Source organism: Sus scrofa, chromosome 15, assembly GCF_000003025.6.
Source record: "Sus scrofa isolate TJ Tabasco breed Duroc chromosome 15, Sscrofa11.1, whole genome shotgun sequence".
Taxonomy (NCBI): domain Eukaryota; kingdom Metazoa; phylum Chordata; class Mammalia; order Artiodactyla; family Suidae; genus Sus; species Sus scrofa.
This window is the reverse complement of record NC_010457.5, coordinates 77800530-77861477: the sequence shown is the minus strand read 5'-3', so window position 1 is coordinate 77861477 and position 60948 is coordinate 77800530. Positions and strand designations below refer to the sequence as shown.

Below are 60948 nucleotides of genomic sequence, written 5' to 3'. Positions count from 1 at the left end.
GAGATTTACTGCAAGTTAATTATTGTCTGCAAAACTGAGTATTCTTCCTAAACACAGACAAGGATAACCAATAGTCTTTAACTTCTCATTCAAAAAGAAAATAACCAAACAATAAACACAAAGTCAGAAATTAGCCAGAAAACTTTGCCTTGTTTCCAACTAAAAAAAAAAAGTGTAACTGGGAACAAATAAGGTACAATTTCCATAAGCAGATTTTTTTTTAATTATAAGGTTTTCCATTTTCGAAAGACTGAAGAGCTGTGCTACACTTTTCTAGTCAGCTTAATCTTTCAGATGAGTTCATATCAACATTGACGGCACAGTCCTTTCTTTCCTACTGTCAATGTTAAAAGGCAATTCCTCACATTAAATTCATGTCTTCCTAAAAATGTACATTACAGTTCAAGGGGCAAAGGCGAAGAGACACACTGCATTTTGGGGCGGAAGAAAGTTATCTCCAAAAAGCATATACTCTTTTGTGATAAGTTTTTTACTTACCAATTTTATTCTTTCACAATCGGATACATCACCTTGAGTCCAACACGCCATCTGAATTTGCCACATCTCATGATTTCCAATGTTCTGTTTTCCCTTTATCTAGTCATTTTTACAAACAGAAGGCAAGAATAAATGTTTTAGTGATTACATGAATTTTTCTATACTAAGACATGTGGGATCCTGCTGAAATTGAATTCTTTACTCAGACATTGCTACCATGCGATAACGTATTTGCCTGCTGATATAAAAAATTATCTTCAGTATAAAATATGTGATTGTGGGATGTCAACTTATGAAAACCAAATCTGTAAAAATAGAGATTTTCCTTAAGTAATTATAATGAATAAATTTTAGAGCTGAAAGGTAATTTAGATATCATCTAGTCCAAGCTTAATTCTCAGATAAAAAAACATGGAAAGACTTGGTTGGCTAAAATCACACTTCCCTTGAGTTCCGGGGCAGAGTGAGAGTTTGGGTCTAATACTCCAGGTCAATTATCCTTTACACTACATGGTACTCTTAGTTGACAATAAATTACTTGGAAATTTATTTCCCAACGGATTTTTGTTAGATTAAAAAAAAAAAAAAACAGGGAATTCCCTGGTGGCCTAGTGGTAAAGAATTCGATGTCACTGCTGTGGCTCAGGTGCAACCCTGCAACCCTGGCCTGGGAACTTTCGCATGCTATGGGCAAGACCACCAAAAAAAAAAGAAAAGGCAAACCAAATTGCTCAAAATATGATATGTATCCTCCCTTCCTAGTTCATGTTGTCGAATAAATGAGAGCTAAACTTGAGAAGGACAAAAGGTCAGGATCAAGGAAATGGATAATTTAAGGATAAAATCAGTATCTGAGCATAATTCTTTCCTCTAGTCCTGAAATAGGTTCAACACAAATTCTTTTTGGGGGGTGGAGGTGTCAGATGTGGGGGTCATTACAAATTTTTAGATATTTACCACTTACCTTTCAGACTTGTAGACAAAGTTGTGGTAACAGGTCCTTTGAGAACTTTCCATCATGGCTACTGCAACCATGAAATCAATTTCTCTCAAAGGAGGTTTTTATCTCAGAGGGCTCATATATATAGTAATCTCAATCAGTGAAAATGAGAGGCAGATTTCTGCTTATTCTTTAAACTAACTATATATATCTTAGATGGAAAGAAAATACGGAGGTAAAACAACAGTTAACCTAGGAGTAATCTGTTCACCGGCAGAAAGTATCTAAACATCAGCTCATAACGTCTTGGGCGATCTAAAGTATACCGTATGATATATGTAAGGCACACAGCTTTACAAGATTTGAGGTGGCTGCTTACAAAAGAAGCTTAAAGATATAAAATAAAGACACTTTATAGAAGAGACAGAATTTAATAAAATTTTAATTGTAAGCAGTAAATCAAAATGGAAATTCAAAAAGTTAAAGCATATTTGTTTTTTATTTATAGATAGTTACCACATGACTTATAAAGAACAAAATATCAGAATGGAATTGAATAGATGTATGCATGCTATGACTATGAATAAACAATGTTCCTACATAGTATGGTTAGTGAGAACATTATCAGTGTAACAGTGAATTGTGATTATTTAAAAATAAGCAGAACTTATCTAATCTGTGCTTTAGAAATAACTGTATATAGTGTTATAAATTGAAAAGAATTCGAAAGAATAATACCAAATATACACCTGTGTATAAGAATTCAGAAAAGGTTGCATTCTTTTAAGTAAATTAGCTGTATTAAAAATGACACAAATCCGAAACAAGATGTGTTATATAAAAAAGGACATTGTAAGATTTGCTTGCTGCATTAAATCCACAGTTTAATCCACGAAACTTCCTTTTAATTATTTAGACAGAAGCATGCAAATAGTCTCAGGATCTATGTAGAGTCTTCTTCCCCAAATCCACTAAGGCTACACATTCCCTTTTCAGGAGCTAAGCAGGTATTCGGGTAGCTGCTTCCTCCTCTGCATCTGCTCGGTTTGCGTTAATTTCTGCAAGTGTTCGGCCGAACCGTGCCCATTCATCATTTCGAGGGACAGCAATCTGCTGTTAAAAGAACACAATGTTTTATGTACACTGAAAGAAAAGATCACTTTGCCCACTATTAGTCAGTTTGTTTTCAAATAATTTCTCTGTTAAAAAGTAATAATTGACCTCAATGGCCTTTCCATAATTACAGAGAATATACCAATGATTTATAACATCTCAAAACAAAAGACAGTGTTTGTGAAGTACGTTGTGACAGCCTCAGAAATGAGTTTGCTATTATCATCATCCATGCAAAAGAGAATGACAATAATCCTTCTGTAAATATAACTCCTATGCACCATCTCATGGATATTGCTGGTGGGCAGGAATTCCTTCAATTTTTAAAATTCTTGCACCATTCCTAGTATGAACAGTTTTTGAAGGACAGCTAGTAAGGGCTGGTTTCTTATAAATGGGCTGGTTTCTTATAAATGTACTTATTTTTGTTTGGAACATAAAGAGAACCTTTCTTGATAATCCCTTCATCAAAAGGTATGCTACTTCTTACCCCTTTAGTGATGTACCAATAGCAAAAGAGGAAAGGAGGATCGTGATGCTTTTGCCTCACTAAAGCAGTCAAATGGCCAACAGTTTTTAACAGCTGTCATTATCATACTAGAGAAATCTGACAGTGCCATATTAGAGCACAAAGAAGTCAGTGTGGCAAATGGATGCGTCTACCTCTTAATCTATTGTATGACTTCAGACTAGACTAGACAGTGATATCCAATATGGGAGCTTTCAAACAGATATGACTATTTACATTTAAATTACTTAAAATTAAATAAAATTGAAAATTCGGTTTTTCAGATGTTCTAGCCACATTTTAAGTGTTTAATAGCCAAATGTGGACAGTGCAGATACCATCTGTAGAGATCGTTCAACTGGCTGTTCGAAGTGATTCAATCTACCTCTCTCCAGATCCAATTGCTAAAGGCTGTGGGTTTCTAGAGAGGATGGGGAATCATAAGGCACTAGCCAGGGCTAAAACAGAGGAAATCATTCCTGGGGACTGTGTTCAGTCAACCCAAGCAGTAAAGATGACAGAGCTATAACTCAACCTGTTGGGTTTAATGATGATGGCTTTGCAACAAGGCTCAAGGAGTCCAGATTCACATTTCACACAGTCATCAAATAACTCTCAAAAGATACTACTTTTGAGTTCTACTACCAGGCCCAAACAAATCTATAAATATAGAAAAATAAAATCTTATCTCAATATCAATTCTGTAAAGCCCCAAAGTCCAACTATAAGTTTCTCCCCCTGCCTGAAGAATTTCTAATTTCTAGTGATGAATGCTTGACGATACTTCCAATATATGATATGACCCTCGAAATCTGTTGCATGGGGATGCAGGACACCCAGTTTAGAAAGAAAATTAATCTCAAGAGTTGCTTCTGTGGTAAAAAGTAAGTTTTATCTTTACAACCATACGGTTTATACAATTCATGAACCTCAAAGACTAGTTTTAGCCATGAAGATACTGTCATACGATGCTTGGGAAGTTAAAGAGATGTGTCAAAATTACAGGCGGTGAGCCCCATACCTCTCCCACATCATATATAACAATCTGCCCTTCTGAATCACCCACGGCAATCTCTCTTCCAGAATGGGTCCATCTTACACGATTAAGAGCAGGATTACCCTCCACAGAAATGCTGGCTGTTGGCACCTGGAGTCATTTAAAATATAGCGCAGTGTTAAAAGTTTCATCAGGATTTCTATAAACATGTAAAACAGTAATTCTTCTTTCTTCCAATCTGGCTACATTTTTAAAACAAAGGTGAAAACAGATAAAGAATTTTCCCAACTTTCTTCCTGTTCAGTGATATATTCTGAATGACATTATAGCAATCCTTGAAAATGGTTTTGGAAAATAACTTTAGCCCTTATATAAGAAATTTTCACATGACTGAATACATCATTTTGAAAGATCCTCTCTCTAATAAAGGATTCTTTGTTGTTTTAACTTCTTTAAGAAGTCAAGCTGTTTGAAAACAGATGGCCAAAACCTTATTTAAAGAAACAACTCAAAAAGCCCTCATAAACTAGATTATGGTTCAAATTTTAGAGGATAGGAATTACTTCTTGCATCTCTGTCAGCCAGAGCCTGTTACAGATCCACAGTTCCTAGAAACAATCCACACTAAAGGTGCAGTGTGGATCTTTCCAAGGCTCCTGTTCCTATGAACTGTCTGGAGCAGGCTCTGGACGAGGGCACCAATATAGGGCCCCAGTTCTTGGAATCGGACCATACCCTTTCCTGGGCTGAGGGAAATGCAGAACAAACCTTCAGTGTTTCACTCAGACTAGAATCACAGTAACATTTAAAAATGTTGGAGACCTGATTAAAAATAATCCTTATAGTTGACACCAGTCATCCCAAATGATTAATTTAACCCTCTAGAATGCCAAAATTGTTATTATAAGAGAAAAACTGTAACTTATATATAGTCTTTGAGTTAGTGGTTACAGGAAAGATCCAAATTTAATTGTAACCACAAATATCTAACACCAAAATCCAAATTAAGAAAATAAAATTGGTACCACTGGAGGTAACTAGAAATGTCCAATCATCTTGCGAGGGCTTAATACCTTTCCCTAGCAGTATCTGAATGTTCCCCCTCAAACTAATATACCAATAGCTAGCACAGTGTTAAAATTCTTACATTTCCAATATGTAATTTCTTTGTCCTGTGCAGTCAACAATTTTACTTCAAGGAATACTGAATGCTTGTGACTGGAAATATGAAGAGATGAGGGAAACACAGGACTGTGGGGGAAGGCACCAAGAGACTTTCTCAACAACTTTTACTGATAGAACTGCTAATGCTACTTCTTATCCATACATAGCAATACAGAAGTCTAAGAACACTTTAAACCTTTCTACATTGGTAAAGATAAACATGGTTAAAAATAAATAATAGCTGCAGTTAAATTTCACTGCCCTCAAGTGAGTGATTTTAGTATAACAATTAGGAAATTTGATGGTTTCTATGTTCATTTTACAGCAACACTCCGTTTTCAGTCTTTCACAGAACAAGTCACTAAAACACATTTTGCTTCATTCAAATAAGTCAGGTTAAGATTAATATTTATAGCTAACATACAATTCTATCAAGGTTAAGAGATAATTCAGAAATTCAGAATTAAGGTTAACATACATCAATAGTCTGAAACTATCTGCCTTCTAGCCTATGAATGAAAACTATCCCAGTTGCCTTATGAATGAAACTTTGCCAGGACATTAGAGACATGATAGTGCTTTTTAGAAGTAAAAGAAAATGTGCCAGTGCTTTTGGCAACATTATTTCTCCCTTCAGTTCTGCACAGCATGCTGTTTATTATTTAGGGTACAAAGCTTATTTGGTTTCTTTGTAATGAAGCTACAATCACAGAGTCCTTTTACATTCCTTGGGATAAAAGGAATTTCACAAATTATTCAATAAATCTCCAATTTTCTATTTTTCAGTGCAATTTTTGTTATTTTCTGGCTCACCTCTGTGTCATTGTTGAGATTCCACAAATCCAGCCTACCCATGCCATCCACACAGGCAAACAGGGCCGGGTGGGTGGGTGACCACATGACATCATAAACATAGTCCGAATTATCTTCAAATGAGTACAAAGGCTTATTATTCTGAAAGGGAAAAGCTGATTTTTAGCACAGTCAAAATATGACACACATTCAACATGTATGATAATATTTTATGATACTTAACCTAGAAAAAGTTCCATAATTTGTTTCACTACAGAATTACCTGGAGCTATGAAGTAAGAATCAACAACTAGATTGCATCTTCTTTTTAACTTGTAGACACCATACTGCTGTTAATAAGGAACAAAATGTGCTTTACAAATATTTCAATGAGAGAACTCTGGGAAGATGAGGTAAAGGGCAGGATACTTTTTGAATCTCCACTAAATCTCCCCATAAACCCAAACAAAGCAATGAGGATAGCAAAATCAAAGATTCACAGGCAACATCTACAACAAAATTGGGAGACAGAGCTCCAAATATAAGCAGTGGAAATAAACCTCTGGCCACTATGAGACGGCCAGTACATCTGTGTGGGAAGAAGTACAGGAAGGCATGAGAGCTTCTGACAGCCGGAGAACAGAACGGAAGGGCCCACAGTCAACAGCGGATGCTCCCTGCACAGAGCAGGGGTCAGACTGAGAACAGCAGCAGAAACTAGGAGGGAGTTGAACACAATTCCATTTATAGGTAACTGTAAGCAGACTCCAGTGTGATATAAGTGAGGAATAATGGGGCTGTCTGAGCCTGATAAACTCACAAAAGCAACAAACCAAAACTCATAAAGTCTCATCAAAAGATACTGCTGGGAGTAGAATCTAAGTTCTAGAATGTGGCATAATAGGGATGAAGGAAAGAGAAGGTTCAGATAAAGCTGGTGGAGAGGATGGAAGAGGTACATCTCAGAAAGCACAAGACAGAGAGAGACATACCCACTCGGCAAAGAACATGGAAGAGAGAGCCTTAACCTTGACTATGAAACTAGAAAAACTATCCTCGCCCATTCCCTCCCTCCTAAAAGTAGAGAAAAACTCCTTTCACTACTAGACAATAAGCAACAAAAAAGGATCTCAGTCAAATCTCACACAAAATTATTGTGGCAATTCTTTAATAAGGGAGTCATGACAATTAGATGGGAAAAGAATAGTCTTTTCAACAAATGATGCTGGGACAACTGGATATGCACATGCAAAAGAATTAAGCTGAACCCTTCTCCCTCACACCATACACAGAAATTAACTAAAAATATATCTCAGATCTAAATAGAAGAGCTAAAACTATGAAACTTAGGAGAAACATTGGAGTAAATCATTGCGACTTTGAACTTGACAATGATTTCTTAGATAACAAAAGCACGATTGACAAAAAAAAAAAAAAAAGGTAGATAAACTGGGTTAAGTCAAAATTAAATACCCTTGTGCTTCAAAAAATACCTTCAAGAAAGTGAAAAGACTACCTATGTGATGGGAGAAAATGTTTGGAAATAATATATCTGATAAGTGACGTGTATCTAAAATTCTTACAACATTTTAACAAAAAGGTAAATAACCCAATTAAAACTTGGACAAAGTTTTAACAGACATTTTTCCAAAGGAGATCCTCAAATACAAATAAGCACTTGAAAAGATGGCTGACATCGTTATCCATAAGGGCAATACAATCAAAATCACAATGAGATATCATTTCATACCACTAGAAAGACTATAATAAAAACCCAAAACCACTGATGTGTACATGTTATAAGGGTGGATCTTATGTACATGAATTATATCTCAATAACATTGTTATTCCAAAAAAAAGAGATAAAATGAATTTTTAAAAAGTGACAAAGAAGATTAATAAAGATATATCTATAATGAAAGGCACTAAAAAAGAAAACCAAAGCAATACTACTGAACAAATACAAAAATAATAATTTAAGAGAACTCTACTAAATAAAAGATAGCTTGAAACTTCACATTAAAAAATATCCTGTGGGAGTTCTCGCTGTGGTTCAGCGATTAACAAATTTGACTGGCATCCATGAGGATGCAGGTTCCATCCCCGGCCTTGCTCAGTGGGTTAAGGATCTGGCGTTGCCGTGAGCTGTGGTGTAGGCTGCAGACTCGGCTTGGGTCCTGCATTGCTATGGCTGTGGCACAGGCCAACAGCTCCAGCTCCAATTCCACCCCTAGCCCAGGAACCTACACATGCTGGAGTGCGGCCCTAAAAAGAAAAAAAGAAAAAAAAATTCCTGTGTATCTAGGACAATCGACCCTTTAAATAGGGGGGAAAAAAAAGATTTGATCACCTAGATTTTTAAAAATCAAGTCATGAGTAAAGAAAAACATCAGTTTTCATCAGACTTTCTGGCAATGCTTCTGCCAGAAAACAACAGAGTAACATATGTAAGGTAATCAAAAAATGTAAACTGTGGGTTTTACTATACACAACCAAACTGACATTCATAAACATACTCTTGTGAATATGGGCACCTCCTGGGTATCACCACAGAATATGCTTCAGATGACCAGAAAGACTGAAGAGCTGTCAACATAGACTGACACCAAGTGATTCATAAAGCTAAGTGTCTCTTTACAGAATTAGAAACGATCTACGACTATATATAATAAATAGTACGAACATACCATAAAAATGCAAAATCCACACTGTGGGAAACTAACAGGACAATGAACCTGGTTTCTTCTTCAACAGCAGTCAGCATCAGAATGGATAAACACATTATGGTATATTTATATAAAGGGATAGTGTACAGCTGAGAGACTGAACAATCTATAACTATATTCAACAATATGACCCTCACAAATATAATGTTGAACAAAAGATGCCAGATACAAAATACGTATATAATGACTGTTTCTTTATAAAATATGAAAAATGATACACATTAAAACTTACATAAAATTATATTTAAAATGAAAAAGACTGATAAATATCTCAGGAAATTATTAAATGTTTCATCGATTCAGTGGACTATGCATCATGCAGCCAGAGAAAAAAGCAGAATGTATTCTATCTGGGTAAAAGATTATATTAAAAATAAAAATACAATAAATAGTAACATGTTCATGCTCCCAAATTTTAAAAATGTGATTAGAAACCTTTTGTAATTTTTTTCCAAGTTTAATAAACATACTATCCAAGGAGTAACAATTTTTCTTCCTCAAAGAGAAAGAAGCATACATACAATACTAAACATTGTTTCATAATATATTAAATTTTTTTGGCTATGTCCACAAAATATGAAAGTTCCTGGGCCAGGGTTCAAACCTGTGCCAAAGCAGTGTCAATGACAGATCCTTAACCCATGAGACGACACGGGAACTCCCATATTAATTTTATATATGACGCGTCATGTTAAAATCCCAAAGGGATCATTTAAAGTGCTTTTTTTTTTTTTGTGGCCGCACCTGCTGCACATGGAAGTCCCCAAGCCAGAGGTCAAGCCACAGCCACTGCAGAAGGAATGCTGAGCAGCCATGCTGTGAGCCACATGGGAAGTCCTAAAACTTTTTAATAGTAGTATTTTTCTTAACTTGAAGAGAACTTCTGTCTAAATAGCAGAAAGGAAGTGGGAAAAAGTTGGAGAGGGGCACATGATCACATGATCTGGACTTTTTTTTTTGGTCTTTTTGTTTTTTAGGGGTGTACCTGCAGCATATGGAGGTTCCCAGGCTAAGGGTCCACTGGGAGCTGTAGCTGTCAGCCTAAGCCACAGCCACAGCAACTCGGGATCTGAGCAGCGCCTGCAATCTACACCACAGCTCACAGCAACGCCAGATCCTTAACCCACTAAGCGAGGTCAGGGATCAAACCTGCATCCTCATGGATGCTAGTCAGGTTTGTCAACCACTGAGCTAAGACGGGAACTCTGACGATCTAGACTGTTATCTCAGGGCTACCAATAATTTAGCTTAAAGGCTTTAGAAAAGTCACTTTATTGTTTTGGGCCCCTATTTCCTTACTTATAAAAAAGGTTTTGTATTAGTGATTCTTTTTTTTTTTTTTTTTTTTTTTTTTTGTTGTTGTTTTGTATTTCTTGGCGTCCCGGCATATGGGTTCCAGCTAGGGTTGAATCGAGCTGTAGCACCGCCTACGCCAGAGCCCACACATGGATCCGAGCCGCGTCTGCCCTACACCACAGCTCACGCACGCCGATCGTACCCACTGAGCAGGCAACCGACCCGCACCTCATGTTCCTAGTCGGATTCGTTAACCACTGCGCCACGACGGGAACTCCGTATTAGTGATTCTGAACCTTTATTTGCAGTCCCCCTAACCTTGGAGGTATTTTCAAAATCATGTTGTTACCTAGGTCTCCTTAGGTATTCTGATTTAATCAGTCTGGGATGCCAAGTAAGCACTAAGTTTTAATAACTGCTGCAGTGATTCTAATGTGACCCAAACTGAGAACTACCAAACTAGGTGCCATCTAAAGGTCAGTGCAGCTCTAAAATCCTTACAAAAAGGAGTTCCCATCGTAGCGCAACGGAAACAAATCTGACTAGGAACCACGAGGTTGCAGGTTCAATCTCTGGCCTCACTTAGCAGGTTTAAGGATCTGATGTTGCCGTGAGCTGTGGTATAGGTCGCAGACGTGGCTCAGATCCTGCATTGCTGTGGCTGTGGTGTTGGCTGGCAGCTGTAGCTCCAATTCAACCGCTAGGCTGAGAACCTCCATGTGCTGCGGGTGCACCCCTAACTAGCAAAAAAATAAATAAAATAAAATTCTTACAAATGAAAGCGTTGCAAACATACCTGCCAAAAAAAATGAATCAAAACAAAGGGCTTCTTTGAATGACAGACAGCATTTGAATAATCAAAGGTAGCTCATTCTAGTACAGTGGTGAAAATACACTGTGTGGTTGAGGGACAAGCCATATTTTTTTCTGGGTTCTTTACAATTATCCAGTGTCTGCCCCTCCTCAACCCTTCCACCAAATTCAAGCCCATCTGGAACCTGTAAATGTGACAATATTGGGAAAAGGGTCTTTGCAGATGTAATTAAATTAAGCTGAGGTTATACCACTTAGAATAGGCCCTAAGTCTAGCATGACTGCTGTCTTAAAAGATGAGAAGAATTTGGACTGAGACCAAGAGGGAGAGTACCACGTGACGACAGAAGCAGAGACTGGAGGGATGCAGCTGGAAGCCAAAAAGCACCAAGACTGTCAGCAACCATCAGCAACGAGGAAAGAGCTACAGGAAGAGGAACAGATTCGCCCTCAGAGTCTCCAAAAGTAGCCAACCTTGCCAACACCTTGATTTCAGATATCCAGCCTCCTGTGAGAGCATAAATTTCTGTTGTTGTAAATTACCCAGTTTGTGGCAATTTGTTATGGCAGCCCCAGGAAACTAATACAGTAATTCTGTATTTTTCTGAGGAAATTGAGGAGTTCTAGATTAACAACCAAAAGAGTCTCTACAATAAATTCATGAACGTAACAGTGAGGTGCTTTCCAGTGAACTGGGAAATAATTATGACCTCAATTGGATGAGAACAGAAATAAACAGATTCTCATTACAAAGAAATGATTCCAGGAGTTCCTACTGTGCTCAGTGTGTTAAGAACTCGACATAGTGTCTATGAGGATGCAGATTTGACCCCTGGCCTCACTCAGTGGGTTAAGGATCTGGCGCTGCCACGAGCTGTGGTGTAGGTCACAGATGCAGCTCAGATGTTGTCACTGTGGCGTAGGCTGGCAACTGCAGCTCCAATTCGACCCCTAGCTGGGGGACTTTCATATGCCCCAGGTGCAGCTCCAAAAAGAAGAGAAAAAAAATGGCTCAGCGGAGTAAGGATCTGGCATTGCTGTGAGCTGTGCTGTAGGTCACAGACGCAGCTTGGATCCTGAGTTGCTGTGGCTATGGCAAGGGCCAGCAGCTACAGCTCTGATTTGACCCCTAGGCTGGGAATCTCCATATGCTACAGGTGTGGCCAAAACAGATTAAAAAAATTATTCCAGGGGTTTCCTGGTGGTCTATTGGTTAAGGACCTGGTGTTGCAGCTGCTGTGGCCTGCTGGGCCAAAAAAAAAAAAAAGATTTCAAGCTCAGAAATACCTTCCTATATAACCTGACAGAAAATATTAACTTTCTGAGAAGGAATGTATCTATTAAAAGCAATAGAAATATAGAAGTTCCCGTCATGGCTCAGTGGAAACAAATCCGACTAGGAGCCATGAGGTTGTGGGTTTGATCCCTGGCCTCGGTCTGTGGGTTAAGGATCTGGCATTGCTGTGAGCTGTGGTATAGGTTGCAGACGTGGCTTGGATCTGGTGTTGCTGTGGCTGTGGTGTAGGCCGGCGGCTACTGCTCCGATTAGACCCCTAGCCTGGGAAACTCCATATGCCCCAGGTGTAGCCCTCAAAAAAACAAAAGGAAAAAAAACAAACAAAAAAGGCAATAGAAATATAAAGAAGCAGTCTTACAAGAAAAATGAAGACAGTGCCCAATTCAAGTACTGTTCAGAAGAGAGAATCTCAGGCAATGGATTCTGAGGACTACCACCCATGGCAAGGTTATCTCTATGTGAAGATGAATGAATCAGGATATCTTTCCTTGATGCCATTAAACATTCAAATTAGAAAACTTCTTTTGTTCCAATTCCTTGCTCACCGAGCAACCTTCTGATTATAATTTGGCTTCCCATGTGGGTTGTCTACAGGGAAACAATGAGCTGGTCAGGCAAGCATGAGTATCTAGGCCCTCTGGCAGTTGTTTCTCATTGTAAATTAATAAATTGACCTTCTCCAAAGTATCAGTGTCTTGGAGGCCTGTGAGTTCCAGTCAGCACTCCCTGGTTAATCAACTCAAGTAGACTGACAAAACTGAATTCTGAATATGCAAAGGACATGCCAGACACTGGCCAGTAAGTTACCAGGGTAAATGCTGCCATGGAGGATTCAGTCTTAATGGTCAGTCAGCATTTCCCAAGAGACATCCAAACTTCAAAGCATTTTTTTTTTCATTTTAATTAGTCTAAGATCTGCACAGTTGCTAGTATAAGCATACAGTAAAATCTCTTTAACCCTGTTGTGATGCTGGTATTCTCTAAGAGTTAAATAGAATAAAGCTGTGCAAATAAGGAAATTTAAGACATCGGAGATTGTGAAAAACTTTTAAGGTGTATATGGACTACTAGAGTCTGAGAACTACCTATTCTAAGAAATATATTAAGGCGTTCCCACTGCGGCTCAGCGGTTAACAAATCTGACTGGCATCCATAAGGACACAGGTTCGATCCCTGGCCTTGCTCAGTGGGTTAAGGATCCAGCGTTGCCATGAGGTGTAGTGTAGGTTTCAGACATGGCTCGGATCTGGCATTGTTATGGCTGTGGTATAGGCTGGCTATGGCTCCAATTCGACCCCTGTCCTGGGAACCTCCATATTCTGCAGGTGCAGCCCTAAAAAGACAAACAAAAAGAGAAAATTAATGAAAACAATTTGATGATCCAGAACTCTATCACTGCATTATAAATTGCTGACTAGGCAAAAATTAGAAGCAGACAATAGAAGTAGATTACTTTAAATTTGAGGCAGAACCATACTGAGATTTTTTCAGCAACTTTTTTAGAGGACTTACAGAAAGGGAGAAAAAGAAATAATCTTGTTTCACTATTTTGGCAGAGGGAGATCTTAAAGATAACAGCAATACCTAATGATTCATTTGTCTAGTTTGTGAGGGCTCAATTCCTAGAGGCAGAAAACACTTAAAAAGTAGAGGCAGAGAAAAATACTTAAAGTCTGTTAAATTAATGAATGTAAAGATATTGGTTTTAAAAGCTTAAAATCTAATTGGAACAATGTTTTTAAGAAGAGATTGTTTTTCAATACAACACTGTAAGTCAACTATACTCCAGTGAAATTAAAAAAAAATTTTAAAAAGAGATTATTTTAAAACCTTTCCTATTACTCATTACCACTGTGTTGGAGAACACAGAGGCTCTACCAAATTTTCAGGTTAGAAATGAATACCAGCAACTGAATTACTATAAAGTATAAATCCAAGATCAAAACAATGACACTGGGAGCCAAAATACGGCTAAATAAAAAAAATATTTATCGGTGGACTGTTGCTGTTTCATTCTTGATAGTATATCTATTTGTAAGAAGAAAAGTTAGAATAAAAGGTATCTTTTCTGATCAAGTTTTACAGAGGCCTTGGGCATGTACAAAAACACCCAGCTGGCCACTAACATTGGAGAGGTATGCATGTGTCTTAGAAGGAGTGGAGAGCTCTGTATCTTGGTTGAGTGAATAAATGGGTCTTCTATATGAAGCTCACGAAAGGAAGCAATGCCTAGTTCAATTAGCAAAGAGATATGCCTGCCTGTCATTCTTATTCAGCAGGCAGTTCTATGTTGAAATACAGCAAAATACAAGAACAAAAAATATCAACCACTAATCAACCAGCTGTGTAGTACCACAAAAGCAAGCATCAATTAGTGTGCTATCACAGATATAAATTCTGTTCTTGTTTAGGCAAGATGAAGTCTTCATTTTTCAATCCTATTTGGTAATATATATATAAGAATGGAAGCCTCAAATTTAAAGATAAAAGAAGGATGGCAAGCAAAGCCCTGAGATATTAAAAATAATAATAAATCTACAAATAGATAAAAGATTCAATTGCCAAAAAAGGAAGCTGACCAACAATCTAAGAAAGATGTAAAGTCTCCTGTGTCTATGCAAAGGATTACTAAGGTGAAAGCATATCCAGAAATCTAGCCACTTAGATGGCTGCCTGCAGCCTAGAGAGAATCGTTGGCTTCCAATTCTGTGTCTTGCTTTGGTTTTACTAGCTGCATTACATATATTTCTTTGCTTGTGGTTGTGAGGATCTTCTACCTCTCTACTTTTTTCCACTGAATAAATCTCAAAGAACAGAAATTCAAGAATAGTCCAGGCAAGAAAATAGATGAATGGCTAAATGCATTCAGGCGCTGTCTGATCCCCATGAAGGGAAAAGGAGGAAGTGAATGAACATTAAGCGCTTATCATGCTAAACACGGTGTCAGGCACTTTTTAAATATGTTTCCTTCATTAGACTTAAGTGCTATTTTTATGCCTGCTAATTAACCCCAAACCTGAAAATGCTCAATTTTAAGAGGCAAAGTTTTCTAACTCACTTCCTATTAGACTAAAAAAAAGGCATCGAGAAGGACATGAGTTGGAGTTCCTGTCATGGCGAAGCGGAAACAAGTCCGGCTAGGAACCATGAGGCTGCGGGTTCGATCCCTGGCCTCACTCAGTGGGTTAAGGATCTGGCGTTGCCATGAGATGTGGTGTAGGTTGCAGACGCAGCTCAGATCTGGCGTTGCTGTGTCTGTGGTGTAGGCCAGCGACTATAGCTCTGATTAGACCCCTAGCCTGGGAACCTCCATATGCCACTGGTGTGGCCCTAAAAGGACAAAAAGACAAAAAAAAAAAAAAAAAAAAGAAAGGACACGAGTGAATACTGAGTTCATCCCTGATTTCTGAGGCCAGCATTTGATTAAAATATATATATATATATATATATATATATATATATATATATATATATGAGTTCCACTGTAATAATGACGAATATCTCTTAAGAGCACCAAGTTTTCTCAAAGAAACTGAAGAATCAAAAAAAAAGTTAGAATAAGGCAGATGGAAACATTAAAAAAAAAGAGCTTAAAATTTAACTTAAATAGAATCTGATATTCCAAGTATACAGCTTTGCCAGCAACAATGTAATACTGCAGAAAAGCCATACAGCAGTCAAGGCACTTTCATTTTTTAGATGGGGTCATAGGAAACTACAAGGTCTATCACAGGAAGAAACATTCTCTAACTGGATTTGCCTTGAGACTATCAATGAGGCAGGGCATCGTCACACTTACCTGGAATTGCTGGAGGATCAGGAAGCACTTTATAACATAAATGGCTTTCTTGACATTTATTGAAGCCCAAACAATTTAAATTATGTATTGTGGACAGCAAAAAATTTATATGCATCTATATATATTTATATAGATTTACACAATACTTTCTTAATTCAAGTTTATGATGTATATAGCCTTAATGTATAAGACTTAATATACATCAGTTTTTGTCTTTTCTCCAGTGTCCATCAGCTCTGTGGGTCACTGTGATCTGAACAGCCTCTAAAAGCCCTCCAAAGACCAAATGCACGGCTTTTGCACTGGGCTGTATGGCAGCTACATGACTGCTGCCCTGGGAGATCTTCAGGGGCTTCTTCCCCAACTCAGTTCAGGGTAAGCAGTTCTGTGCTTGAAAAGCCTAAAGTGTTGGGAAGACTGGTCTTGGTTATGTGTGGGGTTACCATACCTGTCAGCCTACTTTTAAGAAAACTTCAACATCTAGTTGCTCCCTCACGCTCTATGTAACTTATTAGATATGCTCTATCAGTAAATCATTCTATGCCATTAGAAGGCGTTTCGTCTTTCTTATGTAGTATTAGAGCACCACCTTGTGTCAGAAACCTGAGCACATGATCAGACATCTGTTTTGGGATACCTTAGTTGTCCAAAGTTTTACTGTCCAGTCAAATGATGAAGTGACAAAAAGATGTGAGAAGTCCACTGCTCCAACAGCTGCATGACAATGGATGCCAGTAATTGGTCCTTGATGTCCTTCAAACATCTCACTGATTCCAGCTTTGCTGTTTCAGAAGAGTGAAACAGGAAAATCTCTTAAGTAGATCACTTATAAATGTTATTACACGTTTATTTACTATACTTTGACATAATTTCAACAACCTCTGTGCTCATAACACATCAGAATAATTATGTTGAGTATTACTCCAGATTTGATAAACACTACTAAAGCAGTAAGTACATTTTGGAACCATAAACATCATGCTATTGATGAAAGACCTCAAAGCCCAATATCTGAGGTTCTGAGGTGGTGGAATAGAGACAAAGGGAAGCTACAAGTAAGAGACACAATCTGGGCTACTTTTAAATCAAAGGCTTTGAAGTGAAGGTGATCTGTATTTGAGACAAAATCTGAAAACTCAATTTTTTTTTTTTTAAGGAAGCAATTGATAAGGTACAGCTAGACAATTTCAAAACAGATTGAACAGCAGGAGAAATACTAGCCAATTTAAAATGTGTACGTGACATTACTGTACAATTATCAGGAGGACTGAACTAAGGCTCAAAGTCCAAATAAATCGAAATGGGAAAACAGCTGAAAATCTTATTTATAAATTTAAAGGTCAGTATGTGGCATGTGCATTTTGTATTTGTAATTGCTGAGTGCTACTTCCTACCATTAACTTCTGTGAGCATGTCCACATATACAAAAATCAAAACACACTGTAACCCTCAAAATCCTAAACATATTATGATCCAAAACAACCTTTTATTTTATTTATTTATTTTTGTCTTTTTGCCTTTTCTAGGGCCACACCCTCAGCAGGGGTTGGATTGGAGTTACAGCTGCCGTCCTATGCCAGAGCCACAGCAATGTGGGATTCGAGCTGCGTCTGCCACCTACACCACAGCTCACGGCAACACCAGATCCTTAACCCACTGAGCAAGGGCAGGGATCGAACCCGCAACCTCATGGTTCCTAGTCGGATTTGTTAACCACTGAGCCACGACGGGAACTCCAATAACCTTTTATTTTTAAAACTACTTATTTTAATTTTATATACTTATCGTAAATAATTTGTCACAAATAATGAGTAGCTCTAGGACAGATTTCTACTTGAACAAGTGGCAATTTGTTTTAATAAGATTATTCAAGGAGGAATTCTAAATAACTGCAAACTCCAGTTTAGGCTTACCTGCCGTGGCGACACGCTGTGTACACAGAACCTTCTTCACTCCCAACAACAAAGTTGTTGACATCTCCAACAGGGAAGGACATAGATGTCACAGCTACTGCCTTTGATTGTTTATGAACCAATTCCATGCTATCCTACACAGGAAAAATTGAGATTATTTTGTAAACATGTAATTTTAATCTTTTAAAGAAAAACTTCTAGTATTAATTGTTAATAAACAATTCTTTTACTATACTACTTAACATAAGTTTAGTTTGATGAAGCCAGTTTGAAAATAAAGTACAGAGGGAGTTCCCTTGTGGTGCAGCAGGTTAAGGATTTGGTGATGTAACTGCAGCAGCTTGTGTTGCTGCTGTGGTACAGTTTGATTACTGGCCTGAAAACTTCCACTTGCTGTGGGCACAGACAAAAAAAAAAACCAGTGTATACACCACAAACTATATTTAATACATGTTTAGGATTATAGACTATTACCATAATACTATTAGAGAACATTTATAAAAACATAAGCTGGGGTTTATATAGACTAAAAAAAAAAAATCAGTATTTGTCTCAAAATTTCAGTTTTCCAACTTTAACCTACCTGTGGATGGGAAAGCATGTCCAGACTCCATGAACAAATTTTTCCATCAGTAGAGATACTAATCAGATTGTGAGCATTCTGTGTTCCAACAACATTTACACAATATACAGGATGCTAAAAAAGGAGATATTAAAGAACATTTTCTGTGATTATTTTGCCAAAAAAAAAGAAACAATTTTTACTGGATAATCAGAGGTATTCTGTTTCATATCCAAACAGTCTCATATCTTGAGAGTATTTTCAATGTGACGTTTGATGCTATTCTGTTGACTAACAAAAGATTATCTCAGAAGGGATAAGTTTCTAATAAAAGAGTTTTCAAAAACAAACAAACAAAAAAAAAAAAAAACAAGCAGCCTTCATTCTTGGTGGCTAAATGATGAATTCATACATCAAAGGAAACACATTTTAAGACTACTCTGAGGGACACTACTAAGTATTTAATGGTGAAGGAGTCAATCTAATGGAAATAGCCTCTTTACTTACTGTGTGTGCTGCAGCTGACAGTGGAGTTCTTTGCACTGGAGTTCTTTTATTGCTACGGTTATCCCACAGCACAATTTGGCCTGAATATGTACCACCAACAACTAGATTTGGATGAAATTTTGCAAATGTAGCAGACATAACAGCTGACTGCAAGTAAGCAAGATTTTTTATATATAAGGTTCAAATGGAAGGAAGAAGTGTGACAAGTTAAAAAAATAAATCTAAACATTTTCCCCTTTATTGTAAACTATCAGAAATTATAAAAACCAGTAAGTACGCAAAAATTTCATTTCATTTTAAAATATAAAAATACAGCTTGAGAATAGTTTTGCTTAAAAGTCAAATGTAACAACTGTTTACATAAATGTTGAAGTAATTTATTGAAGAAAGCAAAAAACTGATTTGATTACAGTATTAAATCAAAAGATAACTTGGCTCTGCATTAGCTGCTGACAGTAATCTGACAATTACAGTCTATGCTAGTTTTGATTCTGTTACGTGTTTTTTGCAGAATTATGAAATTAAAAGATTATAACATACAACTAGAAAGGCTTGTAAATTCTAACTTTCCACTAAATCTACTTTAAAAATCTGCATCTGTTTCCTACTTCAAACATATGTTTCTACTTAAAACTATCTAGTTCCAGCTCCTCAGGCTATGTATAAGTAATTCAGTGGGCCAACCATCTAATTGTATATTCAGCAAATAAGTTCCTGAGAAACTCCCCGTAGATAAGACATTTAATAAAAGATTCCTTTCATACAATCAATCACAATAACATAAAATCACAACTGCAAAGGACTTTAGGTGTGATTAAACATAAGAGATGTCAGAAAAGCTAGAAAAGGCAGATCACGTTGACCTGAGAAGTCTGCACTTTTCTGTTAACATCTGTTTGCAAATATGAGGTGGTTTAGTAAATGCCAATCCAATGAAATCATTATGTTGACAAGAAAAGAAAAAAGGCACTTGTCTAAAGTCATTAGTGAATTCTTAAACTTGGGGGGGACTGCTAAAAGACCATCTTACCTGGCAGTGAAAGACGTACTCTGGGGTAGTTTTTTTGTATTTCATATTCCATACAAGGGCCACACCATCAGGCTCATGGGGAGCATCTTCATTGTTATTGTAGGAAGCCACAAGTAACTCTGGATACTGTTTGCAAGAATCAAGTGGGACAAAAAATGCTATGCATGATTAAGAAGTGTTTTACATTCCTAGTTAACTGTCTTTATCAAATTATTCTGAAAATACAAATTCCTATCACTTCAAGAAATATATCTCTGTAGTCATGCTCACAGGGATGTTAGTAAAACGTTAAATCAGTACAGCTGTTTATTTTAAATGTTTAACATTAAAACATTTTGTTAAAGTATGTATTGTAATTCTATCCAAAGGATTTGGCAAACAACTGAAATTAGTAAAACCGGGCTATGGCATAAATAAAATCTTGAGTTTTAAATATAGTGTTTACAATCCTTTCTTCTTAAGTACATAATTATAACATTAGAACCATGATCCATTGTTACTTTAAATAATATATTGATTTAATTACAGTTTCCATAATTAAATTAAAACTACCTGATTATAATTAAAAAATGAGTTAACAGCAACCAATTTTGTTACAATTTACCTGAGATGACCAATCCAAACAACTAACAACTCGATGCTTTGACCAACGTTCATCAAAAAATTGTCGATTTAATGATAGTTTAGCACCTGCTTGAATCTCTCTACAGAAAGAGGCCAAACAAAAAAAAAAAAAAAGAAAAAAACCTGTGTTATAACTTCCTGCCCTGAAAGTAATTTAACAATGCAGAAGCCATAATTTTAACAATTAAACATTACCCTTCTTTGTCTTCCAAATCTCTTCCACTGTAGTCAAAGAATATGTTGATCTGCTCAGAAAGAGCTCTTTCTACAATTCTTGTAGAATGGTCAAAGAAACTTAAAAATTCCTCAGAGTGCAAGATTTGCTGCTTTTCTTCTTCAGTCAGCTCATGAGGGGGTGCTAGAAAACAGACGTTTTTTGGAAGTTTGATTTATGCCATTCAAATCATGTCACCTCACTATTACAATTTGGATCAATGAATGCTGCTTTTTTTTCAAGCAGATTAGACTCTGATTTAGAACATTTTGTTCTACTTTAATACATAATAATAAAGGCAATATTAACAGGAATCAATAAAATTTTCAAAGTTAAATTCTTTAGGATACCTTTACTATCACTTTCCTCATCTTTCTTTAAAGTTTTCTCTTCTTCAGGTTCAATAGGTGGTTTAGGAGTCACTACATCATCTTCTTCCTCTTCATCTGAAAAAAATTAAATTATTTTTCTGAAACTGATGGCTCAAAGTAATATTTCAGAAAGCATCACAGCTCTTTAGCTAAAAGCAAAAATGAACCACTGATAAGACAGACGAAGTAAAAATAAATTTTATCATCACAATTTTAAAGAAAGAATTATTATAAGGGAACTTCTTGGTTTTTATACATACCTATGGGGTAACTCAGCAATAGTCACATCAAATTCTGTAGCTACATAAACTGAAAGATATATAAGCAACTATGATGAATTCCTCATGGAAATCTCTAAAAGCTTGCAAGCATTTATCACTCCAGACAGAACAACATGCAACTCAGACACAGTTTTACGTAGCATGCTGACACATTAATGCTATAAAATGAAGAAAATCAAATGTCTAAAATAGCCTATAGAGCTGGCTGCTTACTTGTGATCTGAAACCATCAGTGTCTAATGGGTCTTCATATGGCATAAAGATGGCTTACATTAACTCTCAGGTTGCTATTTGAGAGGCAGATTTTAAAGATAATAGCTATGAGACCACATTTTCTATTCTGTCATTTTAAATGCAAGGCTCATTATCTACCGTTATATGATGTGGCAATAAGCACTTAATGTTTTCTTAACTTGAATAAAAATATATATTGAGATAATATACACTGTTTATAAGACTTTTAAAAAATTACTAAATCTTCTCTTATACCTCCAAACCAGGAAATAACTTTAGATACGTATTTTAGAATATTACAGAATAGACAACTCTGCCTACCTTTTCTTCCACTACATACTGTGATAGATTTTTATGAAGAAAGCGCTTATTTTTATTGCCTAAACAGATGTGTCATTAGTCTATGAGGAAAAGGCAGCAGGCGTCTGCAGCAGAGTGCATCTCAAGTAATGAGAGCCCATTCAATGACGGGACTTTACTTGTTAGTTATAGTCATTTCCCTGACCCATGTTCAAAATTACCTAAAACACACATACATACGACATACACAAAAGAATGGTCAAGGATGGGAACCAGCTGCCAAGTCATGGTCCCAGCAGCCAGGCCAGCTGACTAGATAGCAACAACCAGATGGCACTGCTGGGATTGTGTCTTTCTGCTACAAGGTGGCAATGGGATGGCATAACATTCTTCCGCTTGACTGCTTCCAATCCTGTCTCTCCCCAATGGCGAGCTGGTGCAATTACTCGCACTCCAGGAGGCCTACAGATAAGCCTTTACCCTGCAAACAAAATGCAGCTTGTAGGCCACACCAGCTGCCAAACCACACACATAGTGTTAGGTTTGGAGAGCTATGAAAATCTTTCTAACTCCAGAGTATAAGCAATAAAAATATAACTGTACCTGTAGGAAAGAAAGCTTTAAATGACACTGTATAATGCATACAATGATACAACCTCCAACTTAATCAAAATGATAATGACGTATGCCAATCCTACATTACTTGAAATTGAGCGATTTTTACGTTCTGACAAGTTTACAGAACTAGGATAAATGGCAAGAATGATTTCAATATATGCTCATACTTTTGAACCAAATGGTGAAGGTTAAAATTTTTCCTTTCAAGGGCCTCAATCAGCCACAAAGGAAAACAGTAATCACTGTCTTTTCAGCCAGCCCAACCGCATTTGTCAGCCCTTTCTCCGTCAATGCAGCCAGAGCAATCAACCTGCCAAACATTCAGAATGGAAAAACAATCTGAAAATACAGGGTATAATGCACCTGCCAGTGAAAATGGCCATTTCAAGAAAAGCTAGTGATCTCAGTGACCCCGCTGAGGAGGCGGTGGTGCAAAGGGGAAAGAACACGTAAAAGAATTCTTAGTGATCGCCACTCTCTTGCACATTGACACTTCCTTACAAAGCATGCCAATTACAGCTTTTGTGCTACTTAAAAAAATGAAAGCTTTTTTTTTTTGGGCAAAATAATCACACAGAGAAACAGAAAGACAGTACTTCTTTTTAGATGAATTCTCATATACAATGGATTATTAATCTGAAAACAGTATAACTGGTAACAATTCTATATGGCACTGCTCAAACATTACAATAAAATTCTACCATAAAGTCATCTTCTGGTGTAATGTAATAAAATAATTTGATTATCCTTAATTTAAAAATTGACTTCTAGAATAATAAGATTTATCTCAACTAAAAAAACTAAAAATGTGTATGTTTCCATTTTCTGCTAATACTGTCAGTTATTCTAATCAATTTTGTTTACCAGTAGGGCTCACTGTATGTAAATCCTAAAATCAAAGATAGAGAATTTCAGTCACCCTGGATAGGTCATTCTTAAGCACTGTGAATTATAAATTACAGCCTCCCATCCACATCATATTTTCCTCCCTCAACTTTGTTGCATTATACGGCTTCTAAGTACCATTTCCAATGACAGGTGTCAAATTCCTGTCATAATGCATATGGTCAGTACTTTAGTGCTAAGTGACCTCATAATCTACATATTTAACAGAAAAGATCATGCTTATAGACAATCTTTTCCTTTTAAAATTTAAAATGTAGATGAAGTATGGTAGACAGTGATCTATATCTGCCTACTTATACGGCATCTGCCACGCTTACTTGCTCATTTAGACTATTTTAATTGTAGGTGAATGATGAGTATAATCTATTTAAACACTTGTTTTCAGGATTTTATTTTAGAATTTGTGTACACACCTCTCTACATGAATTAAAAACTGATTTAAAAACTATGATAGATACTTAAACCCAAGCTTCATAAAAATAAAGCTAAATAAAAATTCAAGGAACATTAAAAAAATCTGTTCTTAAAAAGTACAAAACATAGTATTTTTATTATAAATCTGATTATCTTTATATATCAAATATTTGGCAAAAAAAATGCCTAACATCAGTAATATCAGATTAGAGAATTTTCCTCTGAAACAAATACTCTTCTCTCATAAAAAACTAATAGAATTAGCTACTAAAAAAACTATTAATATGACCAAAAATACAGTCTTCCAATTCTAAAGATTTTCTAAGCTAGTAACTATTACATGATAAACTATAATATATTTAAAACTGAAAAAGACTGCAACAGAGCAGGAAGACTGAAAAATGGGACAGCCATGTCACATCAATTTATTGATGAATATTCATTGCAATATGCTAAGTGGTTAACTCCATGCTTTCTCTGACAGGGAATTTAAGGTTATAAACTGAGCAGTAAAGAATGCATAAAAGTAGCAGTTACTTTTAAAATGACAAATCTCTTGCCAATGAATGCTAAGACTAGGTTTAATGAACCATTGAATTTTTACTGAGTTAACATCAAGATTGTGATGTATTTTGGTGAGCTGGAAAGAAAAGCGGTCCTGTAAATTAAGCTGCACCTAGAAATAACACCAAAGAATGAAATTCCAGTTGTTGGAATAATCTGTTAGAATGGAGTAGGTTAATCAAAGTTAAATCATCTGTGAAATGGGTGGCTTTTGTTAAGCTGAGGGAAGGAGTCTTCAGAGCAAGTTTTCTCATCTGTATGTCATATTACCTTCATAAGACCTCTAAGCTAAGAAATGAGACAAAGTACACTCTGAATTATTTTAAAATATTACAACACATTTAACAGGTAATATGCAAGATCCTAGAAAATTCTCCCTAAACATCAATACCTGAACCCTTATCATAATTCCCAATATAAAGTGAAAAATAAATCTCATCATTAGTGCCTTAATGTTTTTCGGAAATACATTTGTTGTCTATAAATTTATTAACTAGTTTCACCATACTGGTGTGCTATATTTTAAGGAAGTTAAATAACCTATGAAGAATTTACAAAGTAGTCTGATTACTCATGGTACAAAACAACTCCCTACTGAGTTCTAAACATCAGGAAATGTGTTGCATATAAAAATATGACTTAATTTATAAAAATTCAACTTACAAATAACTTCACAAACAAAATGAGATTATTAGAGGGAAATGATTTAATCATCAGTTTAAAAATACATGTTAGAGATGAATGATTTTCCTTCAATATTTTCAAAATAATTTTCTTTTTTGGATCAACATCATTTTGAATTACTTCATTTCAATCAATTTGTCCATAATTTCATCTTCTTATACCTTACTCTTTAAAATCAATATTAAGAAAATCTTATCTATTAGGACAAAGATTCATGTATGTATCAATGGAATCCAATCCTTTTATTTTTTTACATATCTAGAATAAGATGCAAGGTCACCTGGATTTCCTTAAAAATTTAGATCTTCGACAAAAGAAAATCTTAATCAGGAATATTTTGAATACAGATCTAATACTAATTTGGGGGTCAAATAAAAAAGGAGTGATACTTTAATTATACCATTTACCTTAACAGGGAATTTGCCTCTCTACATTGTCTCTTTGTATGTAAAATTCATATTTTATTTAGGCAGTATTGGCATCATTAACATAGATCCATTTATCTGCGATCTCATAAATATTACATTTTTCTGAGCCCACAATTTCCGATATGCTGATTAAAGTCTTTCAATCAAGGTTAAGAACAAATACTTCAATTTTCAATTATATTTATATTCTCACAGATTCTCTGAGTTAAAACTAATTTATTAACTGTGTTATTTATTCTAGAATTTTTTTAAAAATCCAGTTTAGATGAGGGTAATGAAGGCCCACAGATTTAGTCTACTTGAGAAATGTGGATGCCAGATGTTAAGATCATGCAATAAGAAATCAAGAGCTATTTACATGTAACAGTTTTCTATACATTATAACTGCTAATCAACCTGTACCTGAGGTAAAATATCTGACTACTAAATCAATACCAAAAATAAATATAAAACACCACACATAAGAAAATGGAATGATATGAGAAACAGCACTTGACTGGAAATCAAAAGCTAGGTTTCTGGTTGTAGCTCTGATATTCTGTCATACTGTGACTGTAAGGTCAGCAATGAACTTCCCTGGGCCTCAGTTGCCTCAGGTGTAAACAAGTTGATTGAACTTTGGAATTTCTTCCCCTTTAAAAATCTGTATCTAAAAACTGCAACAACAACAAAAATCCATACTGATGGGATGAAAAAAACAACACCATTTTCAAAAGCCTTAAAAACTTAAAAGATAAGAGAAAGAAGTAACTTTTCCAGGAGTATATCTATGGACACCACACTCCTGCATGAGAAGTTTTTTTCCTGGGGAGACTGAAATTGACTGAGGTCATATGTTCCTAGTCAATTTCATTCACAGTAGGTGCTTTAAGACAGCAAAGCACCTCAGTTCAGAATTGGTACTACCAACTTACAGAGTAAACTTGAAAGCAAAAAGATGGCTAGAATGGGGGGCGGGGAAGCAGAATAAAAAACCCCTTTTTACAAGAATAGATTCAGCTATTTAAAAAAAAAAAAAATGAAAGGAGTTCCTGCTATGGTGCAATGGACTAAGAATCTGACTGCAGCAGCTTGGGTTGCTGCAGGGGTGCAGATTTGATCCCCAGCCCTATGCAGTGGGTTAAAGGATCCAGTGCAGGTCACAGCTGCGGCTTGGATTCAATCTCTGGCCCAGATATATTCATAAGCCACAGGTGCAGCCATTAAAAACAAAAAAGAAAAGAGTTAAGTCTGAGGCCAAATTTTCTTTTCAATTTGGTAACTCACATTACTTCTGCACTAATTACACTGCCTACCCAAGTTTAATTTACTGCCTGTTACACTCAAACTGATTTCGGCAATTTTGTTTCATGGTGAGTTTTGGAATTTGTTACATAATTCTTAAATGAGAGCCAACCAGGCTAAGTTTGAGAACCACTGTAATATACCAATGAATATGCAGAAATACAGTTAAACACTAATTGTTTTCATTATAAAAACTTAAGTTCAGAGTTTCTTTCTTTCCCTCTAAGACCTCCACAAATTGGGAAAAGAAACAATGTAAGAATCCTAGACATGAAAACAATTATGACATGGAAAGGAAATGATCTCATTTTTATAAACAGTTCCAAAGGCTAAGGAAGGCCTCATGGTACTGGGGTATGTTTCTTATTCTCCCTCACGTACATATCTCAACCTGAAACTACAAGAGCAAAGAAATAACCTGGTATATAGCATATATACTCATAAACGTGTTGAATCAGTGAATACTTGTTAGGCTGCAAATGAAAAAATGTGGACCTTTATAAAACTAACATCTAAGACTAGTCCACACAGGAAAATTTTATTTATTTTATTTTATTTTTTTGTCTTTTTGCCTTTTCTAGGGTCCCTCCCACGGCACATGGAGGTTCCCAGGCTAGGGGTCTAATTGGAGCTGTAGCTGCCAGCTTACACCACAGCCACAGCAAAACGGGATCCGAGCCTCGTCTGCGACCTACACCACAAGCTCACAGCAACGCTGGATCCTTAACCCACTGAGCAAGGCCAGGGATCCAACCTGCAACCTCGTGGTTCCTAATCAAATTCGTTAACCACTGCACCACAACGGGAACTCCCTACACAGGAAAATTTTAAAGATGGTCGTGCTGACACAGACATACTCAACAAAAACTGGGCTCAGTTCACCCATCTTGCCACTTTCACTTTCATCAGGGAAGATAAAAAAAAATTTTTATTTAAGACCATGGAAGATCAAAGGCATTTATTCATTACTCTTAGCCAATCACTATAAAATGCTATCCTGATGCAAATTTACCAATAAATAATTTAGCTAAGCCATGCTATCCTTTAGTGAAGTGTTTTTCAAACTACAGATCTAAACCAATAAATTTAGTGTGTTATGGTCAACACTGGGAAAAATGAAATACAGAGCTCTTATATACAAGAGCAGAGAAGCTGTTATTTCATAAAACTTTTGGGTCAGTTATAAGTTTCCCCCACTATCTGAAAGGAGAGAAATCCTACGAAGACTTTCTTAAGTTGAAATGGTGTGAAGTGGAGAAGTAATTACTTTAGGATACATCTTGTTAAACAGACACACAAAATAGAGATATAGCGCAGATGCTCACAGACACAGTTCAAAGCTATGGTGGCTTTCTGCTGGGATGCTGAATGTAGTTTTCAGGGAAGGAGACTGGCAGTGCCACTCTACTCTGGGTGCTTGCCACCTCTATAACAGCTGGCTGTAAGACACATTGAATGCTTTTTTTTCCTGTATTCATCTTTTTTTGGTAAAATCGAAAATCCTCTATAGATTTCTTTTGATTAGCAAAAAACAGGTACTGATGTAGGTCTTTCATAAAAGCAAAATGGCATAAATTGAATTTCTAAAAATTGAGGGATACCTGGAGTTCCAGTGTGGCTCAGCAGGTTTAAGATCCTGCTTTATCAATGCAGCAGCTTGGGTTGCTGCTGTGGTGCAGGTTCAGTCCCTGGCCCTTGAACTTCAACATGCCGTGGGTGCAGCCAAAAAAAAAAAAAAAAAAAAAAAAAAACGGGGATACTTATATGTATTTGTATCTATGTTTGTGCTGGATTATTAAGTAAATTTGACTTTCTTACCATAGGTGACTACCCTAAAAGTCTGAAAGTGCTGCTTCAGTGGCAGCATAAGAGACAACAAACCTTGTAATCAGTCAGACTTAGTTTAGAATCTTGATAAACTATCTCTTTCGGCTTCAGCGCCTTCATGTGTAGATAGAACCAATACTTAACTCTCAGGGTTTGGGTAAGAGCATTAGTAATAACACAAAGTGCCTTACACTATACCTGATATGTAGTAGGCACTCTTTGCTGTTAAAATTTCCAGCCATCAATCTGAACATGAAGTTCAAAGAATTGTTACAAACATCTAAGATAATTCACTTGAAAGATGCCAACAGGTTCGATGTTTTTCATGGCATTCAAAGGGATATATAGACAAAATAACAGCACATGTTTGTATCTACATACCATATCATCACGGAATTCAAGAAGGCTGCAAAGGAGAATATATGTTTCACTTATGGATCTAAGAGCAAATAATGACTACAATATGATACGGGGAGTTCCTGTTGTGGCTCAGTGGAAACCAATCTGACTAGCATACATGAGGACATAGGTTCAATCCCTGGCCTCACTCAGTGGGTTAAGGATCTGGCATTTCTGTGAGCTGTGCTGTAGTCAAAGACATGGTTCAGATCCCGTGTTGCTGTGGCTGTGGTGTAGGCCGGCAGCTGTAGCTTTGATTTGACCTCTGGCTTGGGAACTTCCATATGCTGCGAGTGCCGCCCTAAAAAGTCAAAAGAAAAAAAAAAGAATATGATACAGTCATATTAAAACAAAAAACTAAGACTAATTATACTTTGTCACCCAATTTCATTACTAATTATATTGTAGCATTAACACTTGAAAATAACCTATTTTCTTAGTAGTTACCTCCAGAGTAAAGGCATGGAAAAAAAAAATCCCAAGTAACTCACTCATTCTCCTCAGAAGGTAAAAGCAATTAATTCCTTAACCAAATATTTACTGAGTTCACACTTACTACACACCATGCACTATTCAGGCATTATAGCAATGAGGAAGAAACAGTCCCTATACTCACGGAAAATTTGGCAAAGATGCGGAAGTGCAATGATCCAAGAGCCCTGTCCTCAATAATTTCAAACTAAAAAGAATACAGTTTATCTTGAACTTTTGGGTCAACAGCTTAGCTAACAAATCACAATCTTTTAAATTTTCCAATTACTTGGAAAATAAAAATGAGAAAAAGAATTTTTTGAAAACTGCCAATCTTCTACTGTGCAGCCACATACTGAAATTAGTTCAAAGACATTAAGTTACATGTTCTCACTTTAAAACATATATGTATGTCAGAAATAAGCATTTAAAAATGAAAATTCTGGGTAGGATATAAAACCATATGTGTATGTATGTGTGTATATGTACACATATATAAATTTTGAAAAAATATAGAAAACAGGCTGAAATCAAAATATTAACAACAGCTATTACACAGTGGTATCATAGACATTCTTTATATATCCTTTCTGTCTTCTCTAAATTCTCTATAATACAGTACTATAAAATTAGAAAAAAATTATTTTTTCCTGCTGCATAGCACAGGCAACTACATCTAGTTACTTGTGATGGAACATACTGGAGCATAATGTGAGAAAAAGAATGTATGTGTATATATATGTGTGTGTGTGACTGGGTCACTTTCCTGTACAGTAGAAAATTGACAGAACACTATAAACCAACTATAATGGAAAAAATAAAAATCATTATAAAAAATTATTTTTTAAAAATGGAAGTCTGGAGCTCCCCCTGTGGTGCAGTGGGTTAAGAATCTGACTGCAGTGGCCTGGGTCACTGAGGAGGCATGGATTCAATCCTTGGATTGGTGCAGTGGGTTAAAAGATCTGGCATTTCCAGAGCTGTGGTGTAGGTCACAGCTGTAGCTCATATTAATCCCTGGCTCAGGAAGTTCCATATGCCACAAGTGCAGCCTTAAAAAAAAAAGTCTTCAATTAAATATAATTATAGATACATTACAATAGGCATTACCCCATATAACTTCAGAATGCCTTACATTTGAAACAACCCAAAATTCATTTCCTAAGTATACTTTTGAAATACTAAATCACCAAATCATTAGAAGAAAAAAAAAAAAAAGCCTAATTTATTTTTTAAATGAGTCCTTGTACCCTCATTTTAGCTATTTTGCTCACTTGTTTTTGTTTTTGTTTTGACTTTTTAGAGCCTTACCCACAGCATATGGAGGTTCCCAGGCTAGGGGTCTAATTGGAGCTGTAGCTGCTGGCCTAGGCCACAGCCACGGCCACTCAGGAACCAAGCCGTGTCTGTGACCTACACCACAGCTCACGGCAATACCAGATCTTTAACCCACTGATCGAGGCCAGGGATCAAACCCATGTCCTCATGGATACTACTCGGATTCACTTCCACTGCACCACAATGGGAACTCCCCATTTTGCCCACATTCTGAGTTAACATATCTAATAATGTATCTCCCAAGGACAGACACTACAGTACTTGAATATATTAGTTAATAAAATAGTATTTGTGGAAATTATGGAACCCTACAATATTAGTTTTCTCCATACTAGTCGTTCAGCACTTTAGCTTTCCTCTTTATTTTTTTTAAGTTGCTTATGTCTCAAACAAGTTTACCATTAGTAGCTTTTTTTCTGGTAAAATGAGGATTTTGCACCTATGAAAGCTATCTTATCAGTCAATGGAGCAGCAGGAGTGAAAAAATGCATCTAAAGAAATGAACAGTCATATGGTCAACTAAAAAAACTCTTGGATAAAAATGTTAGTTCTTGCTGTGGGGTGCAAGGGAATTGGCAGCATCTTGGGAGCACTGGGATGCAGGTTTGATCCTGGACCCAGCACAGTGGGTTAAGGATCTGGTGTTGCCACAGCTGCAGCTTACATCACAACTGCAGCTCCAATCTGATCCCTGGCCTGGGAACTCCATATGCCTTGGCGCAGCCAAAAAAGAAGAAAAAAAAAAAAGTTACCCTGATTTCCTCAAAATTTTCAAGTTTAACTGTATGTATAATAGTATCAACTCCCTTTGGGAACAAGATGAAAGTGAAAGGAAAAGCTTAAGATATTTATTTCATGTCCATCCCCAGTGGACAGGGAAAAGACAACTGTTAAAGGTGCATGTGATGTGGAGTTCCCGATGTGGCTCAGAAGAAATGAATCTGACCGGTAGGTTCGACCCTGGCCTCGCTCAGTGGGTTAAGGATCTGGCGTTGCCGTGAGCTGTGGTGTAGTTTGCAGACGTGGCTTGGATCTAGCATTGCTCTGGCTGTGAGGTAGGGCAGCGGCCACAGCTCTGATTAGACCCCTAGCCTGGTAACCTCCATATGCCTCAGGTTCAGCCCTAAAAAGACAAATAGGGCATGTGATGAGAGTTCCTAGGTGGTCTAGAGGTTAGGATTTGGCACTTTTACCCACACAGCCTAGGTTCAATCCCTGGTCTGGGGACTAAGATCCCATATCAAGTCACTGCACATGTGCCCCCATCTCCCTGCCCCCCAAGAAGTATATGTGATACCTACTATTAACTCAAAAAGGGCTATAAATGTTATAATCCTAATTTTCTTTTGAGGAATATATAAATATAAAAATTTAAACATTTCATTGAGAATACCTAGGGGTTTCAAAGATTTTTCCCCCTTCTGCTTCCTTGTATTTTGTGGGCTTTCTGCAGTGAATACTACTTTTGCTTCTCCTTAAGGGAGAAATGCAGTAATTTAACTGAATTTTCAAAAATAAATCAAACATTTAATAAAGTTTTTGTATTGATATTCTATAATCAAATAGAAATAAGTTTTCCTAAGGAGAAAAAAATGTGCTTTATGCAGACTGCTAGAAGGATAATTTATTACAGGCTCACAATTGCAAATATCAACTGTAAAATTCATAACTCATTTGGTGGTAAACTCTGACATGACCAGAGGTAAAGCTACCTATAATCATTATTTACCTCACTCAGTTTGAATATTCATATCTTTTGCTGAACTATTAATGCCCAAGATGCTGCTGGGGTGTTGATATATAGGACATATACTCTACTACTTTCCTGAAATGTGAAAAATTTTATACACACACACACACACACACACACACACACACAGCTTCAAAGGTTTCAGAGAAGAAACTGTGAATCTGTATTAGGGATCATAAGTAAACCTCTTTTATGTGTGACAAATTTATTAGCATCCCTTAGAAAAACAAGAACTATCATATTAACTTTATGCTTAAATCGTCTCTGATGAGAATTTTAAAAATTAGTCCCCAATATAAAAATAGTAACTCCTTTTAGTTTAGGAATCACAGGACTCCACATTCAATATAATGTATACACACTTCCATCCATTTCACACAGATTAAAGGCTGCTATGTAATCAACATAGCAGAGGCCTTAGATTATAAAAGAGGAAGTTTATGAATTAGGTCTAGATTTGTTCATTAATATGGATAACAATGACAGTATATCAGAATACAGTATGTTCCACAGAAGATAACATACACGATTCATTTACCATGAGATATACTCTCATTTGGGGAAAAATTATTTTCATGACACAGAACATTCCTGAGCTTTTCTGCTTCTAAAGAAGCACCTATCAATAACAAAATGAAGACTGAAATATTTAAATTTATGTCAAAAAATTAAAAAAACATACATGCAGCTTATACTTTTATTAACTTCTAAAAGAAAAAGGTTGAAAACTCTAAAGACCAAATACAGAAATACAGAAACCCAAAGCATTGCTTCTATGACATTTCCCCCATGAATATATGCCAAAAAACTAAAAAGGAAGAAAAAATGAAAGAATCCACATATTTAATATGAGAGCTTAGTGACAATCATGTTTAGGACAGATATTCACCTTCTTTGGGTTGAGCCATTACTGGAGTCTGGGTTTCCTTTGTATATGTGACGATTTCACGAGGAGGAAAGTCAACTTGCGTAATTTTAGCCATTCCAAGTTTAATAGGTCCCCGTCTAAATAAAGTGAACACAAATGTTCTTAAATACTACAAACAGTACATTTTAACTACATCAAACCATGTTATTTCAGAAAAGTAAGAATTACACATTGTATATCCAACACTGTAATTTAAGTTCTTGTTTTATTCAAGAAATTTTGGATGAACAATTAATTGGCTTTATTTTAGCAAAAGAATTAGAAGGTAGCAAAAACAAAAAACATTTCTGAATCATTCAAGGTGTTTATTTTTCACTTTAAAAAGGCAAATAATTTAGTTTCCTAAAGCAATGTGTGGGTAATAACTGAGTAAGAGGGTAGGAATTTCAAAGGAGACTGCTGAATGTAGTTGGTTATAAGAACTGTTTTTAGGAGGAAAATGATTCTGGACTTTTTTCAAGGGTCAAATTTATGGATCTCACTCAGACCACAATTAGTTCCCTTCATCATTAGGAGACTTCAGCTTTAAGAATGAAAAACAAGTTTCTTTTAAAAGCTGGTTTTTTGCTAGGTATATTTTACAGAAATCGAGAATCAAACAGTCCATTTAGATTTTAAAATAAAATATTTAAACTTAAAATTTTTAATCCCTGAGTTTCCTGGCAGCCTAAGCAAGTTTAGGATTCAGCATTGTCACTGCTATGACTCAGGTTTGATCCCTGAGGAACTTGCTCAGGCTGCCAGTGTGGTAAAAAAAATAAAGAAACAAGCAAAAAAAAAAAAAAATCTAATCCCTGCATGGTCAATATTGTCCTTGATTCACATATGGACAGACTACAGTGCAGATATTTTAGACCTAAACTAAAGCAACACATCTTCTGAATACCATGAAATAACTAAAGTCACTTTTGTTTTAAATAGGAGGGATTTTTTTTTTCCTAACAAACAAAAGAGAGTTGTAGCTAAGGAAAATATACTGAAAGAAAAATATATTTTATTCTATGTCTGGGGGAATCTTTTCTTGGGTTATTATAAGTAATGTCTAAATTCTAAACCAAATAAATATGCTTCTAAACTCCTAAAGATGTTCTAAAAAAATGAAGCGGTCTTAAAAGAATACCTAATAAAAACACTGCTGTAACTTCCAGAATATAAAGCAGGATAGCTGAAAGATATATGTGTGTGTGTGTGTGTGTGTGTGTGTGTATCATATACGTGTGTATACAGATATATAACTGGTAATATAGCTGGTAATATAATAACTTTTTTCTTATATAAACATCCTTTTCAAAATCCTGTACAAAAATGTTTAATCAGAGTAGTATATTTAAAGAAATAGTTTTCTCTAAGGTTCCAAATGTGAGCCAAAAGAAATTTTTAATGTGTTTTCTACCTTAGGAGTATCTTAGTATCTTAGCTGTAAGGACAAAAAAGAAAAAAAGCATAATCAAAAAATTAAATGGGAAAATTTACGTACATCTGAAGTAATCTAGTACTCTAAGAATAAAATCTGAAATAAGAAAGTTTATAGCCTGATTTTTAAGATGCAAATCATAGGAAAAAATAAATCACTCCATATTCGAAAAAAAAAAAAAGCCAAGCCAATATCATTACTAACTTGAGTACATACATAGTGTCTATTAGATAAAAATCACAATATTAGAACAAACAAACAAAATATTCTAAGATTTAGGGAGGTAATACTTCACTTATCCAAACCACTTTTACTGAGAATAAGCAAGCAACTGCTGCTAGAGGAGCCTCAAGGTAGCCAATAAAGAGGCCTTCAAATTAATGTACAAGAAGCTCATACACTTTTCTTATATGCCCTAATTCAAGGCTTTTTTACTCTTACTTTATACATAATTCTTAAAGGTACTGTTCGTATATTTTAGAAGCTGCAAATTATCAGGGGAAAAGAGCCAAGTCCGGCACAATGGCAGTGGCAAACATTTATAATTTGGATTGGAGACTAAAATAAATGAATGAATAAATGAATTAACAAATAAATGAATAAAATATAGCAATCTGGAACCAAACTGTAGAAACCAATTGCTCTGTTCCTCTCAAAAACTTAGAAATAATCAGGGCATTTTAATTTAGGAAAATAAAGTAACATTCATGTTCAGTAACCTAGAAAAAGTTCAATTATATTAGAGTATGTATTAGAAAAAGGTTGTAATACATTGTAGAAAAGGTTACATTAAAAAATATAGAAATAATAAAAGTAATTTGGACACTTAAATGGGTAGACTTAAGGCACCTATAAAATCAGATACATAAAATACTTCTTTCACTAATGATAGAGGATAAATGAGGTATCACGGTAAAATACCATTCTTTTCCTAAGCGTATACTGCATATTAGAAATTTAAGCAAAAATTAGGACAATTTCACCAAGAATCAAATTAATTATAAAAGAGGGAAGGTAATAAATCTATTCAATACCCCAAATCGGAATCTGAGTGAAGCTGAAGAACTGATGGATCTGTATCCCAATGCAGCGTCCTAAATGGTTGTAGGACAACCATGAAGCATTAGCAAAAAAGGCCATAAGTTAGTCAAGCAAATACATTCTATGAATAGCTAAAGCACTGTTCACAGTTAAAAACCACATGTTCTGGTTAGTACAAAAAAAACACCAGGTATCACTCAACGCTCTAGTGCATGCAATAGGCATAATACGGTTAAATATGTAAACAACCCAGATTAGCTAAAAGACAGTATTTTTAGATTATGGGAAACTAATATTGCATAATAATGGATAAGAACAGCCAAAACATCCAACAACCAAATAACACATTATTTTGGGATGATAACAAGGTAGGTTATAAAAAGAGCTGAAATTTTAAGTTTTCTAATGAAAAAAAAATTAGTAAAACCATCTTAGTTAACATATTATAATCTTGCCCAAAGCATTAAATGTGTGCAGGAAATTGTCATATTGGTAAAGGAAATGAGTCAACACATAAGCTTTTCGGTAAGAAAACCAAAGACTATTCCACCGGGATTCAAAATAGCTAGAGTTCCCAAAATGTGACCCTTATGTAATTTATGGGTTAAGCACTGCCTTGGGCTTACATGTCATTTGCTTTAGAAAGCAACTAAAAATTTCTGTCTCTAGGAAAAGGTAGAGTTCCAAGGATTCAGAAAAATTTAGAAAAAAAATGTTCTAAGGATTTACCTAAATTAAGCTTTTGGAGAATCTCACTCCTAAATAAATATTTGATTGTGTTTTAGACTTGCCTACTGGATAAATAACTTACGTGTGATCTTTTCCAAAAGATTTAAGGCAAGTTTGGTCATTACTAGAACAAAAGGTACTTTATCACATTGGCAATCTTGTAGGTTAGCAATATATAATTATGTGTAGTACTATAGTTGCAATTTAAAAATTAGGCACAATACACTCAGTACTACCATTTTTGTCAAATTTATTTGTTTCTCACTTAAATAATAAATTAAGATGTGCTACTAAAACTGCTATAATAGGTGGTGGCACAATGGAAACGAATCTGATAGCATCCATGAGATGTGCGTTCAATCCCTGGCCTTGCTCAATGGGCTGGGGATCCTGGGTTGCTTGTGGGAATTGTGGAGTAGGTCACAGATGTGGCTCGGGTCCCACACTGCTGTAGCTGTGGCATGGGCCAGCAGCTGCAGCTCCGTTTCGACCCCTAGCCTGGGAACTTCCATATGCTATGATTGCGGCCCTAGGAAAAAAAACACTAAAAATATAAATATATAATATTTAAATACAAGAAATGATTTCCATTCTTACCTATACAATTTATCAGTAGAAGCAATTAAATGATCTGAACTAGAGAAATCCTTCATTTTAAAAATATAAAGAATGGGTAAGCAATGGGACTCTGCTGTATAGCACTGGGAATTACATCTAGTCGCTTATGATGGAGCATGATAACGTGAGAAAAAGAATGTTTATACATATGTGTGACCGGGTCACACTGCTGTACAGCCGAAAATTGACACAACACTGTAAACCAGCTATAACGGAAAAAAATAAAAATCATTTTAAAAAAAAGATTACGTAGATTGGCAAAGTGTTTAAGTCAACCTGAACAAATAAAATAGTTTGTTTTGTTAGGGTAAAAAAATAAATAATAATAAAAATACAAAGAAAGATCCTGGGATTTAAACAGGATTGAATGTATGCAAAGAAAGAAGAGGCCACAGTGGTTTACTTTGTACTAAGCAATGAACAGCAACAACCTTAGGCTTTGTTAGCCAGAAGGGGCTCTTCCTGAAATGGCTCTTTAAGGAATGTTCTGTTCACAGCATTTACATTATATGAGAGCTCTAGCTACTACATTATATATAGAGCTCCTTGTTAAGGATGTCATCTTGACTAAAATCAAGTAAAACTCTACCTCAAAATAAAGCTAGTACTGAAAACACACTGTAGAACATATGGGATTATAATTTGTTAAGGCATCTTCAGACATATAGAGTAAAATTCCAATATAATCCTGAGACTTAATCAAAAGGCTAAGAGATAAACTGATCAAAAGTGGAAAAGAGGAACAAGAGACACAGATTACTTAACTAAATAACTGTCACCTAAGTTTTAGAGATAACAGAAGTGATTAAGAAAGCAAACTCCTTTTTTCTGAGGAATCTCCATACTGCTGTGGAAAGCAGTATGGAGATTCCTCAGAAAACTAAACATAGAACTACCATTTGATCCAGCAATCCCACTCCTGGGCATCTATCCAGAAAAAACGACGACTTGCAAAGACACATGTACTCCAATGTTCATTGCAGCACTATTTTCAATAGCCAAGACATGGAAACAAACTAAATGTCCATCGACAAGAGGAGTGGATCCAGAAGATGTGGTACATATACACAATGGAATATTACTCAGCCATTAAAAAGAACGAAATACCAGCATTTTTTGCAACATGGATGGACCTAGAAACTATCATGCTAAGTGAAGTCAGCCATACAATGAGACACCAACATCAAATGCTTTCACTGACATGTGGAATCTGAAAAAAGGACAGACTGAACTTCTTTGCAGAACAGATGCTGATTCACAGACATTGAAAAACTTATGGTCTCCAGAGGAGACAGTTTGGGGGTAGGGGGATGTGCCTGGGCTATGGGATGGAAATCCTGTGCAATCAGATTGTTATGATCATTACACAACTACAGATGTGATAAATTCATTTGAGTAATAAAAAAGAATGAAGAAAAAAAAAAAAAAAGAAAGTGAACTCTTGGAGTTGCTATCGTGGTACAGCGGAAACGAATCCAACTAGGAACTATGAGGTTACGAGTTTGATCCCTGGCCTCGCTCGGTGGGTTAAGGATGTGGTATTGCTGTGAGCTGGGGTGTAGGCTGCAGATGCAGCTCGGACCCCGAGTTGCTGTGGCTGTGGCTGTGGCGTAGGCTGGCAGCTGTAGCCAATTGGACGCCTAGCCTGGGAACCTCCATATGCTGCGGGTGTAGCCCTGAAAAGCAAAAAAATTTTTAAAAATTAAAAAAAAAAAAAAGAAAGTGAACTCTTAATGAAACACAACTTCCTAATCTGCAATGCAGAAATAATTTCTCATGGCCTTTTACATATTTACTCATAAATTACGACCAGGCCCAACAGAAATTTCTGGCATTTAGAAATAGTGATTCAGATGTTTTGATATCATGCTTGGTAATGTCTAATGTTTTTTTCTACTCCCCAAATGTAGTAATCTTAGATTGTCTTGGCCAGCTAATGGAAGTTAGTATATAGGTTCATACATCCCACATGTCTTCATGCATTTTCCTGTTTATTCTTTCGTTATTATCCTGTCTACTCAATTTCAGTTTATTCTGTTTCATTCACAGACCTTAGCAATTAAAAAGCCACATATTCAAAAATGCTACTACGGAGTTCCCGTCGTGGCGCAGTGGTTAACGAATCTGACTAGGAACCATGAGGTTGCGGGTTTGATCCCTGCCCTTGCTCAGTGGGTTAACGATCCGGTGTTGCCCTGAGCTGTGGTGTAGGTTGCAGACGTGGCTTGGATCCTGCGTTGCTGTGGCTCTGGCGTAGGCTGGCAGCTCCAGCTCCGATTAGACCCCTAGCCTGGGAAACTCCATATGCCGCGGGAGTGGCTCAAGAAATGGCAAAAAAAAAAAAAATGCTATTATTTCACTGCCAACAGCACCAATTAATCCACAATATTGGTTATCTCTCATACTATGGAACATGGAAACGATTTAATTCATAGCTGTTTACTCTGTGTGTATATATATAGTAAAAAGTGAACACATTACTCTTGAAAATTAAAAATGAGTTTGTGCTCTCAAAGGAGATAATGTATATAAAGACTAAAGAGATATAAAGTTACCTCATTCAAAAAGAGAATTTTTTTCCTCTCCTGTTAAAGAAACTAATTTTGTACTCATTCTTTAATAAAAATAAATACCCCTAAAAATATTTCCATATCTGTTTTCTGGTTTTACACCTTACCACTTCAAATCTATACTTTAAACACAAGTTAGCACACTCTTCTTAAAACTTTTCAATACAGTGGATAATATCTTTAATGATGTACATTAGTAAGGACTGGAATGCAAGTTCATGAAGGCAAGGACCATGAACATTTTATTTTCTGTGGTAACCTATAGCATAAAACATTACATCTACAATTTGATTAATATATATTCTAACATAATAAATATTTTTCTTAACAGTTATCTACTTCCTATACCAATTTACAACATTCCAGTGCGTCTCTCTAATAATCTCTAGGTTTTCCAATAAAACTCAGGAAGATACATTTTAATTCATACAGGTGTTATACAGTAGGTAGATGTGAAAGAAAACTTGCTGATGCTGCATTAAAATAATCTATTCCTATTCAAAATCAAGAGTGAGTTCAGAATTAATACAGCACAGTATCTGCATTAAAATAATATATATCAAATAAAGAAATTTATTTTTTATCTTGGGATGTATTTTTACTATGGTAATGTTGTATAAGAGGGAGAAAACCCTTCTCTTGAAAATATCACTTGCTCACTAGCAAAGGAATGCTATAAGATATTTGTACAAAAATACAGAAATATGAAACAAATTTAGCCTTTAAAAATGAATTTACACTAAATAAATGTAGTCTTTAATCTACAATAATACTATTTTATAATGCAATATTATTTCTAAATAGAAAGTTTTGACTTTTCTTAAATGATAAGAGTTTTGTCATTTACTTCCAATAAGAGTATTACTTAGATTTGCAATTTTAGTCCTCTAAATGGATTTGGAAAAGCATATCTCAAATTCAAACTGGTGAGCTTTTTGTGTCTTCTAATTGTTAATGACAACATGATTATTCAGAAACTGATTAAAGTACTGAGTTTATGGATTACCTAGCTCCCTTGCTTCTTTTTATCTGCCTTGTAGTTACATACTCATTATCATTGTTTGTAACTTCAATCAGAGGTGCTCAGACACAACGAAAATAAAACCTCTTAGTTTTAAAAGGTATGTTGAGGTTTTCCTGAGGAGCACATTAAACTTCCTAGCCCAAAATAAGGATTCTGAATAAAGATATTAACTAGCTATGTTTAATCTCATTTCAGCTGTCACAAGAAGTCAAAATGTAAGATGCTGTTAAAAAAAGACTCGTACGTATGTGTGACAAAGAGAAGTAATAACCCTTTCCTTAGTTCAATCTTTGGAAAAAAACTGAAATCTTACTCAACTTTTGAAAATCAAGTACTAACATATGTGCAGGATCCTAAAACAAACATGAAATACTGTTTTACAAGGAAGATGCAAGTTCAGGAAAACTTGGCAGTAAACTTTTTTTAATTGAGGTATAATTTACACGTAACATTATTAGGTATAAAACATGATTTAAAGATTGTATATACGGTGAAATGCTCACCACAATAAGTCTAGTTAACATCCGTCATAAACAGTTAGGAATTTTTTTCTTGTGATGAGAACTTTTAAGACCTACTCTCAGCAACATTCAAATATACAATACAGTATTATTAACTGCAGTCTCCATGTTGTGCATTACATCCTGACTTATTTATTTTACACTGGGAAGTTTGTACCTTTTGACGCCCTTTACCCATTTTGCCCACCCCTTACCTCCCACCTCTGGCAACAACCAAAAATTTAAAAAAATAAAATAAAATAGACCAATCTTGGAGTTCCTGCTGTAGTACAGTGGGTTAAAAATCTGACTGCAGCTGCTTGGAGGCATGGGTCCAATCCCTGGCCTGGGAACTTCCATGTGCCATAGATGTGATCGTAAAATTTTAAAAATTTTTTTAATTAAAAAAGAAATGCAGGAGTTCCCGTCGTGGCGCAGTGGTTAACGAATCCGACTAGGAACCGTGAGGTTGCAGGTTTAATCCCTGCCCTGGCTCAGTGGGTTAACGATCCGGCGTTGCCGTGAGCTGGGGTGTAGGTCGCAGACGAGGCTTGGATCCCGAGTTGCTGTGGCTCTGGCATAAGCCAGTGGCTACAGCTCCGATTAGACCCCTACCTGGAAACCTCCGTGGAAAGTGGCCCAAGAAATGGCAAAAAGATTAAAAAAAAAAAAGAAATGAAAAAAAGATACAAACCAATCTGTTCACTATATCTATGAGCTTAATTTGTTTTTTAGATTTTACATATAAGTGAAATCATACAGCATTTCTTTCCCTTTCTGATTTACTTCATTTAGCATAATGCCCTCAAGCCATAATGCCCTCAATGACCTTTTAAAAATTTTTATTGAAACCAGAAAATACTCTTAATAACAATACAAAGTTTGCTTAAATAGAAAATAATTTTAATGAATTAGCACTTCTATTTTTAATATAAAATAATTAGCATAAAATCAGTTAACTAGTCAGTACTAAGTTAATCAAGTGTGACAGTAAAACATTGTTAAAAAAATTCTCTCCCAATAAACAAAATTTCTATGCCATTTAGATTTGAAAATGTTAGGCTTAACATAACTAGAGTCCCTTCTATGGCACTGACAGTATATGGGCATTAAATGCATTCTTACTCTTAAAATATTGAAAGAAAATTACTGTACCTAGATCCCACTGCGCCATCTCCAGAGTCTTGGCTTCCAGCTTCGCTTGGTGTGCTCACAGATTTGGAGGATGGAGACATAGGAGGAGGGACTAAATAGTGAAATAGACAGGTATCCGCTGTTACTACACGGAGAGGTTGCTCAGCTTATGACGTTCGTTTCAAAAGTAATTTAACATGAAGTAATTAACAAAAAAGAAAAAATAATGGCAAACCAAAAAACAAAAGTATATGAATGAAAATGAACAGCAGAAAGAAGAGGAAAAGACAAAGTTAACAATGCATGCTGACGATTCATGCAATTTCTCTGGCAAAATTCATTTGGGCTTTACATTTCAAAAAAAAAGCAAGATTATGGAAGGATGCATCGTTATCTCAGCCAACACCAAATGTGGGCACTAATTTTCAAAGGAGAGCATTCCTTCTCCCCTAACTTTCTCACTTTTAAGATCACCAGATCATTTATAATTGCTGTCAAATCAAAACTCTGAATTTTGTTTCAAAAGTCATTTACTCTCTGGTTTTCTGAGATTTATTTTAAAATGTTCATTTTTTGTAGAAAAACGTTTTCTTCCAAGAAGAAATTAATGTACTTAAAAATTTCATTTTTCCCCCTGCCAAAAATAAAAAGGGCCACTTTAGAGAAATGACTCTAACTAAAGGAATGGCTCCTTTAAAATGTCCATTAGTTTCCAGCAATTTGGGTGCAAATGCAAACAGGCCATAAAACAGCATGCCTTCTGGACAAGATGCATAACATAAAGTGATGCATGCAACTTAAACAAGGCAAGACTTAATGGTAACTTCCTTACCCCAGTATTCAGAAAAAACTGAAGTGTACAGACAAAGATACAGACACCCAAAATATTCTTAATCCCTTCTTATAGAAAAATACACATTTTTCACAGTATATAAAACAAACAGCAAATGCTTTCCCCTAATTTGTCACTTTTAACATTATATACCAACAGCTGAACGTGCATACTTCATGCTATTATATTTGTAAAACTTTTTGATTACCATTACAGGGAGTATAGAAGGATCATCACTGCCATCTTCTGGTTAAGTTTTACCATAAATGTCCCCAATCCCAATTATCTTTAAACTTTTTTTTTTTTTTTTTTTAAGGACTGCACCTGCGGGATATGGACGTTCCCAGCTAAGGGTTGAATCGAACCTACAGCTGCTGGCCTATGCCACAGTCACAGCAATGCCAGATCCGAGCTGCATCTGTGGCCTACACCACAGCTCATGGCAACTCCAGATCCTGAACCCACTGAACAAGGCCAGGGATCGAACCTGCATCGTAACCCCCTGAGCCACAATGGGAACTCCCTAAAATAATTTTTCAATGTACAATATTGACTAAAACATTTTATGTGGAGCTGCAAGTCCTTCTTTTAACAGTTTACTGAAAAGAAGGTAAATCCCTAGTTATATAGGAACCAATCTAAAGAAATATGTATTTAATTAAAAGTCTGTGTTTTTGGAATAATCACATTCACTGAGCCCTTAAAGTGCTGAAATGTTTATACATGCTTCAGTAAAAACAGTGGGTTTGCTAATCTGGCAAGTGTAAAGTATGATGAATCAGATTTTCAACATATGTACAAAACTGATTATCCTTATTTTTTCAATGCCAAATTCTATTTGAAACCAATAAGATTAGGAAAAAAAAAAAAAACACCATAGCCGGAACATTAGTTTCCTGAGATACAGTGGTTAATTCTTGCTCAAATTTCAAGACTATAAAAATATTAAAACATTTCTAATTTCGTGATTAAATCTCAGAAACAATGCTAAAATCAGACTGCCTTCACTGTGCTCAGTGCTGCAAATGTCACTCAGAGTAGCTAAACATGACTTGTATCTGAAGTAAAAGAACATTAATGTTCCCCAACTTCTCTTAGTTTCCATTTCCTCATTCTTTTGTCTACCCCTCACTGTGAGACTTCTCCTGGTCTAAGTCCCAACTGATATAGGAATAACGAGTAATATCTAACAGTGGTTTACCTACTGCACTATAAGCACAAATGCGTATTTATTACAGTGAGGTGAGATACTACAATGTTTTCACATTAAAAAATTTTCAAAGAAGAAATTTTGTATTCTTTAAATTACATGCTTAATGTCAGGCTTAGGAAAATAAAGAAAGATTTGAGGAAAACAGTAATATTCCTATCAATCTAATTATTTGTGTTAAATTATAATATTTGTTTCCATTTTAATGTTTTTTCCTCTTTCTAGTGACTTCAAATATCAATGACTTCACTCAACAAGTTCATCACCAGTATCTTAGTTGGTTAAGACTGTATTTTTAAAAAATGTTATCTCAAATCCTTTATGAAAAAAGGCTATATAGTAATTACACATAAATAAACATACTAAGCTAGTCAATTCTCAAATAAAAATTTCAGAAACAAAAATAAGTTACAGGGGTGATATAACCAAATTATCAGTTTCTCAGCCAGAAGCAAAATAAATCACCATAACTTCAAATTTGTAATTGGGTAAGAAATCTCTACTCCAGAACTATATTCTTTTGACCAAAAGATAATGTTCAAGCCAGCTGATAAGAAGATTCATTAGGGACTCCAAGTTATTATCTGGCCTACCAAATTCATCTTGCAATAGCAAATAATCTATACCACAGAAGGGACAAACCTAGATAAATTACTATCACTGAAAAAGGAGGAATGTTAGCAGAAAAAAAGAAAAAGGTAGTGTTATCTGGTGACTACACATTTTAACCCAATTAGTCCAGGAAAGTCAAACAATACAGTAATTGCACAATAAGACAATACCACTACATTCTCAGACTCCAGTAAATGACCTCCAAGAATGAATAAAAGCATGCACTCAGAGACATTAGGAAAAAAAAAAAAAAAAAAACTAATTTATAGCCTTTCAAATCTCAAAAAAGATTTAATTCTAGAATTCATATTTAAAGATGCTTAAGAATCCAATCAGCTTTGGAAATAACATAAATTATTAGTTTTTGCCAAATACCTGAGATATGAGTTGCATAATAAGAACAGTAATTCAATCAGATTACCTTCAGTTCTGTGAAAATGGCCTAAAACAAGGCTTTAAAATGATAAAAATAAAAGATTTATTATTAACACATATGTGTGAATCATATGAATCAATTTCAGTTTCTTAGAAGTTTAAAAGCAAAGACACTTGTTTGTTTCTTTGAAAACCAAGGAAGAAATGTGAAGTAAACTGAAAAATAAATCTATACCATGGCATTCCCTGATCATGCAAGTAATACTGAAAGGTTGTAACTTTGATTCTCTTGGATAAAAAGCCAACCAAGGAAGCCTTTCCTGTTAGCTTAGATCTTGGCCTTCCAAAGATATAAAAATAACATTGCTGCGTTTTGGCTTGTGAAGAAAAAACTAGCAAATTTGAAACCACAAAGGACCTAGGAATGCACCTAGATTTAGAATCAGAGTTGTTTTGAGTCAACCACTCAGAACTATACAAAAGTCTCAGAGATGAAGAACGGTGCATAGCCCAATTATTTTTTAGGTAGAAGAAAGCCTCTTGCAAGAAGGGGCTACTGCCAGAAAGAAGAACCTAGAAAAGGTGGACAGCCAAAGAGAGTGAATATAAGGAGTAGGAGTGTTGATAGAAGATAGTGAAATGGAAGGAGTGAGCCTGAGATAACCAAAAGTTGTGAGGCCTCTTGCAGCTCATCTATCTACGACACTCAGCACTCAAACACTGTCTGAGTTGCAAAGTAATGCCCCCTTGTGGATACAAGTGCTTCTAGCCTGGAATGTTAACTTTGATTGACTGTCTCTTTTTAAAGGCTGCACCTGAGGCACATGGAAGTTCCCAGGCGAAGGGTCCAATCAGAGCTGAAGCCACCAGCCTATACTACAGCACAGCAGCACCAGATCCAAGCCGTGTCTGTGACCTACACCACAGCAATATCGGATTCTAAACCCACTGAGCGGGGTCAGGGATCAAACCCGCATCCTCGTGGATACTAGACGGGTTTCTTACCACTGAACCACAATGGGAACTCCCTGAGAGGTTTTATTAGCTGTATCTTTTTTTAAAAAAAATTAATTCTTTTCAGTAGGATTTTTTTTTTTTTTTTCTTTTTAGGGCCGCACCCGTGGTATACGGAGGTTTCCAGGTTAAGGGTCTAATCAGAGCTATAGCTGCTGGCCTACACCACAGCTACAGCAACACTAGATGCAGCAACAAGCTGCATCTGCAAGCTACACCACAGCTCACGGCAACGCCGGATCCTTAACCCACTGAGTTAGGCCAGGGATCGAACCTACAACCTCATGGTTCCTAGTCGGATGCATTTCCGCTGACCACAATGGGAATTTTTTAAAAGGAAAAAAGTCAATGTTAGGTAAACCATACTGATTTTTTCTTGTTGTTTTTTAAATTTTTATTGAAGTATAGTTGATTCACAAGGAAGATTGGGAGTTCCCGTCGTGGCGCAATGGTTAATGAATCCAACTAGGAACCATGAGGTTGCAGGTTCGATCCCTGGCCTTGCTCAGTGGGTTAAGGATCCGGCGTTGCCCTGAGCTGTGGTGTAGGTTGCAGACGTGGCTCGGATCCCACGTTGCTGTGGCTCTGGCGTAGGCTGGCAGCTCCAGCTCCGATTAGACCCCTAGCCTGGGAACCTCCATATGCCGCGGGAGCGGCCCAAGAAAAAACAAGGAAGATTGATGTTTTTAATAAACCTCCTTGAATATTTCAGTGTGTTTTTATACTTCTACAATTTAAAAATATTTAATAACTACATTTGTAGTGGAAAGAAAAACAAGTATCCATCCTGGGTCATGATATAAAATGTATTTTTTACTGCAGGTTACTGTCAAGAAAGCTTGACAGCCACTGCTTTCAACTATATCATGTATTCTCCAAGCCTAATTTTAGGCATCTATGAGAGAAAAGAAGGTGGAAAACACACAACTCATCTAATTATTTTATTTTAATAAGCCAGACAAAAGATAATAAAAGGAAAAAAACTGTAGACCTCTCTTATAAGCAGAGATGAAGAACTCCTAAGTAAAATACTAGCAATATATAAGAAAAATATTATCTCATAATTAAAAGGGATTTATTCCTGAATATAAGCATGCTTTTATATTAGAGAACCTACCAATATTAATAATCATAGTAATACATTAAAAGCAAAAAAACCATCATCATCTCAAAATATAAGGAGACCTATGAGTTTGTCACACAAATTTTGGTGATTTTAAAGAATGCTGAAATTCTTCATAATGTGGGCTGGACTTAGCGACTCTTCCAATAGACGGAATGTGGCAAAAGCAATGATCCCTGACTTCCAAGGGTAAGTCATTGAAAGGATAGCTTCCTTCGGGCTCTTTCTCTTCTGCTTACTCATTCTGGAAGAACCCCACTGACATGCCACAAGGATACTCATGTAGCTAGTTCAATGGAATGGCCCACATGGATAGGAACTCGAGCCTTCCAACTAACAACCAACACCAACCCGCCAGCTATGTGAATGAGCCACCTTGAAAACAAATCCTCAAGCCCCTAAGCCTTCAGATGACTACAGCTCTGACTGACGTCCTGACTTCAATCCAAGAGACCCTGAGCCAGAACCATTCAGCTAAGCCACTACCAAATTCCTGACTGGCAGAAACTGAGAGAGAATGATTATTGTTTTTTAAAAAATGAAACTGACACAAGAATAGAAAACTTGAATAGACTATAACCATTTTTTAAAAATCTGAAATGGTGAATAACTCCTGCTCTCCACTATCCCCTGGGGGAAAAAAAGCATAATCTGAGGCAATTTTACTGCTGGATTCCACCAAGTTAAGGAACAGGTAACATCTATCTTTTACAACTCTTCTACAAAATAGCAAAAGGGAAAGCTGTTCAATTTATTTTAAAACCATAACCATGGTGGCTACTGAACATGAGTGGCACAAGAAAATTAAAGCCAAATTTTATTTTTGTGCGCATATACATGAATCCTAAACATAAGCTAATCTATTTTTTAATTTAAAAAGTTTTGGTTTTTTAGGGACGCGCTGCGGCACGTGGAAGTTCCCAGCTAAGGGTCGAATGGGAACTGTAAGCCGCCCACCTACATCACAGCCACAGCAACATAGGAACTGAGCCTCATCTGCGACCTACACCACAGCTCACGGCAACCCCAGATCCTTAACCCACTGAGTTAGGCCAGGGATCAAACCTGTGTCCTCATGGGTACTAGTCAGATTCATTACTGCTGAGCCACCATGGGAACTCCTAGCTAATTTATTTTTAAATACATGTCAAAACTCATCTGCTATCTTTAGAGAGGACTATTATAGTAACTAAAGTGAAACAAATGAAGTATGTCTTTTGCTTTCCCAAGGAACTACATTTAGGGTAATCAAGTAGCCCCAGTTACTGAAAGAAACCTCCAATTTGGAAAAGAATTACAGCCAATAAATGTAGAAGGAATGATGGAATTACGAAAATAACTTTCCAACTCCTAATTAAATAACTGACTTAGGGAGTTCCCATCATGGTGCAGTGGTTAACGAATCCGACTAGGAACCATGAGGTTTCAGGTTTGATCCCGGCGTCGCCGTGAGCTGTGGTGTAGGTTGCAGACGCGGCTCAGATCCTCCATTGCTGTGGCTGTGGTGTAGGCCAGCGGCTACAGCTCCAATTCGACCCCTAGCCTGGGAACCTCCATATGCCGTGGGAGCGGCCCTAGAAAAGACAAAAAGACCAAAAAAAAAAAAAAAAAAAAAGACTTGGATAAGAATCATTAATAAGTATTAAAACTATACTTGGTGAAGAGTTGATGGAGAAATGAATATCCACATGGTGCCAAAGTATCACCTCCCGATATTATTTGCTAGTCATGAGGGGAAAAAAAATGTAACCATGATAGAGAAGCCTAGCTGTCACAATCGTAAGCCAGTAATCAATCCAGGCATCACCAAATAACTCAACAACTCAGAAATTTGGGCTACTGATGGGCTGCAACATGAAATTCATAGAATCATCCATGAGATACTCTTACCAAAGATGCTCAACCTGAGGCTAGTTATGTTTTTAAAATCTAATTTCCAGTTTAGAGGAACAAAGCTTAAATGTGAAAAAACCCTCAGACAAACCTCGGAAGGTGAGACATTTTAGAAACCAACTGGCCCACTTTCTTCAACAAGCTGATGTCATGGAGCAAGACGTAACATGTGTGTGGAAGATTTTCTAGATTTAGAAAGACTGAAAACATTAAATGCAACACTTAGTGCAGCTAGGTTTTCAGGGGAAACAATTTTTTTGAGTGAAGTAAAATTTTGTGAAGCTAGCGCTATTTTGATAAAGGGGGGAAAAATGGGGGTAAGGAGTTCCTGCTGTGGCACAATGGGATTGTTGGTGTCTCTGCAGTGCCAAGGACATGGGTTTGCTCCCCAGCCCAGCACAGTGGGTTAAAGGATCTGGCATTGCTGTAGCTGCAGTGTAGGCTGCAACTGCATCTGGGATCTGATCCCTGGCCCAGGAACTCCACATGTAGTGGAGCAGCCAAAAAAAGAAAAAGAAAAAAAAGAAAGGGGGGGGGGATTTTCTTTTTTCAAAAACTTCATAGGGCTGCACTCACTGCACATGGAGGTTCCCAGGCTAGGGATCGAATCAGAGCTATAGCTGCTGGCCTACACCGCAATCACAGGAACGCCAGACCCGAACATTTCTGCGGCCTACACCACAGCTCACGGCAACACCAGATCCTTGACCCACTGAGTGAGGCCAGGGACCAAACCTCATGAATGCTAGTCAGATTTGTTTCTGCTGAGCCACGGACGGTAACTCCAGAAGGGGTGATTTTCTACATAAGAAATTAGGATAATACAAAGCCGTGGTAACTAAAACAGTGTTGATAGTATAAAATCAAGACAAATGGATTAGCAGTGAAAATAGAGAGCCCAGAGATGCCCATGATTGTATGAAAAATGACTGAATGACAAAGTTGGCATTATGTATCAGTGGGGGAAAAGATGGACTATTTAATACATGGTATTGAGAAAAAAAGGTTAACTATAATGAAGAAAAATTAGGTTTGGTTCCTACCTCACATAATTCAAAATATAACACAAGTATCTAAAGGTGAAGGCTAAAATTACAAAGAAAATGTAGGAGAATATATTTACAAAGTAGGAAAGGGTTTCTTTAAAAGAAGACCAAAAAAAGGTTATAAGTGGTAGATCTAACCATTATCAAAACAAAGGATTTGATCATATCCAAATAAAGGATTTGGTTCAATAAAAGATACTATATACAGACTTAACAGGTAATAGGAGGGGTTTTTTTTGTTTGTTTTGTTTTTTCGGTTGTGCACATGGCATAGAGAAATTCTGAGGCCAGAGAATGAATCTGTGCCACAGCTGCGACAACACCAGATACTTAACTGACTGTGCCACTAAGGGAACTCCAGGAGAAGGTATTTTAAAATAGACTAAAACAGACAAAGAAGTTCTCACTAAAGTATACAAGGTACTCCTTCAGCAAGATAAAGACCTGCAATAGTAAATGGACAAAGGATATGAATATGCAATTCACAGAAGAAAAATCTGAATTGTAAATAGGTTTATGAAGAAATAGTCAATTTTGCTGTAAACAGATAAATGTATATTAAAACATTTTGGCATATCACTATACCCAACAGGTAGACAAAAACTGAAAAGGTGGATAATATCAAGTGATGTGGAAAGAGTGAAACAGTTACTTTCTCATACCCTGGGTATCAGGAGAATAAATTTTTAGTCATTCTTGAGAACCTAATAAATTTAAGTAAGCTACACACAATATAGCAAGTCAATTCTTCATCACACATTCCAGAGAAACTCTTCCACAGCCCTTTCAAGGGGAAAAATATATTCTTTGCAGGGCTGCTTGCCACAGCAAAGCGAAGAGATGAGGCAATCAATCTAAGTGCCTATCACTTGGGAACAGATAAGCAAAATATGGCACATGATAGAATATTATTTATCAGTCAGAAGTGAATAACTAGATCTATATGTAGCAACATGAGTAAATTTCACATATAATGCTGCTTGGAAAAAACAATGAGACGTAACACAATGCCATTTATGTATATAAAACACACACATAGATATATGAAACTTTGAAAAATATAAATACACACTGGACAGATCAAAAGGACATTATGCTAAAAATGCAAGAATGGGTACTTAATGCAAGACTGAGAAAGAGAATGGAATTGGAGATGGGAAATGAGAGAAACATATACATGACACACAATACACACACACACACAAAACCAAAGAACAATCTTTCAAGAACAGATGATGGAGGTGGGCCATAAATTGAGAAATACGAGCAAGTGAATTTGGTAAAACCAAGTCCTAAAAAGAACAGAAATGAAAAAAAAAAAAAAATCCTACAGGAGAAAAAAAAGCCAAAGACTCAGGGAAAAAATGATCTCTTAAAGACTATATAGCTAACAAGCAACTTGGTTTAGTTACGTTTTTTTTTTTTTTTAACAAGATAAAAGTGTTCTGATTCATTTACTTTTCAAATGGTAATATGCAATGTAAGGTTATTAAATAAAGACATAAAAATTAAAGTATTTCAATCTTCAAATTTTACCATAAGGAAAAGGCAAAAAAGCTGAAAGAAGTAACAATAAAGCCAACCATGAAAGTAACCAGCTTTTTCATCTTGAAATCTTTCAGAAACAGTAGCTCTAGCACAGCTATGTTGTAGTTCACAACAGGCATACAACAGATACTATCTCTGCTATTTGTTCTCTGGACTAGATGGAATTAGTCCACAAACTAACTCTGAAATTTCAGTCCCTAAATGACAAAGGCCAGGTTAAACTAAAATACTAGGTAACAGCATCCAGCTCAGATTGTTTTGAGTAAAGCATTTAATGCTTTCTTAAATTGTCCTTGGTACCTCTACCATTTCAGCTTTTTGGTCTACTATTGGTATCAAGACAAACAACCCAGAAAAAGAACAAGATTAAGTCAAACTGCTGCCCCCCCCAAAGCTACCAATATTATTTCCCTAATTAGAGTGCAGACGGCTATAATCTCCTCCTCCTATACCTCTGAATACTAACATACTTTCAAAACTTTGATTCACTATAACTCCTTTTAACCTGCAGAAAGGTTTACAGAGTTAATATCTGGAATAAGGTCATCTTTGAGCTTATTAATACAGTATGGCATAGAAGTCTTATTCAACAAATGTTTACTGAAATAAATTACTGATTCAACAAGAAAAGTCAATTGGCTTATGTTAATAAATATAATTAGTCTTGCAGCTCTTCTGAACAAACAAAATAACCATGTATTAGCACATCTGAAAAAAGTCAATCCCAAATAAATTATAAATTAACGATTTTTAAGAGACATAAATAAGTATGCAAAATACATTAAGTCAACTCACTCATCACAGGTATGTCTAAGCTAAGTAAACTATATGTCTATCTCTTATGAACAGATATATTCTTATCCTTACCAATGGGGGATTCTGGAGTTAGCCCCATGCTTTGAAGCAATGCTTCAGCTTCTCTTCTTTTTTTTTCAAGATCTGATCTTCTTGCACAGAAGTGACTGCTTCCTTCTTCTGATCAGTCTAAATTTTTTAAATTAAAAACTTAAGTTTACATGTGGTATGAAACATTTCTGTTCGCAAAAAATATATGCATTTTAAACAATCCGCTAACACTGTATACTTTCGCAGGTGGACTTATTTTGAATACATATTACAGTCATAAAATGAGTCATTCTCAATAGCATTCTAGTAAGTAATCCTCAAATAATATGTATTAAATTGATCCTTTTTTTTGGTTATGACTGAAGCATGTGGAAGTTCCCAGGTCAAGGATCAAACACATGCCATGGCAGTGACCCAGGCTGCTGCAGTGACAATGTCAGATCCTTAACCTGCTGCACCACAAGAGAACTCCCAATATTGATCCATTTGTGTACATAATCAAGGAGTTCTCATAAAAATGTTCTGAAAAGATAAACTCAGAAAATATAGTCAAGGAGCTCTCTTGTGATGCAGCAGGTTAAGGATCCAGTATTGTCACTGCAGTGGCTGGGGTCACTGCTGTGGAACAGGTTCAATCCCTGGCCCAGGAACTTTCACATGCTGTGGATGCAGCTAAAAACAAATTTTTTTAATTAGGAAAAAAAAAAGTGTAGCCAGTTTCTATTTATTTACAATACGAATACTGTAATGGTGTGGAATTATGGAGATCTCCTCACAAATATTTAAATGTTACAATACAATGAATTATTTAGGAGGTGACAACTTTTAAGTGAATCAACAATTTGATTTTTTTTTTTTTTTTGGCCTCGCCCAAAGAATGCAAAAGTTCCTGGGCTAGAGATCTAACCCAAGCCACAGCTGTGACAATGCCGGACCCTTAACCTTCTGAGGCACAAAGCAACTCTGATAATTTGATTTGTTGAAAAAGTATGAGTACCTCAAACTTCTGTATGAAGTCTTCATTGTATTTATGGAACTTTACATAGAGGATGTTTGTCAAAAATTCACCTGGAGGAGTTCCCATTGTGGCACAGTGGTTAACGGATCCGACTAGGAACCATGAGGTTGTGGGTTCGGTCCCTGGTCTTGCTCAGTGGGTTGAGGATCCGGCATTGCCATGAGCTGTGGTATAGGTTGCAGATGCCTACTTGGATCCCGCATTGCTGTGGCTCTGGCGTAGGCTGGTGGCTACAGCTCTGATTAGACCCCTAGCCTGGGAACCTCCATATGCCGAGGGAGTGGCCCTAGAAAAGGCAAAAAAAAGACAAAAAAAAAAAAAAAAAATTCACCTGAAGAAAGGTTTTTATTTTTATTTTATAACTATAGACCTTATTTTTATGATGATAAACATATTGTTTGGTTTGGTAAAATTAAAATTCACTCTTGCACAGCACAAAACATCTTTTGCTATTGAAAATTTTCTCTGGTATTTTCATTTTTTAGTTTTTTTTGGCCACACCCATGGCATATGCAAGTTCCTGGGTCTGGGATCAAACCCATGCCACAGCAGTAACCTAAGGCACAGCAATGGTAATGCTGGCTCCTTAATCCACTGAACTGCCAGGGAATTCCTATTACTGAAATTTTTGCCAACTTATATTTCAGTCATTTATAGTTTTAGCAAAGCCTTCCAGTTAAACTAGATAAACCTCAATTCTCCTAGAAAATTCAAAACATCTCAAGTGAAATTTAAGGCTTCAAGGGAAACCCTCTAAGGTCTATTTCAGTTAGATAACTATTACTCATAAAATTGTCTGCAGTGAGTCTTGTTAAGCATAATCTATGATATCATTTTTCACTTGAAATCATCAGAAAATTTCATCAAAATAGCCAAACAAATCATCAAATGGACACTTTACCCGTATAGAATTATATATTAATAGACTCATTGTTTAAAACTATTTAGTTGTATTTCTACAATTTAATATCTCTTGTAATGTTTTATAAACTTTCAATTAGATATAAATCGTGTAACAGATATTTCTTAGGGCCACTTATGGCCATCTTTAGTAAACAAAAAACAAATTTGCTGTCAGCCCTAAAGAGTTTAAGGCTATAGAAATTTCCCAGGTGGTGCAGAGGATTAAGGATCCGCGTTGCCTCAGTTGTAGAGGCCGAAACTGCAGCATGAGTTCAATCCCTGGCCTGGGAATTTGCACATACCCTGGGCATGGTCAAAAAACAAAAAAGAGTTTAAGGCTATAGATGCTAATTTGGAATGGCTCTGCCAGTCTGATTCATGCTATCAGCTTTTAATCAAATAGATAACTTACACCTCCAACCCTCTTATAATAATGGATCACAAAAAGGTTTGGAATCAACTAGAGAATCAATTCTTCAATTACAGGCCTTACACCATCATAGAAATGCTGCACATAAATTGTACCTTCAATTTTTCTGCTACTGATTTTTCTTTTTCCTTAAGAGATTCCTAGAAGTCCTGGCTACTGTTTAGGCTACCACATAGAAAAAACCTGAGACTAATGTCACACTTAGGACAAACTATCTTAACAGTGCCTATTTAAAACAGTGATAAAAAAAAATATACAAGTATGTCTAAACAATTTCCAAAGGGACAAATGTACATTTCAATATAGGATCAAGTAAAATATCTCCAACTCAGGGTCAACGTACTTTTGCCACACATGATGAAATGATGCCCCAGATCAGAAGACATAAGTACCTAGTTCACCTTTATGATAGTATCAGACCCACCACCCATGCAGATATTTGCATGGATACCCATAAAGATATTTCAGTGACTAACTCATGATAATAATACCAATTAAACAATCCCCTAATTAATAATGCATATTTCTCTTTGCCATTATCTATTCTAAGAAATTACCAGCAGTTCAGACTAGTAAAATATTCAGATAAGTTTGAATTCCAAACTAAGTTATGATACATATGACTTTTATTCTTTTTTTTTTTTTTTTTTTTTTTTTTTAGGGCCACATCTGCAGCATATGGAAGTTCCCCGGCCAGGGGTCTAACTGGAGCTGCAGCTGCCAACCTACACCACAGCCACAGTAATGCCAGATCCAAGCTATGTCTGCCACCTACACCACAGCTCATGGCAATGTTGGATCCTTAACCCACTGAGCAAGGCCAGAAACTAAACCCACATCCTCATGGATACTAGTGGGGTCCACTGAGCTGAGGGAAATTTCACATAGCCAAGTTTTATAAGCTCTAACAAGGCAGATGCTTCTTGCTCTATATAGTAAACATACTCCTAGAAGACTAAATATGTACTTTGAACTTTTCACCTAGAGTGCTATATTTACAGTCACAACTGCTGGGATTTTTATCTGTACTCAAAGTATTATCTAGAGGTATAAGTACTTAAAATCCAATTATTTTATGTATATTTTTAAAAAGTCAAACATACTTCCTTTTTCTTCCTTTCTTCTTCTTTCCTCTTCTTTTCCTCTCTGATTTGGGCCAATCGCTGCTTCTTACGTTCCAACTCTGCCTTTAATTCACTTTTGTCAGACATGTTTGAGACCTTAAGAAGCATATAATTATTTACAATCATCATTCCACTGGCAAAAGCAGCACTTTTTTAAAAAATTAGTCTTTAAGAACTGTCTCAAGAGACCATATAGTTCAATTCTGTCTAAAGAGAACACAGAAACTCTACTTTTAAAATAATGGAAGCATATATATTACTAACACCGGAAAAACACTATAAACAAATGTATATAAGAAATAAATATTCAGAGTTGACCACGGTAGCTAGCACCTTTAATGTTCACATGCCCAAACGTAACACAATGTCTCTGGCTCTTAAAACAAATGATAAGGGGTTGGCATTAAAAGCTCCTAGGCTACAAAACACGGATCAAATCTATTACCAAAGTTTTGCATTCATTCCTAGAAACTGAATAAAACAGGCGGTGAGACAAAATTCCTATGAATTCTAAAACTACCGTGTAAAACTAATATTAAGGACAAGCAAAACCCCCAAATTACCATCAATAACTGTAAAATAAAGTATGTATGTTTTTAGTCAAAGCCCAACAACAAAGTGACGGAATAACTGCATACAGCTGACAGGCCCCGCTCTATCTCACAGAGGCCGGAGCCTCAAGACTGACATGTTCACTTTCTTAAAACTCCAAGGAAGAAATAGTCTCTGGAATTTTGTGCTACAACCTCCGCATTCGGGTACTTGGCAGCACAGACTGGGTGAGGGAAAACGCTGTCAACGCAAGTAGTAATGACTTTTCTTTATAAAATGGAGCAAGGGGAAAAGAAGTCACTTCTCCCCTGGGGTCACGGCTAAGAGGGCGCGGTCCAGAACAGGGCGTCCGGGGGAGGGGGCCTCGACACGCCTCGAGGCTCCTCGGGGCACCTCCGTAGGGTCCAGAAGGGAAGGGATGCAGTCGTTTTCCCCGGCCTTCCTGAGTCACCGCACCTGGCTCTTCCCGCCTCTCCCTCCGGGAACCAGACCGGGCGGCGCTGTCAGCAGATACTGCCAAGCCGCCCCTAGAGTCCTAACGTGAGACACAGGAGACAGAAGGGCCCAGAGCGAAGGGCAGTCAACCCACCTGTCAGATGGCGGGGTGTGGAAGAGACCGCCTGTCAGCAACTTCCCCGTAACGTCCCCTCTCCTTTGCCTTCAACGCCAACAGTCGCCGCCACTAGCTCCACGGCTTGCCCAAGCACACAAAGAGGGATGGGCGGCGGCTGCTACGGCAAGAGAGTAGGGACAAATGGCTTCACCACAACGAGGTCGCTCCAAAAAGGAAGTGAGGGGCTCTGCTGTGGGGAATTGCAGCCCCTCTGCGACTTACCTGTGTGAAGATGAAGCCAAGAGATGAGACAAAGAATCCACCCAGGGGCGCGAAGTGTTTCCGCTTTGCCGAAAACGGAAAGACTAAGCCTAATTGCCTGGGGCTGGGTAAGCAAACGCCGCCCTTGCCGCACAGATTGAAACTATCTGGGAGAACTACAAGCCCCAGCTTCAAGAGAAACCTGCGTGAGGCAAGCAATGCACTCTGGGAGTTGTGGCCAATGGTAGTCGCAAAGTGTGCTGGGACATGTAGTATTTCTTAGTCTTTGGCTTGCCCATGTACAGGCCTTCAAGTTTCCCAAAAGAAACTTATCACACTTCTCTTTATTGTAGTCTCATCTGTTGGTCAGTTCTCCCAATGTTGTATGTGTTATATCTTAGGATCTTTGACTCTACATTGCTAATTTTAAAAAATGTTATTTTCCAGTGGTGAACCTATGTATTACACTGCACATCTGAAGAACACTTTTTACAGTATGTATTATCAGTATTAGAAACAAAAAAACAAAAGCAAACCAACCAACCACGGTATAGAGGTTTCATGTGTCATCTTAAGCAAAATATAAAATATTAATTTTGAAAGTGTAGTGTAACATAATTCTGTCAAAAAATGTGAGAAATTGTGTTTAATTAGAAAAAGATTTGTCGGAGTTTCTGTTGTGGCTCAGCAGGTTAAGAACCCAACTAGTATTCATGAGCATGCAGGTTCAATTCCTGGTCACACTCAGTAGGTTAAGGATCTGATGTTGCTGCAAAGTGCTGCATAGGTTGCATATGCCTCTCTGATCTGGCATTGCTGTGGCTGTTGTGTAGGCTGGCAGCTGCAGCTTGGATTCAACTCCTAGCCTAGGAACTTACATATGCCACAGGTGTGGCCCTAAAAAAAAAAAAAAAAAGAAAAAGATTTATAAATCCTTACTCAGTTTTTACTAGTGTTTGTGGTTGTAAATTTGCTCATTGGGAGTGTTACTGTTATGAAAATTATCAATAAAGCCTCTGATTCCTGTATTTCCTCTTAAATTTCAGCCTGTACACATGGAATATTTATTTGAGCTTGCAAATAAAATGATTATTGTTACAATCAATGAATCAGTAAGAATATGTTAATCAGTATAGCAAATAATAATTTCTCAGTGTTTTGTTGCAATGTGGTAGGTAGCATTTGGGTTTTCTCTCAAACAATTTTTGAAAAGAAAACGTTTCATACTATTGAAATCTAAACCAAGCAAGAATGTTCCCACCATTTTAGATTTTTTTTTGTCTTTTTAGATTTTTTAATACACAAAGAAAGCAAAAGTTATAAGAATATGAATTTACTGGAAATATGTGGATTGAATCAATTTTTAAAAATTACTTAATTTAAAACATTATCTGGCAAGAATTAAAGCTTATACCAAACTAATGTTTTTATCATATTCTAGAAGGACATTGCCCAAATCTAGCGGTAATCCTTAGGATTCAAAATCTGAATACTTGGGCCTTTGTCTAGTCTTTACCTTGTCATGCCCTGCCTATATACAAGATAAATTTCTCAGAAATAAATCTGAGAAAGAATATCCTTCACATTCCAAGATTTTCCCCCATAACCTAAACTTTCAAAGAGCTTTATTACTGTATTACCTTTTAATTTTTTATTTTTTCCTAATATTGAGACTCCATTTACCAATTTAAAAAATTGCTATTGATTACCCACTATGTGCAGGTACTATATGGATTAGTAAGTTTGGTGTCTAAATATGTGCACTTGGGAGTTCACACTATGGTGCAACGAGACCTGCTGCATCTCCGGAGTGCTGGGACGAAGGTTGCAACCCTGGCCTGGCACAGTGGGTTAAGGATCCCGTGTTTCCGTAGGTTGTAACTGTGATTCAGATATGATTCCTGGCCCAGGAACTCCATATGCCATGTAACGGCCAAAAAAGATTTTAAAATAAATAAATAAATGTGTACACTTGATGTCCTTTGCAGTGTGGTGTGGCGCTGAGGAGAAAGACACGAGTTTGGGGCTGGCATTTAGGAGTCAGCTCTTTCTCTGTCACTACAATGTAGGGCAGAGCTCCAGGTATCTAAGAATTTTAAATTCAAACCCAGTCTTTGTCAAGATTGGAGGATGGAATACATATATTCTATTTAATTCTTTATTAGCTTGATTTTTAACTTTTAAATATATTTATATAGTATATAGCTTTCATTTATACTCTTTCCCAGGGTCCTAGAAATATCAGGGGCAGGTCAAGAAGAGAAAATTTGTGTTTAATTGGAAGATAGTACTAAAGAAACTACCCAGAATGCACTATGGAGAAACAAAAACAAAAACAAAAAAACAATATGTAAGAAAGATTTAGAAACATGGGGAATAGGAGTAGGTCTAACAAGCACCTCACAAACTTCTAGAAAGGAAGGGAAGAGAGAGTAGAGCAGAAGCAATTACAAACAAAGCAATTACAAACATTTTTACCACAACTGGTGAAAATCACCAATCCACAAATTCAAGAATTCCAATTAGTTGCAAATAGGATAAAGAGAAATCCAGAACTTGACAAAGTTGAATGTAACTGAAAAAACAAAAACAAAAACAAAAAACAAACACACACACACACAAAAATCAATCCTGGAAATAACCCTAATGCCCATCAACTGGAAAATGGATAAAATTGTAATATATCAATACTAGAGAATATTATTCAGCAACGGAGAGGAATGAACTATTCATATATGCAATGGCAAGAATGAATCCTGAAAATAGCATGCTAAGTGAAAGAAACCAGACATAAATGACTATATACTGATTGCATTTCAATGAAATCTTAGATAAGGCAGAATCCAAGACAATAACAAAGGCAGATCAGGGATTGCCTAGGGTTGGGATGGAGAGAGCGACTAACTGCGGAAGACATAAAAGAGAACTTTAAGAATCACGGAAATGGTTTGATAACTGTGACTTTGTAGTAAGTTTTGAAATCAAGAC

At 36.3% G+C, this 60948-nt stretch overlaps 1 protein-coding gene across 1 annotated transcript; it reads right to left on the bottom strand.

Annotated features, from left to right (window-relative positions):
- DYNC1I2 (dynein cytoplasmic 1 intermediate chain 2) lies at positions 1919-57877 on the bottom strand. The gene is given in 17 exon segments (NM_001243495.1): positions 1919-2551; positions 4081-4206; positions 6034-6174; positions 16581-16725; positions 17857-17990; positions 18440-18553; positions 18926-19072; positions 19956-20081; positions 20560-20659; positions 20775-20937; positions 21144-21239; positions 33552-33667; positions 42642-42732; positions 53141-53216; positions 53219-53257; positions 56574-56690; positions 57736-57877. Coding segments are annotated over 16 exon segments (1836 nt in total). The 5' UTR covers positions 56682-56690; positions 57736-57877; the 3' UTR covers positions 1919-2437.